Source organism: Mixophyes fleayi, chromosome 3 (assembly GCF_038048845.1).
Source record: "Mixophyes fleayi isolate aMixFle1 chromosome 3, aMixFle1.hap1, whole genome shotgun sequence".
Taxonomy (NCBI): Eukaryota; Metazoa; Chordata; class Amphibia; order Anura; family Limnodynastidae; genus Mixophyes; species Mixophyes fleayi.
The window spans coordinates 149005363-149077451 of record NC_134404.1 but is presented as its reverse complement, the minus strand read 5'-3'; the positions used below and the strand labels follow the sequence as shown (position 1 = coordinate 149077451).

The window sequence follows — 72089 nt, the reverse complement described above, 5'->3', positions numbered from 1 at the left end:
CAGCAGCTTATTGCTGAAAGGGTATGCTGGGACTTGTAGTTTCACAAAACCTGGAGTGTAACAAGTTAGCCAACACTGGTCTAGATGGACAATAGAGACAAGGATGTGTAGGAGAAGAGGGTGTTCAACAGTGTTCAAAGCAGAAGAGAGTTACAGGAGAATGAGTTTTGCAAAAATAAAATATTTATTTATAAACACAATTGCAGAAATCAAATGAAAATCAAAATAAAAAAAACTGTAAATACAAACTACTTTGTAAACAAAACAAACAAATGTATGTTGGTTTTATCCCATTGGTTAGAGGCAGGTCATGATGGAACTCATAATGACTGTCTACTTGATCTGTTTAAAATATTAGAGAAAAAGAGATCAACCTAAGGCCATTTTGAAAGAAATTATTACTTGACTGTACTTTGTACACACCTGTACTTTCAAGCTGTAAAATCTATAATTTGTTGCCATAACTAACACAGGTCCCCCAATAACCTAAAAGGAATAACATTGTTAACTATAGATACTTACATGCCACACCTCCTTTGTACTCCAGCTGACAGCTGGGTAATAAGGTCTTCTGGAATAAATTTCAAACATTTAGCTATATACTAAAATGGTGTCTATTTCTTACCTATCCTCAAAATTAAAGAATGTATCTCTTTTAGACAGGGCCGGTACAAGGTTGCTCGGTGCCCTAGGCAAAGCTTAAGCTTGCCCCCTCCAGCACCAAAAAAAAATCAAGTTTTCCAGCCCCTAACACACTTGACATTTCTAAAATAAAAATAATAACGCTTACCTCCTCTTGGCTGGCTAGAATGCAGTCCAGATGTCTGACTCAGCACTGATGTCTGATGCAGAATGCTGTCCAGGCTTCACTGCTGCCCAGGAGCAAATACAGGATATCTAGAGGGGAGGCTCTAAATGTTAGATTTCAGAACAAAACAAACAAAAAAAAGAAAATGTGACGTCACTCACCTGTTACAGACTGGCACGTACCCCGCTTCCCACCAACTTCTCTCGGACATGCCCATCTGCCCACTAGCTATTTTCATATGTCACCCCTTGCCCATCAGCTTGTGTCACATATGCTAGCCGCATAACACCAGCTTTACTCACATGCCCCCCTGCCCACTACTTGGCTTTTTTTTTTAGTATTTGCCCACTCTTGGCTCTCCTCTGTTGCTGTTTATTAATGTATTCTGTAGATGATATATTAAATATACTAACATATGCAAATAAATAGAGAAAGGTAATCTAAATAACAGATAATCTAGACTGTTCTATTTTATTCACATTTGTTAATGTATTCTACAGATGTAAAATTAATTATACTAATAGAAAGCAACAAAGGAGAGCCAAATAGAAGGCAAATACTAAAAAACATAAATCGATCCCTAACTATTCTAGAGTAGCCCCAGCAAGGTGAATTAAAGCAGTGCTTCATTATGCATAGCTGAAATTTGTCACAGAACTATTTTAGTACATAGACCCCATGGTCTCTAACTCAAGGACATTTCTAAGTGTAATCCCCCATCTCCCCATTTTCTCCAGCCTCCCCCCTCCCCAATTTTCTGTAGCATTCATTCTCACCCCCCATTTTCTGTAGCATCCATTCTCCCTCCACATATTTTCTGTAGCATCCATTCTCCCCCCCCAAATTTTCTGTAGCATCTTTTCTCCCCCCCATACATTTTCTGTAGCATCCATTCCCCCCCCACATTTTCTGTAGCATCTTTTCTCCCCCCCATACATTTTCTGTAGTATCCATTCCCCCCCACATTTCCTGTAGCATCCATTCTCCCATAATTTTCTGTAGCATTCATTCTCCCCCTATTTTCTGTAGCATCCATCCACCCCCACATTTTTTGTAGCATCCATCCCCCCCACACATTTCCTGTAGCATCCATTTTCCCCTCATTTTCTGTAGCATCCATTCTCCCCCTATTTTTTATAGCATCCATTCCTCCCCACACATTTTCTGTAGCATCCATTCTCCCCACACACATTTTCTGTAGCATCCATTTCCCCCCACATTTTCTGTAGCATCTCCCCCCCCCCACACATTTTCTGTAGCTTCTACCCCCCCCCCCCCCCCGCACATTTTCTGTAGCATCCATTCTGCCCCACACACACATTTTCTGTAGCATCCGTTATCCCTCTTCCCCCTTTTACTGTAGCATCCACTCCCACCCCCCCCCCCCGGTTCTCTGCAGCATACTTCTCTCTCAGTCTCTCCTCCATTTCTCTGATGCATACTTTCACTACCCCTCCCCATTTTCTGTACCATCCCCTTTTCGTTACTCACCTTCACTTTTCTTCCGTTCTCTTCTTGTCTGCCTCTTGTTTCTTGCTTCTTTCCTGTCTTTGCTTCTGCCTGACTCCTGTCGGCTCCTCTACACTGGATGCTGCCAGGCGCCGGGCAGATTTGAAAATGCGGTGCTTAGGTATGCAGGAAGTCTATATTGAGTGTGGCCGATTCTCCCGCGCCCGCATAAACTTATTTGATTATTATTTTTATTTAATAATCATGTCTCCTCAGCCACAGTGCCCCAGAAGCCGGCGCCCTAGGCAGCTGCCTAAGGCTGCCTAATGGTGGCGCTGGCCCTGCCTTTATAAAACATTGACAAATCAATGCCTTAAAATCAACACACTTTACTTGGGCAGAAAAGAAAATTCACATAGTGAGTCCGATAAATGATTAACAGACTATGCTTAATTACTGTTAATCCTTAGTGGTTAGACAAATGAGCTGCTAACAGTAGGGCCATGAGTTCGAATCCATAATCATGCCTGTATCTGTGTGGACTTTGTATATCCCCATGTTTCTGTAGGTTTACTCCAATGTGTCACTTATAGAAGAGTACGCTACTATATGTTTTGGCATTTGCTCTGTCTATAGCATTGTATTGTGCATGGATATTTATGTTTGCGAATTATAAGCCATTAAATTTGCATCCACAGTTATTAACAATTCAAAATTATACATGACACATTGTCACTCACCGGATGGTTAGTGCCTCTGGTCTGGTACTTGGCTCTCTCTCATTCCTGCCGGCGCCTATCCTAAGCCGCGGCCGTCCGCCATCTTGACTGGATTGCGCATGTGCAGGACTCTTGAACTTAAAACCTTGCTTTTAATCCTATTGATGAATCAGTCACCACTCACTATTTAAGGCACATGTGTCCTTAGTATCGTTGCCTGTTCTTGGTTCTCATTCCCTTGAGACTCCTAGGTGTGTCCTGTGTTCTGCTCGTGTGATCGGTTTTGCTGTGGACAAGTCCTCTCTGCTCATCCGTGGTAAACTTGCCCGCTACAGACTACCTCTACTCCGATGCATGCCTACACCTGGACAAGCCTTATCTGCTCTTTTGTGGTAAACGTACCCGCTATAGACTGCTTGCCATTCCGCTGCATACCTGCACCTGGACAAGCCTGCTCTGCTCATCAGTGGTAACGTACCCGCCACAGACTATTTGCTATTCAGCTGCTTGCCTGCATTTGGACAAGTCTTCCTTGCTCATCAGTGGTTTACTTGCCGCTACAGACTACCCGCTATTCCGCCACCTACCTGCACCTGGACAAGTCTTCCCATCACCGCAGTGGTACAACTTGCTATCCGCAGACCACTGACGCTCCCGCTACCTACCTGCACCTGGACAAGTCTTCCCATCACCGCAGTGGTACAACTTGCTATCCGCAGACCACTGACGCTCCCGCTACCTACCAGCACCTGGACAAGTCTTCCCATCACCGCAGTGGTACAACTTGCTATCCGCAAACCACTGATGCTCCCGCTCCTACCTGCACCTGGACAATTCTTCCCATCACAGCAGTGGTACAATTTGCTATTCGCAGACCACTGACTCTCCCCGCTACCCACCTGCACGAGTCTTCACTGCACATCAGTTGTTATACCTACCTCCGCATTATAGTTGCAAGTCGCTGACTCTCCTGCTGCATAGCTGCAAGTCGCTGACTCTCCTGCTGCATAGCTGCAAGTCGCTGACTCTCCTGCCGCATAGCTGCAAGTCGCTGACTCTCCTGCCTCATAGCTGCAAGTCGCTGACTCTCCTGCTGCATAGCTGCAAGTCGCTGACTCTCCTGCTGCATAGCTGCAAGTCGCTGACTCTCCTGCCGCATAGCTGCAAGTCGCTGACTCTCCATTGACATTCCTTATCCTAAGTTGTTGTACTGTTCCAACCATTCACCATACTGCCCAGAGGATCGCTGTGATAAACTCCGCCCCTCTGGTAAGCATAATCACACCTGGTGAATCCTGGGTAGAAACTCCTAGTGCCCGTGACACACATTTTTCATGTCGGACAACAAGAGAATGTGTGTGTGTAATTCTTTATTGTTTATGCTTAAACTTTCATGTTGGCAGTAGTGAATGTGATGTGTTGTATGTTTTTTAGGAGCACTTAGCTTGGTTTATGTACTCACATTTATTTTTACCTAATAGGACTTTCAAACATTCTGCTTCTCATTCAAGTCTATATAATGTATGTAATGCTCAATCAGCGCGTTACCTTAGTGGTTAGACAATCCACTTTTCATCAGTGGGGTCATGAGTTTGATTCCTGACCTATTTTGTGGAATATGCCTATATTGCATGTTGAAATTTGTGTTGAGCTACAACACAGACAAGCAGCTGTTTCAAATAAATTGAATCCAAACAAATAGAAAATATCCACAAATAAAAGCAAAAGCAAAAAAAACCTAAGTACCAAAAGAAAAAAATTACAATCAATTTAAAGTCCAAGTATTATTATTTCTTAATATTATTATTATTTTTGTTATGTTATACATGAATTAATTACCATAGCAAATTATTTATACTGTGCATGTACCAAGGATTTAGGGCTAGAATATTTCAATGTATAATTATTGACATTAATAAAAATTATAAAATTAAAAAAGCTTGCTATGAGAGAAGTTCATGCTCAGCTTTTCGTTCGAGTCTATATCATTCACATATTGCTTCCACTTGGACGTTGGCTTAGTGGTTAGATAACCCACTTTTCAACAGTGGAGACCTGAGTTTGAATCCTCACTTACTCACAGCCTTATGTGTGTGGAGTCTATATATCCTTCCCATGTTTGTGTGGATTTTGTATGTGTCACTTATGCAAGAGTGCACTTGGTTTAAGTTTGTACAATTTTAAAAAATTAACCTGTTATCTTTCGTATTATTGTCAGCTTATTATTAGCCGATTTTTTTTTACATAGGTATAGGCTAACAACTGTGCATCCACCATGGTTGTTTTTAAAAAAAGAGTACATGTTTGATATTAATACAAAAGAAAATTTACAAAAGAAAATGTTTTTTTTTGGGTGAACTGTATTAAGATGTATGTTGTGCATATCTAGCTGTGAGTGCTTTAAACGAACAATGCTTTTTGAACAGTTTGGTGTTGTTAATCAGTGCTGCTGCTATAGCAGCTTTGGACTTAAACATGACCCTGAGCTACCTTTAAGCAAAAAGTTAAGATAAGCATTTCTTCTTAACTATCTGATGGATCCAGAGGTAAACGCCTACTCTTCTTAAGTCAGTACAAATAACGTCTACTCTTCTTAAGTCAGTACAATCTCCGCTCAATTTCCACCCGTTCCCCCCCCCTTTCCGAACCTTTTTTTCTTAAGTGTTGGAATAACTTCTTCAGTGCAGTTAAGAAGGATTTTCATCTTAACTTAAGAAATTCTTAACTTACACAGTGGATTTTCCTTCTTATCTCCCTTTTCTGGGCATGCTCAGAGAAGATTTTCTTAAGATCCTCAAAAAAGGCTGATAAGAGCAGTAATGAATCAGGCCCGTAGAGTTTAATTTTTGTAAGGTTACATTTTACTTCATTATTTGTTCAATTAGATCATCTTAATCTATTAATTAAATTTAATTTATTATCATTGCCATTATTGCATTGTAAGGAATCAAAACACTTTTTATGGGCATACATGCTTTCTGTCATCACAATATGAATGATTTTATTCCTGTATAAATCATACAACCCTTTCTTCTACAGAGCAAAATTTACATGCATATGTTATAAAAGTAATATAAATGATAATGGTATTAGTAGATCAAAAATGTAAAGAAATTAAAAGAGTGATAGCATGTATCAACACTAACTAGAAAAAAAGTGTAACTTGACAATAAACTTTGATATGTGCTTTTTCTGTGGCTTTAAATGTAATTTTAAGTGAGAGGTTTGGGTATATTTGTTTTCTATGTTCACAATTGCTTTATTTTTCTCTAGTCTTTTGTGGCCTGAAGAAGAAATCATTACGTCATTGGGACAATTGCTCCTATCAATAGGATAAATGCATATAACAGCTATAGACGGAGACAGAAAGAAAATTATGTAAAATAGCAAGAGAAGAAGGGGAGACAGGCTAGCGATTAGGTTACACGCAAATGAACTACAGAATACAATCATATTTCATACCTCTACAGTCTCTGCATGACAACCATAGAAAATAGGGAACATCTAGTTCTCAAAGAACAATTAGTGCAAGAAGGTGGATCTGTGATTTTTAAAACAAGGTTAAATTAATATTTGTCAGAATACTTGGTAGACATGCTCAATACAACTTCTGTCTTCAATTATGTTTTTTTCCTCTGTGGAAGAAGCAGGTCTTTCTGGACTAGTAATAACTGTTTTGTTTAAACTGCTGATTCTACAGCAAACGAGAATGCAGACGTGTTGTTGTAACCCAATTGTGGAGGTGAATGCTGACAGATTAGTCAGGCCGTGCGTAATGGGAGTACCAGGCACCCTGCTCTGGAAAGCCACTTAATACAGCCTTCAATGGACAAAAAAACTAACATAATAATAACCCAGTATAGATAATCCAATAACAGTTAGACAGTTAGACTGTAGTTGTCTTTTGCAAATTATTATTATTATTATTAAAAAATAATTTGCACTGGTCACGAGGATAGAATGCATCCCTGCAACCATATCTCATCTGTGAATGCAAACATTTCATTATACCTTTTGAATTGTTGGTAAATATATATAGTATATAAAATAAATAATACAAAGTAGTAAAAATGCTGCTTTTATCATTCTGAAGGTGGAATACATGTAAAATACAGAAACTCTTCAAAGGGAATATTTATTTTCTTTTTCCCTTTATGGTTCTAGCACAGGAAGAATGGTCCTCATCCCGATCCAACTTAAAGGCACCACTTCAAAGAACAACTAGAGGAGGCTATCGAGAGCATCCGTATGGTAGATATTGAAGGTCTTCCGCATTTGTGGCCTCCTATTAGAGACAGTAAATTGCCTTTTGGCTCTGCATAAGACAGCAACATGACAAGTAATAGTCCATTTTTATCTTGGGGATTACTGCTTGTGGTTTCCCTATGTACTTCCTGTATTTGCGATAATATTGGTGTAGCATTGGCTTTAATATTATTTTTTAACATGGACTGAAAAAAAATGCAGGATCATTTTGTCTAAAACCATGAAACAGGTTAATGTTCTCTTGGTTGTTATTCATTGTGTTGTATAACTTTTTAAAGCATGAACGTGTGACAGCGTTGAAAAGTCTTAGTAAATACAACATGCCAGGCCTGGAATTTTTGTGTAAGGTTGCTAAACTATTGTAATATGATTTTTGAACATAATATAATTAAAGTATAGAGAGGATGTCTTAAACTGGCTTTTTTAATATATGTAAGAAATAAAATGTTCGGTATTAAGTTTGTAAAATTAATTTAAAATGCTGTTTTAATGGGGTTGAAAAATTGGCTACTATAATGTATGTAGCTAACTGAATCTGTCAGTGTATTAATTTGTATTTGTTAAAACAATCACATAAAGGTCAATGTGTAATCTTCTCTAAATAGGAAATCATAATTTGTCAAATATGTTTGCTATAATTTGTCAATAAAGCTGAAATTTTTGTAAGAAACTAAACTTGCAATTACTTGCTTTCTACTGTAGATTTAAATAACTGCTGTATTTCATTTTCTAGGGATGACTAAAATGTTTTACTTTTAAAACTGCAAAATGAACCCAAGTTTGTTTTAAGTATCTTGTGTAAGATTTTAAAAGTTTTAATAACTTTTGCTTGTTAAATAATTTAAAAGTTAATGATCTAAACTGTTATTTGATTCGCGGTTAGAAAACACTAATGTACAACATGTTAATGGGAAAATGGATATAGTGCGATAAATGGCTTCTAAACTACTCTCTAAGCTTCAACTTGCTAAACAAAAACTTTGACTTCTTTGTACTACTAGCATGTCTCTCGTGAGAATGTAATGGAGTTAAAAGAGGTAAGATTACCACTTACCACCAATAGATTGTCCTAATGCCTAGATCATCAAACTTTGAATCACCCCAAACATTAAATATATTATTTAACTTGTAATCGTTGTCTAGATTTTGGTTTTCACTCTTACGAGTGTGTTGGCTGCATCTGCTTAATAACTATTTATCTCTACCAATAACCATCAGTGTCACTGCCCAATTGTTGCTATTTAACTTCAACTTCAAAAACTTTATTTGTAATTTCCAGTGCTAAATATCACGAACCTTGAAAGCAGTTTAAAGGGCTGATATTTCTTTTGAGACTATCAGACTTGATGGCTGATGATTATTAAGGAAAAGTGTCGCAGGACTCAAAGGATGACTAAACCATAAACAGGTAACACTAATAGTAACTCTGTAATTTTCAGTATGCGAGTAAATGTTAAATATTCTCAATTATTAAGCTACTTATAGTTAAAAAAGTAAACCTGCAAGGTTCCTAACAACTAGGACTTTAGGCTATTAAACCAATAATTAATATTAACTAGTGACGTCAAAATTATAAATCTCAAGTAACTAAACAGAACTAAAATTAACCATAATAGTAATGCAACTCTTGCTAACATCAGCTATATAACTTAATATTTTCTGGAAACGAAAAAAAAAACATGAAATAGGGCTACCAAAATGATTCATACTTTAAATATTTATTTTTGTTGAATCTTAAATGCTGGCTTTTTGTCACTGTGATTGGTTTACTTTTTTGATGAGAATATAGTATAATCTTGTATATTTTTGTACAAATGGAGAATATTATATTGCAGTTGAAGTTGCATGCTAATAATTTAGGTGTAGAAATTATATTGATTAAAATTATTCCAGTTGACTGTTTAAATTGTGCTAAAGCAAAAATATATTGTTTGCTAAATTGTTTTTATTTTGTTTCAGATATTCTGTTTAGTCAACAGCTGATTATCTAAATTACAGAGAAACAAAATAATATACTGGTAAGCTTTACAAATAATGTTCTACTCTAAATGAAATATATAAACTATTTTCATTATTTTATTTAATACTGTTTGACCTTTTTGCAGCTCACTGACAGGCCCAAAGTGTCATGTTTGTAATTTCTCCTTCCTACCTATCTGTGATTATTTGTTACATATACTCTCTAGTAATTCATACACTCCCTAATATATAACAGTGCCTGGAAAGTGCAGATACTCTCTATCAGTGGGGCAGGTATGTAGGTGCTTAAAGACATAAACACTGCATCATTTGCAGATCTGTTTTGCAGATCTCAATTACAAAATGTCATGGGTGTCAAACCCACTGACATTCTTAGATGAAATGGTGCTGGAGCTAGGCATGTATTCAGAGTGAAAGCGAATTAAATATGGAATATTCCTTTAAATACACTTCCTCATATTTGTTATATTCTGCCATCATTAAGTCTAAAGAAATATTTTATGGCTTTTCTCAACTATATAGATAGAATCTCGACTCTTGTAGATTGTAACTTTTTGATTTTTTCAGTATTACTACTTGCTAGAGTTTCTGAACCTTTCCTTGCACCACCATGGTAGTAAAAGCATCTGTTGGGGTTACCTACACCACACAGTAGAGGGCCAGTGGATTTGAATTAAATGCAACCCCTTCTTCTTTGGTTGCCAATAAAGAAGATGCGACTGTGTTTAATAAATTAAATTAATTTGGCATATTGTGCCATGATGCCGCCAGTAAGTGCTCCTCCATGTCAGTGACAGGCTGGGAGTGTTGCTCTTCCCCAGTCCTGCAGTCTGTCACTGACACTGAGGAGCAGCAACTGGCAATATCACAGTCAGCACAGAGCCTCACATCCCCACTGCTTCCTGCCGCCTTATCACCTTCTGTAAGGTGCAGGATAGAGGAAGCACAGCACCTGAGGGAGTGGAGAGAGCCTGAGAGGTTAAACTTATAGTGGCTACTAACCTTTCACTGGCCTTGAAGCTGCATCATCACTAGACTAATGCTTTTGGAAATCTCCACCATATGTTATGAGCTGTCGAGCTAGTCGCGACGGCTCCTTCTGAACCCTTTGGTCCCAGCTGTTGCTAGAGAGTGGAGACATTACATTTTCTGGTGACTTAACAGTGAACTGCTCACGACGGTTCACATTGGTTGTTGTCCCAGCCATTGCTATGCTTAGCAACAGCCAGAATGTAGATTCCTGTTGGGCTCATGCCTTTCATGCTCTGATCAGGGATTGCAGTCTCGTGGGCTGCAATCACCTGTCGCTGCAGTGGGTCTTGTTCTTGATGGAGCAATCTGATTGGTCCTCTCTAATTTAAATGGCAGGGAGGGCTTATCTTCCCTGCTGGTTATATCATTGTATCTACATCTCATTACCTGCTATTTTTGCTGTATGTTAGCTGACTTGACTACCTGTTGTTGACCTTATGTCTGTTCTGGATATTCTCTGCACGCTGCCCATCTTGACCCTTGGCTTGATTTTGGACCATTCCTGATCTCTGCCCGCCTCAAGCTTTTGTCTTGTCTATGGTTATTCTTGCTCTCTTCCTGCCCTCAGCCATTTGCATTGTTATTGGTTTACCCACTGCATACAGTCATTAAGGTCATTAAGGAAAGGAAAGCATAAAAAAGGAGTAACTTTGCACCTGGGCAAAACCATTTGCATTGGAGGAGGAGGTAAATTTAAAATGTGGGGACAGATTTATAGTTTAGATAGGGCATGTCCTAGATAAACTTTAAATTTCAGTGTAAAATTAAAACTATCAAGTATTTGTGTGTACATGAAAAAACAGACAGTATTTAACATATGTGCAATATAATAAACTAATTTGCACACCTTGCATTGTAACATAGGTTGTCCAGGAGCAAACGTACTCATTTTTTTTTTGCTTTGCTCACCTGATTCAGACCCCCAGTATCTATACATCTATACATCTTTGCTACCTGGTACTTTTGATAAACTTTTACTTCTTTGAGTTTAAGTCCTGGGAGCATCTGAGTGAGTACCTGTGAGAATATCTCTCTCAATGTGAAAGGTAGTTAGCTATAGGTGAAGATCTCTCTTCTGTTCTAAAATTTTATCAAGGTATCAGTGGGAGTCGTAACATAATTTTTTCTACTCAAGAAGAGACCTCTAGGGCAACCAAAGGTTCCAGAAATCAGGTAACGTTGCTGCTGACCGTTTCTCGAGGGAACGCAAACTCTTCCGCAGCTTCAATGAGAGCTGCAAGTTATATTTCAAACTGGGACCTAATTCTTCTGAATCTGAACAACAAAAGGTTGGAATTGTTATCTCATTATTTCAGTGACGCCCACAAACATGGGCTTTTACTCTCAATCTTAGCCCTCCAGCATTACTATCTGTTGATGCATTTTTTGCAGCTCTCAGTTGATTATATGATGACTCAGACAGGGTCGCTTCCGCTGAAAGTCACCTGCAATCCCTCGAATAAGGCCACATGACAGTGGAGGATTACTGCAGGGAATTCCATTTATGCAGAGCCTGATCCAGAGACTGGAATGGAATGATCCAATGAAATGGAATGATCCAATGAATGTAATGATTCAATTCTGCGAAGCCAGTTCCATTTATGACTTTCGGAACATATTAAAGACTTCCTGGTCCAGTATTCTACCCCAGACACTTTGGAAAATTAAGGCAATTAGTGATTAAGATTGACAGATGCATTAAAGAAAGAGAAATGGAGGAGTATTATTAATTTGACCCATCTCCTATATCTTCTCCTGTCATAGCTGAATCGGTAGAGCCTATGCTGCTTGGGCTTACATACTTTCTCTGGAGGAGAAATCCTGGAGATGATCTGTGGCACTTTGTTTGTATTATGGTGCCAAGGGTCACATGGCCTGCACCTGTCCCAATAAGCCGGGAAAATTACCTGTCTAGTGGATTTGGAATTAATCTCTTCAAAAAATTCTATTCCTGCTTGCATCTATTTTGATAATTATGTTGATGACATCTTTTCCTTCCTGTATAGTGGAGCTGCTGGAAATTTCTTATATACTGGGCTTTGCTGTAGGCCTTAAGATTCCTTTCTGCAAGATGAATCCTCCAGTTACTGCATGTGGTCTTGATGGTAATCCCGTAGTCGGGGGTAAAGTTTGAACAAAGCTCCACTTATACAACTATCCATAGGGAGTCTGAAGTCGGAGCAGTTGTCGCTGTATTTGATTAATTGTCCCATGATTCCTATTATCCATGGTTGTTTACTCATAATCCTCTCATCGACTAGACTAATGCAGAAATTATTCACTGGGGTTCTTCTTGTGCTGAGTCCTGTTTGTCCTTATCTGTATAGATTCTTCAGTTTATTTCTCCTATTCGTCCTCATCCATACTACAAATTCCTCTATATCTTCTCTAAGAAACCAGCTGATGCACTACACCACATAGGAACTATCACTGTGCTATAGGTGTACTATGACTGTGAATTAGTTCCAGGGGCCAATGTGCCTAAAGAGAGGCTTTATTCTTTGTCTTGTCCTGAAAATAAGGCCATTGACGAATATATAGAGGAGAAACTCAGTAAAGGCTTCATAAGGTCTTCCAAGTCACCCGCTGGAGCTGGGTTCTTTCAATCTTGTCTTCAATCTTGTTTTGACTTTAGGGGCCTAAATAAGATAACCATCAAAACACTTATCCGTTACCTTTGTATTTGGTATTGTTTGATCAATTCAAGACTGCAACCAGTTTCAGCAAAACTGACCTCCATGGAGCCTACAATTTAATTCGTATTAAAGAGAGAGAACAGTGGAAATCCGCATTCACTACTCAATGTGGACACTATGAACATTGTGTAATGTCCTTTGGTCTTTGCAATGCTCCAGCAGTCTTACAAGAATTAATCAATGAAGTGTTTTTCAAGATTTCCTGTTCAAACTTGTTGTTGCGTATCTGAACAATATATTAATTTGTTCTCTTTCTCTTAATTTCATTGGCTTCAAGTAAAAAAGGTCCTTCTGAAACTTCAGGAGCATCGGTTGTTTGTAGAAGTGGAAAATTGCGAATTTGAAGTTGCAAAGGTTGCCTTCTTTTGATACATTATCTCCTCTGAAAAATTTTCTATTGATCTCAGTAAATTACATGCCATCCTAGATTAGCTTCAACCCACCAACTCTAAAGCCATCCAAAAGTTCCTCGATTTTGCCAGCTACTATAGAAGATTTATTCATTCCTTCTCTGTCTCAGTTGTATCCATCACTGCCCTGACCAAAAAGTGGGCTGACACGGCAGTTTGGTCACCTCAAGCCCTTGAAGTTTTTGCTGCCTTGAAAAAGTTTTTATCTCTGCTCCAGTGGTTTACAACCCTAACCCAGAATTACTTTTCATCATCGAGGTAGATGCTTCCGATGTCTGTGCTGGAGCCATTGTCTCTTAAGTGGATCCAAAGGATAAGAGGTTACATCCTTATGCCTTTGTTTCCTTTAAGTTTTCCCCAACTGAATTCAATTTAGATGTCAGTAATCAAGAACTTCTTGCTATTAAATGGGCCTTTGAGGACTGAAGACATTCCCTGCAAAGTGTGTATATGAGGAGCACTCAGGGAACCCCTGAGACAAAATATAATAATTTTTATTGATATGCATTAAAATAATTTGATATTATTCAATAATGTGACAAATTAGCGAAATATTAAAAAGAGGATAATGAGGTAGTGAACTAAAAAATACAAACTGATAAAACTAGCAGAAAAAGCTGATTGCCTTGACAAAGTTCTTTTTAGCGAAATGCGCGTCGGCTTTTCACGCACCTCCAGCTCCTGCTTGCTTCTTAATTTATGTCTATATGCAATTTCTAAGGGCTAGGGTAACTTAGCAATATCTATATTCTCATGTGGACATCTTATAACAGGACTGTATAAACTAATCCTCACGGGGGTTTACCACTTATTGACCGTGATTCACTGCATAATGAATACACGGAGCTGAGATTATCCTCATTAGACCCATTTGAGACAGTGTCTCGTCTTTAGCTTTTAAATGTACATCTGCTTATCATAGCATTAATTATATAGAGATTGTATGAGCATATCCATTGGTAGTTATTGTACTCTGATAGAGTTATATATTAATTCATATGAAGGTTGACCACTTACTGATTGCGATTCACTCCACAATAAACATACAGAGTTGATACTATTTCTTTCAGATTCATCTGAGATAGAGCCTTAGATTTGGCTGCTCAGTGTATATCTGCTTAGTATAACGCTTGTGTACTGCTCATAAGGATTGAATGAGTATGCCTATCAGTAATAACTGAATTCTGATGGGGTTACATGAACCATTCAATTTCCTGCCTATGACATATCAGTCACTTTATTGAGCTTATTCAAACACGCTAAGTTATTACTTTCACATTTTAGTAATAACATATTTCATAATATACTTATTAGGCAGTTCTTATCATAGTTAAATATTATTAGAGCTGTGAGGTGTGTTTTAGCATTTTTTTCTGCTATTTTTATCAGTTTGTATTTTTTGGTTCACTACCTCGTTATCCACTTTTTAATATTTCGCTAATTTGTCACATTGAATAATATCAAATTATTTTAATGCATATCAATAAAAGTATTATATTTTATCTCAGGGGTTCCCTGAGTGCTCCTCCTGTACACACTGTTTTTATGTTTTTTTTTTGCTATATATATATATTGTTGAATGTGTATGGGATGCACCACTCCTAGATCCAGTCATTAAGTTACTTCGACCATTAACTCTTTATTAAAACATTATAGTATTATATCTACAACCTTATTCTGTCATCTAGGAGTTGAGAACCCACTTTCTCTATTCCCTGGAAAGTGCCACCCATACAGTCACAGTTTTTACTGACCACAAAAATGTGTATATATTGAATCAGCCATAAGGTTAAATTCCAGACAGACACGTTGGGCATTGTTCTTTACTCAGTTTAATTTTGTTATCACTTTCAGACCGGCTCAAAAAACCTTAAAGCCAATGCCTTATCCCAAAGTTTCCTTTCTAAGCAAAAATCTTGCAAGAATTTGCCCATAGTTCCTGCTTCTACAATTTTAGCTGGTATAATGCAGGACCTTTCTACTCAACTGTTTCAGATCCAAGATCAAGCTCCTCCAAAGATTATGGCTCAACTTTTGTGTATTCCTGAAGTTCTTAGAAAAGTTGTTCTTTCAGAGCTTCATTCCTGCAAAATCTCTGGTCATCCTGGTATTTTTAAAACATTTAAATTGTTTTTCCTTTGAGTCTGGTGGCCATCAGATAAAAATGATGTTAAAGAATTTGTTTCATCCGGTGAAATCTATGACAGAAATAGACCCTTAGAAGTGTTCATTACAGTCAACTATCTATAATAAGTAAACCCATATTTCTATGAATTTTATCGTAGAACTACCCATTGCAAATGGAAAAAATACTGTTTGGGTCATTGTCTATCGTTTCAGTAAGATGGCTCATTGTGTCCCTCTCACCAAGTTTCCCACTGCTAAGTCATTGGCCTCTTTTTTTATTCTACATGTAATCACACTCCACTGATTGCACTTTGATATAGACTCAGACAGAGGATCTCAATTTGTAGCTCAGTTTTGGAAGTCTGTTTTCTCTCTTCTGGCTTTTAATCTATGTTTATCCTCTGCCTACCACTCCCAATCCAATGGACAGACTAAAAGAGTCAATCAGTCTTTGGAACAATATCTACAATGTTATATTTCCACATTTTACAATAACTGGGTTGAATATTTACCATGGGCAGACTTTGCATACAAGAATTGTCATTATTCCTCCACTACTTCACCTTTCTTTTGCATGTTTGATTAGCATTCTAGAGCTAATACATTAGACCTTCTCATACCTACTAATTTTCGGCAGTATCGACTACCATTCTACGTTTAAAATCTATCTGGAGAAAGGTTAATTTTGCCTTGTTACATTCATCTTTGCACTCAAAGTTGTTTTTGGACTAACACTGTAGGAGAATGTACTTTTAAAGTGGGTGATAAGGTCTGGAATTCCACCCAAAGCATCAGACTCCAGTAACAATCTAGAAAATTTGGACCTATATACTTTGGTCCATTTAATATTCTTAAAAAGGTGAAACGTGTTGCCTTCCGTTTGGATCTTCCCAGATTGTTCAAAATTCCTAACAATTTACACTGTTCTCTATTTAAGCCTGTTGTTTTTTCTAAAAAGTATGGGCCCAAACTTTCTTCTAAACCTCATCTGGTAATTGTTGGTGGACACCAGGAACTTGTTGAGAGAATTCTGGATTCTAAATTGGTTCAAGGCCAAATTCATTATTTAGTCCATTGGAGAGATTATGGAGTGGAATAAAGGTTTTGGAATCCTGCAACGAACCTTCATGCAGGAGGTTTGAAAAGGACGTTTTATAAGCTTATTCTTAACAAATCTGGATCTAGGGGTTCTTTAACCCCTCCTCAAGGGAGGAGAATACTGTTATGAGCTATCACTGCTCACAACAACTGACAGTGTTGTTGTCCCGACTGTTGCTAAGCAGCCACAGTGTAGTTTCCTATCAGCCTCATGTCTCTCCTGTCCCGACTGGTTGCCTAGCAGCCATGATGTTCTGATCCGGGTTTGCAGTCTCATGACTGCAATCACCTGTTGTTGCTGAGGGACTTGCTCTAGATGGAGCAATCAGATTGGTCCACTCTACTTTAAATGGCAGGGAGAGCTTAGCCTCCCTGCTGGTCATATCATTATGCCTGCACTTGTTACTGGTTTACCCGCTGTATACCGTGTGGTGTGCTGTACTCCTGGTGTCTATACATCTTTGCATTGCAACCTGGTACCTGTGATACGCTTTTACTACTTTGAGTTTAAGTCCTGGGGGCATCTGAGTACCTGTGAGAACATCTCTGTCTATGGGAAAGGCGGCTTGCTATCGGGGAAGATCTCTCTCTCATTCTGTTATAAAAGTTTATCAAGGTATTAGTAGAATCCGTAGCATTATGAACGGACAAAATTGGAAAAGGATTTCCCACAGAGACTGGACAACCAAACCCCTCTCAAATGGTATCAGTGGGAGCCCTAACATCATCTATCAACACTGTAAAGTTAGATATGCCACTCCATGGGCTAATTGAATCAATTCAGTTTAAATGGTAGTCATAATCCATATGGAAACTATGGCCATATCTAAGCAACACCAGTCCAGAAGAGTTCAGAAGTTAAAAAATACACATGGGAGAATTATTATACCCTTGCTCGTTTGTAAACTGAGACACTAACAAGCCCTGTAGGAGTCTGGTTTCTAAACTTTATCACTAGTCTGTTCACACTTAACATCAATTTAATTGGATGATTTTGTATAAATAAATGAATGCCTGAGAACTGCAGCATGCAAAACCCATGCTAATACACACATTACATTATAATGTGGTACATTATACACAAATGCATTTTTTAAAGTTATTTATTATATGGTTGCATGAAGACTATGTGAAAATCACGTGTTTTAGCTGATCTTGGTAGGAAATGTTGCAGAAGAGTTGTGATCCTTCAGCATTAACAATGTTTACATATTCATTCTAATTTTTTCAATTCTCAAAAGAAAAATAAGCAACATTCATTCAAATAATAATAAAATAATAACATGCATTTTCTTATTAAATATACATTTAACTATAATTATATAGGTGAAATTTAGTTTGGTGCCTTATAACAATATTACTAGAGGCATAGACTAATAAATCTGTTATCATGTCTAGCTGTTTGCATAAAAAAGCAATAAGGTTGCCATATAATATTTTAATTATTAGTAATAACATGGCAATTAGAATTACGATATGTAATATTACTGAATGTGTTTTTCTGTCCCACACAGGCTACTTGGGCAGCTTATGTAAGTTAAAAATATATTTCTAAAAGAAAAATGGACTTAATAAGCTACAGAAGTTTTAAGTATTCCAGCGTCAATGTAGGAGAAGAGGTGAGTTCAATTTACTTGTTCAAGAGTACTGCAATATATGTCTTATTTTTTTTTTTTATTTAAGTGCTATGTCTTACTAAAAAAATAGATTTCCTCATATGCAATTTTCATTAATATTTTAAATATACAGTAACTCATGTAACTACTTCCAAGGGATTCATGTTTATTTTCAGTTTTGCAATTCTGACTGTGAACTGACATATTAATTGTGTTCACAAAACACAATTTTATTATTAATGAAATATCCATAGATACATAGTAGCAACAATATCACTACAAATTCTAGAAAATGCACATAAATGTCACTTGAATTAAATAATTAGAACAACCTTTTTAAATCGACAAGAATAAGCCTAATCAATAGAAGAAATGGTAACAGAATTGGGCAAGCAAATGTGGAAGTATATATAGGCTTGCATTAGCAAGATACCTAGGTACATAGTTATTAGTAAGGGTTGAGAAAGACCCCAGGCCTGATTCATGAAAGAAAGTAAGGCAAAAAATTAGTGCATTTTTTTCCTGGACAGAACCATGTTACAATGCAAGGGGTGCAAATTAGTTTATTATTTTGCACATAAGGAAAATACTGGCCTTTTTTTTCACGTAGCACACAAGTGCTGGTTAGCTTTATTTGAACACTGAAATGTAAAGTTGATCTAGAACAAGACTTACCCCAAATATAAATCGGCCATCACATTTTAAATTTGCTCCACCTCTGCAACAAGGTTTTGCCAAGGTGCAAAATTACTCAGTTTTTTTGCTTTACTTTTCTTAATGAAAGAGGCCCACTATGTCCATCCAGTTAAATTTTTTATAAATTTTAATTATGTTGATACAGAGTGGCAAAACAAATCAATGAAGCAGTGGCCAATTTAACTTTAAAGGGAAAAGCATTCTTTCCTAATCCCACAAATGACAATAACGTTTCCTGGATCAAACTCTCCTTTAATGTCTTCTACTAATTATAGCTACAGATGGCAATTATTGTAAAAAAAAAATATTTCAATCAATTTTGAGACTTTAGCAAAATATTTAAAATGCTATTTTAAGTTTAAATTCACCTTGAAGTAAAATTATATGATAAATAACTGTACTGTGTCATCATTCAACTGACTGCTTCATATTTTTTTGTTTCTGTGAGTGAGGTGCTTCCCATCTCATAAAATATTCTTACTCAATAGTGTAAATCCCACTTTTGCCACTCATTGCTCCAAAATCTTTTAAATAACTCCTGTCACAAAATAAACTTTGACTTTCCAGTCATGAGTGCATGCACACTGCAGGATCGGAAGACGGTTGGAACGAAATTTAGAGTTCTGCTGAACAATCAAATAAAACGACGTACACACTACAGAAATTTCAACCAACTTTTTATGCCGAGCGATTTTACATGTGATTGATGTTCCGATCGCTCGGTACATGGACTGCATACACACTAGCCTTGTTTAGGACGATAAAGGGAAGAGCGGACGTCCCTTTAGTGACTTTTTACAGCCATGTTGTCGTGAGCAATGGCTGTAATTTCATACTCACTGTTGTGGATCGGTCGGAAGTTTATACACACTACACAGCGGAAACGAGATTGGAACGAAAATATTAAACGGTACGACCAACCAAATGAGGCGACAATCGTCCATTAGGGCAGACTTTCGACCATCGTGTCACTGCACACACTGACCCGACTTTTGAACGAGCGGTCGTATGTCGGCTGATTTAGCCGATTATTGGATGAAAACTGTGTAGTGTGTACCCAGCTTAATACGCTATTGGCCCGAACGGTCGTTCATCGTTAGATTGACCCAATAGTTGGCTGAAAATCCTGTAGTGTGTACCCAGGCTTACTGACACAGGAAGAAAAGTTAAAGAAATGTTTAAGCTTTCCACTGCAGGGCTGGTCACTTCTGTAAACACCATTTGCACAGCAGCCATTAGGTCAATGTTTTAGTCACTGGTCAAATACTGAGAGATAATCCCATCTACATACATCCTTTGCTTTCCTACCTACAGCTTGTGAAGCACTAACTTTCTTGACATGATAAGTTACTCAGTAGGTAAAACGTTGACTCAAAGAGATGTCAGGTAAATGATGTGCTCTAGAAGAGATTTTTTCTGTAATGGAACTGCATATTTTCAAAGTTTCATTGGAGAGAAGCTTATTGTATCACTTTATTTTAGTATGTTAGACTTTTAGTTTAATGTGTACAGTTACACATTCATCCCCAAAAAAAGAAATCTATCTGGTAATACAAATAATGCAAATAAACAATCTGAATGCCATAATTTAGTATTTATTCTACCATGGTCAATATTGAAAAGATGAACCACTGCTTTATCAGTTTTTTGTATGGGATTTGTATCTGTAACAGGATGGGCTTACTTTGCCACTGTTTTTCTCTCAGCAGTATATCTGTTTGTTTACCACTTTGGCTTTGTGTTCCTTTTTACTATCATTAAAATCTGCTATTTCTGACTAGTCCCACTTATGTTAATTAGTGGCAGACACTCACTGACTGTGCGTTCCAACTGCGCACTAGTTGTAGGAGAGTAGTAGCTGCCACCACCAGGTTCTTTCACCAGCACCCGGAACAATTTGCTTCTTGTTATTGTATATAGCTGCTGCCTCACCTCTTTTCTAGTGACTCCTGGCCACTTACTTTGGATCAGAACTGCAGGATAGCAAGTAGAGAATTCACTTATGGCACTAGTTTCAAAACAGGACAGCTGGAAAATATTTGCTTGTACTTGAATACGGGTGTAGGTGTGTGCAATTTCTGTCCAATTTTTAAAAATGCAAATTGCATTCACTTTGTGTTCCTTGATGTATCAGGTCCATAGTTTCTGAACAAAAACTAAATACAAATATACAGTCTGTATTACAAGTGACTGATCTGCATACCTCCCCTATTGACTATCTGATATGCAAGCATGTATTTTGGGAGTGTGTGTATGTGAAGAGTAGATGCTGGATTATCACAGATTTACACTGTAAATGAAGATATGTAGTGCGCACTAATCCTCTATCTTTGCATTAACCAGTTGTATGTCTGATTTTATCTCTTTAGAGAGGGTGCATTCTTCTCTCATTAGCCAAGTTACTCCACCAAAAGACCAGAATGTTACTACAAGAGGCACTCCAGTCCACTAATTTAAATAAAATGTGATCTTTATTGACTTTCTTTAAACTAATTAATTACACTTATCTCAATCTATTTAGGCCAAATACTAAAAATTATATAGAAATTTGTGAAAAGATTGAAGAAACAAGTGCTTTTAGAAATATAAAATATGTTCAACCCATCCTATCATTACCATATTAATTATTTGTATTATTTATCACTCTCAAATCATGGAAAGTTTAGTGTTCCTCATATAGGTTATTTCCATGAAGTATAATCATTTTTATCTTGCCATTTGTACATTGTATATCCATATTTCTCACTTGTTACTAGATTTGTTTGAATAAAGTTATAACATATCAGAACAGTCTATTAAGTTGCATATTCTGTCAGTGTTTCACAGGAGGAGGCAACGCACTGGTTGTGTGGAATGAAGTTAAGGGTGGGAACCTGAATTCAGTTTTGGACATATTGAGCTTTAAGTAGCATTAAGACATCCAAGTGGAAATGGGAGAGAGGCAGTTAAACACACAGGATAAAATAGGAGAGAGGTCAGGGAGAAGAGGTAGATTTGGGTGTTGTCTTCATAGAACTGGTAGTGGAGGCCTAAGGAGTGTATTATTTCATAGGTGACAACATTCTGTGTTTCTACGAATGCCATTCTGCAATCATGATGAAAGCAACAAACAAGATGCTATATCACTAGTAGCTCACTCCCATAGATACAGTAGTAATATAAATAGATGGGTTTTACCCCTGACCTTTTCCTTTGGACCCTCTTTTCAACAACCCAGAATTTCCTACGGATCTCTCCCTAACTTTGTTCGACTTCTGGTTGGTGAGTGGTATAAGTTATATAACTGATAACCCAAGATAGCAACTTCCCTCTTTTTGTAGACATTCAATACAAATTTGATATTCCCAACAAAATTGTTATCAGCTTCTGCAATTCACTACCTTAGTAAAACAAAAAATTGCCTCTTCATATACCTCTCTCTGACCTTTATTTTTAGAACTCATAGGCCCTGGCTCATCAATCTGTGACCCTCACAAATTAGCCGTGAGGAAGAACTTGGTGAGACACTTGAGAACAAAGATTGGGCAGAGATTAGAGATAATTCCATGTCCAGCTCAATTTGTGTAAGGATCAAAGAAAATGTTTATAAATTATTGTATAGATGGTACTATGTGGAGAAAAGACTCAAAAAGATTAATTCAAATTCTTCAAACAGATGTTGGGGGGGCTGCTATTCTGAGGTCTAATTTTTGGATATTTGCTATTCTGTCCAAAACTCTCTGGTCTTTGTCACAAGCCGCGGCGGTACTCACAGCCGCCGTGGCTCGCTTCTGATGCCCTCACCTTGACGACCAGGACGTCATTTCCGGTTTGACGCCTCTCGTGTGGCGCTGCGTCCCGGCGGTGCTGGTAGCCGGGCGCATGCGCGCAAATAAGTACAGCCTGTAAGCTGATTAATGTAATCATTACAGGGGGCTGTGTATGATTCAGAGCTAGGCTCTGATTGGTGGCCTTTTCTATTTAAGGCACTGAAGTCTGCAGCCTCACTGCCGGGTATAGCTTTTCTGTCACAGTCCTGCTGACCTGCTTGCTCCTAGTTCTTGTCCTGTGGATACTCTGTTGGATTTCTGGTGTATGACCCCTTGCTTGGGTTTGGACCCTGTCTGTTTTGCTTGTGATCCTGACCTTTCTTGCCTGTATCTTGGACCTTGCTACCATGCCTGTGACCTCTGACCTCGGCTTCTTTATTGGATTCGCTGTCTGCTGCCGGCCCTCGACCCTTGCCTGGACTTCACTCCACTTTCCTGGGTTCTCCCCAGCCAGTACACATTTTACGACCCTCTGTTAGTCTGCGGCCAAGTCTGTCCCCAACACTAGGGGCTCCAGTGAACATCAGACTTTCAGAGCAGACTCCGGGTTTTGCTGTACCGGCTAGAGGGGTTCCTAACAGTCTTGCAGTCCTTTGTCACTTTCTCTTGGAGTAGCAACAGCAGCCCATCACCAAAAAAAACCTAATAAAACACATTATTTCTGCTACCACCTGCCAGTTCATGGCCGATTCGACACAATCTAATCCCCCCCTAAATTCAGTTTATTATTTATGGAGTTTTCCACAGTCTTTGTATGTAGTACATGACGAACTTAATTAAAAATTAGACAAATCTTTTGACAAAATATGGGGCCCACGGTTATTATTCTTTAAAGCCCGATCTCCTTTTGATTGAATGCAGTTCTCCTCTGCTGTATGTAACACCATCGTTTAACATCATAAGTCACTCATATTTTATATCAGGCATGCACTTAGGAGAGGTTTCCAGTTGCCAGAAACTCTCCTCTCAAAACTCTCCTCTGCCCCCTCTGCTCAAATCGTCATCTCCATATTTTTTGTTAAAATCAGTAATTAATGTATCTATTTTTTTTTATCCATCAGTGTGGGAGGGCTGCTCTGCTGCATAGACTCCGGCCCTGACACAAAAGAGGTTTCTCAACTGTGTGTTTTCCAAAACAGACCGTCTAACAGCATAGCAGTTGCCAAGCTTTCTCTCATTACAGTCAGTGAAGCCTAATCTTGTGAGATTAAAAGAAACATCACACAGAACTGTGTTACGGAGCAGGTAGGAACCATAGGTGCCTATATATAGCTTACATGTTTCATCTTATGTTGACAAAGATTTCATGCCATATCCTTCCTGGGTTTTTTATTTGACAATAAGTTCTAAAAGGGTCATTGGGGGACAACAAGAAAAGACTAGCATTTACTGCAATGTAATATATGTCAGTAACATTTATATATTGAATATTTAACCACTTCATGTCTTTAGTTAGTTTTAAGCTATTAATACAAACAGTGAAATTTACTGCAAAATGTAGTTACTTACTATGTTCAATAAAGGCATACAAGTATGTTCATTTCACCCTAGTTATGACATCGTTATAAGATCCAGAAGCAAGGAACACATTTCAGTTTAAATTAATTCACACCCCAGCCCTGCATGAATGAATATGTATGGGTACACAAGATGGGGTAAGGGAAGTTTTTTGTTGCTTCAGGATGTCCCACAAGGACATTCATACAGTATTGTATAAATGGTCATGGGTAACACAGTGCTGTTGATTTGGTAATAGATGCAGTATTTTTTTTTTTTTTAAATCCAGTATTTTTATTGAAATTTTTTAAGATATAAACATACTAAACAACAAAAAGATGCAGTATTTTTAAAAAAATAATTAGCAGCTTAGCAGCTGTTCCAACACACCCTTGAGGTAGCTGCCCAGTGTAATTTTTATTTTATATTAAATGTCATCCAAATCCATCCAGTAGAATGCCAAGAACAGGGGTCAATGGTCTGCACAGCATACACCAAAAGGAGATCCGACCAGGACCCTAACTGCCCTGAAACCTGGCCAGGATCCAACTTAACCACCTTGCGTTGGTTTCATCCCCGTTGATGCAGGGGTGTCCCTGCATAGTGAAGTTTTCATCCACATCCATCCATTGAAAGGCTCAGAACAGACTTCCCGGGTCAAAGTTCTGGCCAGTGTACACCAAGAAGAGGTCTGACCGGAACCCTAACAACCCTAAAATATGCCCAGGATCCAACTTGACCACCTCGCATTGGTTTAACCCCAATCAGTGCAGGGGTATTCGAATACTTAACCAGACAGACAAAGAGATAAACAGCCCAATGATTTTTATATATAAGATACCATTCTATGTAATTGCTTTTGATTTACTTAAAAAGACAAAACAAAAACATTGGTTCAAGTCTATGTAACCCAGCCATTTACCATTATTTCTATGTACTCTCAATTCTGTTTTCTTATTCAGAAAATCATTCAGAACTTGCTTTATGTGTATTGCCATAATCTTCAATGTGTCCTCTCGCATGCCAAGTCAATAACTAAAATGCCCTATTAACACTGTCGTATTTCATTAAAGTATAGTTTATAACACCCTTAATCTTATTTCAATATCACATAAGAAAAAACACCAATGAAAGGAAAGTTTTTTTTCTGTTAAAAAAATGTATTTGCCCTCAGCAAACTTGTCCTTAATTTAAAAAACAGCTTCCTACAACCCCCCTTGCACCAATAATGCTTATGTTTGCACGTTTTTGAAACTCAGGCTTCACCTGGCTTTTTAAATTGGTCATGACAATTTTTGTCACTCATTTATTTTCATTGAAATTAGAACAGTATAGCGGAATGGAGGTGTGAGCAAGAGCTACTGAGGGTGAATGGGAGGGGGGGGGGGGCAGCACCAGTCGCCATCCTTGCCTCTCCTTCTCGCTAATTCTCAAGTGCCTGCCTGAGGATGACTCATTGTCTTCAGCCTTTACCATGGAAATAAGTCAAGACTCCATTTTTCTTTCATATTTTTAAATTAATTGCAGTTTATACCTCTCCCTGTCACAATTTTATACCCTCACTAATCTTGTGCCCCCTCCGGCAAAAGCCTTGCACCCTAGGATGCAGCTGGTCAACCTATTGGATACTCAGGCCTTGGCTGGAATAGCTTTGAGCTGCTTATAGGTAGACCTTTTAATAGATCTTTTAATAGGTATGTGGAGGAGAAACATTGATTAGCCATTACATACTGAATAATATGAAATACACTAAATGATGTTTCAGTGTGCTGTAAGAATATGTGCTTGGATTAGGAGGATAACAGACTGGAAATCCAGAGGGGGCTAATACTTTTTCCTGTTGCACAGATTCACCTCCTCCAGCCATGGCATTATTGGAAAGCAAAGCCCTATAACCTTTTGAACAAGAGTATTTAAGATATATTTGGCAATTTTCAGTAAATGTTAGAATGGTGTTTGTAGTACACCATGGTCTATTTATGCAATACCATTGGTGATGTGCTGAATGTCACCTTCTCAGGTTTTAGAATGTTGGCAACTATGTTTTTACATGTCTGGATTCAGCTCTGATAAGCATCAAGCAATCATCGTTACCATATGTGTCTGTTACTAAGCAACAGTAATGGTACACAATCGTGGTGAAAGTGTGAATATCACCCTGAGTGCGATTACAACCTCGTTTTGGTAAAATGACAAGAGAAGTCACCCATGGGTCCTACACACTTCTATGACTGACATAATGATATCACTGATGAACCCCTTTCCTAATTCTACACCTTTTATGTGACATCGGCCATCCTGAACCCCCACCACCACACTCAAACCACAATCTCTTGAAATATGCAACTGTGTAGTCGTAGTATGCTGAAGCAATTTGCCGCATGGAGAGCTCTCACACAGCAGAGTGTGTGTGGCAGAGCAGAGCCGGGGCCACACCAAAGCCCACTGTACCTATTCCCCAACACCGCAGATGGCAGGGGGCAGACAGCATGTTTCGGGGAAAATTAGTGGTTGTTTTTAATTCTCTAAACTATATTAGTGACACTGGGGTCTATTTATCAATAGTTTCCTGACTCCAACAATAAGTGCATTTTTAATAGCTATAAGCTATACTACTTATGTTGGGCTTTCGGTTCCAATGTGGATTTTTTTTTTTTTTAAAGTTTAAAAAATTAATTTATTTAAAAAAACACTCTATTCAAAGAATAAAGATTTTTTTTAATTAAATTAATCTATTATCGCCATTCTGAGTAGGAGATTACAGAACTGGTATTGCAGTGTTACAAGTACAACCACAATGCTTGTTAAATAGGCATCCCCATGAAAACATTTGGAAACCCCCCTCTAAAAATCCTGTGTTTGCCCCTGCATATATAGATATATAGTGTAGTAGTGCAGGAAGAGAGGTGAAGAGAGAGATATTTACATTTGTGCATAATACTCAGTGTTTTCTTACTGGTGACCCATAAAGTTGCAATATAACCTCCTACTGCTAGTATTTCTTCCTATATCATCATCATCATCACCATTTATTTATATAGCGCCACTGATTCCACAGCGCTGTACAGAGAACTCACTTACATCAGTCCCTGCCCCATTGGGGCTTACACACACACACACACACACACACAGACACACACACAGACTAGGGTCAATTTGTTAGCAGCCAATTAACCTACCAGTATGTTTTAGGAGTGTGGGGGGAAACCGGAGCACCTGGAAAAAAACACTATGTGCCTGAGTCATTAAGGCAAAAAATGGGTAAATGTTCTCTGGGACAAACCATGTTACAATGCAAGGGGTGCAAATTAGTTTATTATTTTGCATATAAGTTAAATACTGGCTGTTTTTTCATGTAGCACACAAATACTTGATAGCTTTATTACTACACTGAAATTTAAAGTTGATCTAGGACATGTCCTACCCCAACTATAAATCTGTCCCCACATTTTAAATTTACCTCCCCCTCCAATGCAACATGGTTTTGCCCAGGTGCAAATGTTACTCCTTTTTTATGCTTTGCTCTCCTTAATGACTCAGGCCGTATATAACTTTTTATTTTATTGTCTTTTATTATTACTACTCCTTTGCTTACTAACATGTCACCTAAAGCTATAATTCCAAGGTTTTTTTTCTGTTGTTAAAATTACATCACCATTTATTCTGTATTCTACTTTCAGATATTTGAGTCCCATGTGCATTTTTATAGATTAACATGGGACCCCAGTAAAAGACACATCTCCTTACAACTGTAGAGACAGACAAGGAGAGGCCAGTGGTGCCCTAAAGTAGGCATAGTAAAGGAAGAGCGTGTTCTTGCACCTGCGCTAAGGCAGGCCAGCACAGAAATTCATATACGCATGTAAGGAGCCATATCTTTTGCACCTGCTAGAATTCGCCTCTGAAGTTAATATGTGTTTTCTGATTTGATGGTGATGATGGTCGATAGCAGTAAGTAGCTAGCTGCTTCTGATTGGCTGATTGAGAATTCGCTCTGAAGTTGATATGTGTTTTCTGCTTTGATCATGCATATAGTTTGTAGATTTTGTGGACACATTTTAAAAATATTTTGTTTGTCCCTGTAAAAGTAAATGTTAGGTAGGGCACAGCAACATAAAACCATTACAGTCATAGTGAAAATATTGGCACCATGCAGTTTTTTTCCAATAGTTTACAATTTCTTCCAGAATATGTATTAGGTTTGCAGTGGAATAAAACACAAAAAGCAGAAATATTTCCTAAGTAGTAGCTTATTGCACACTGAAATCCTTAAATGGGTCAGATAAAATTATTACCAACTTTTAGAAATAATTAGATTTCAAGCAGGTGATTCTCCTTCACTTTGGAACTGAACACATCTGTGGTGTGTAGCAGGTTTCTGCAATATAAAAATCACTAATTTAACAGAGGCCATGATGTTCCTGTTTCCACCGTACGTAATGTTATTGGAAGTTTAAGGCACATGACACGGTAGCCAGCCTCCCTGGATGTGACCGCAAGAGAAAATTTGTAACACAAGTTTGTATATATCTGCCAAACAAATTCAAGCTGACCTTCAGACACAAGGTACAACAGTTTCAACTCGCACTAACTGTCACCAACTCAATGAAAGGGGTTATATCGTAGGAGACCAAGGAGAGATCCACTGCTGAGAGAGAGAGACATAAGAAAGCCCAACTGGAGTTTGCTAAAACACACCTGAACAAGCCAAATTCCTTCTGGGAGTATATCTTGTGGACAGATAAATCTAAATTAAAGCTTTTTGGTAAAGAACATCCTCTGTAGGGTTCCAGAATTGAAAATGTAGCTTTCAAATGAAAGAACATTCCCTACAGTCAAACATGGTGAAGGTCCAGTGATGTTTTGGGGTTGCTATGCTGTATCTGGCACTGAATGCCTTGAAACTTGTACATGACATCATGAAATTTGGAGATTGCCAGTCCATTTTAGAGTGCAATGTTGAACCCAGCATCAAAAGTTGGGTCGTCTTCAAAGGACATGGGTCTTTCAGCAGGACAATGACCCCAAACACACTTTAAATAAACAACCTGGATGTCCAAAATGCTGGGCAATGAGCAATGAGTCCAAATCTAAAACCTATAGAACAATGGAGAAATCTGGCACTCTTCAAATGTGGCAGACCTCTAGCATTTTGCACAAGAGGAGCCAAACTGCAAGTAGAGAGGTGCTGACAACTCCATGGCTATATGAAAAGGTTTAATTTATTTTGACCACAGGCTGCGCTACTAAATATTAAGTGTAAAATATTATTAATTTTGACAATGCCATTTTTAAATTTTCTGATATCAAAGGATATACTGTATTAAGTTCAGAATTAAAAACAAATATTATGTAATATTAACAGAAAAAAAATTGTGGAAACCAAATACTGTCGACTGTTTAGAGTAAATTGTAAGTTATTTGACAAAAGTGCAAGGGTGCCGTGCAGCTGTGTCATGTTAGTGTTAAAATGTAATGTCAACAATTAATTTACATGGTATTTAAAAAAGACCCCCATTTCTATCTTATTTACTAAATTTATTTACTAAACTGCGGAGGCCAGCAAAAATGTCTAATTATGGTCACTGCGGTATTTCTTATTGGAGTGTTGGGACCGACTTTTCTTTTTACGCATGGAACTCTAAAAGGGTTTCAATAGTTAAAAAATAAATTTACTGCTCCTCTGGTGCCTGGTGGGGGTGGGGCAAAATTCTGGTCAACAGCCTAGTGCTGGGGACCAGAGCACAAGGTCATTTGCGACAAGTGCCCTACTTGTCCCCAATGGCCATCAGCTTTGTGCTTCCTCTTTCATCCCTCTGTGGTGCCTGTTGAAGCTTTCAACCAATCAGAGGTCAGAGGAGGGTCAATATAAAAGAAAAAAGAAAGAAAAAATATTAAAGAAAAATAAATATGTTTTAAATTGAGGGGGGTGGCTAATATTTGAATTATTTTATAGGACCCCCTATCGAATACACAGCTAAACTCGCTTAAGGTTCACTTTCTTTTTCTTGAGGCAAGAAGAGCACCTGTGCTTGTTAGTGATGGGGCTAGTTGTAATTAGCAGAGAGGGGCTATCTTCCTGTGCTATGCCCTCTGCGAAAGTAAGTATCCAAGCCACTTCTCCGTTCCGCAGTCATGATTGCCAATAATTCTTGACTACATCATGAGTTACTGTGTATTGGCATGATGATTATGGTACACTCTTTAATTACTGTGAATGAAAATGGTCCTATGTTACACAGGGGTCTTATGGAGATTATTACCACAATACAAAGAATAAAAATATATGACCACCCTGATCCCAGGACAGGTACTGGTTTCTTGGGAAAAAGTAAAAATAAGTAATTAATCTTAGAAATGGACAGCATTCCCCCTTCCTTAAAGCAGTAGACAGTCTGGGCTTGTTTCCATTATAACAGGGAGACCACAAGTGTGTCACCCCCCCTTCCCCCGCCATAGTGATAAACAGCCTCATTCTGCTCAGTGTACGTGTGTAGCCTCCATGGTCAGTTGCTACAAAAAAACAGCATATCTCACAGAGACTACCAGCTGTAAAAGAAAAGGAATGAAACAAAAGAACAATTTTTTAAATAAAGTTTGTTTCAATAAAAAAATTCTCAACCCCTATGACCCCTGCCCTGCACATACATGCCATTCAAATAGGGTTTATTTCAAAATGCTGTTTGTATTTATTTGTGTTTACATTTTGGTATTTTTTAACTCTTCTGATATAATGGACAGGGGTCATATTATACTGTATATTATACTGAGACCACAAAAGTTGTCATAATTTGTGATTGCTGGTGTAACATTTGATGTGTGTTGTGTGTTAATAGTACTAGCTGATGTAATAAAGGTAGAAATAGTCTATATCATGAACTGTAACATAATGTATTATTATTATTATTTATTTGTGCATTGTCCTACCATATTACACAGTGCTTGCCAGGGAATATCAAACTATTCAAATTAGTCCCTGTCCCACTAACACCCAGAATAAGCTTATACAAATATTGGAAAAACACAGAGATGTCCTGATATGAATTGAACCCATTGAACCGTGCCACCATATTAGATGATGTAAATGTATGTCTCATATAGATATGTCCAAAGCACCATTATTAGGAACACTCCGTGCCCTTTGTAATCAAGTAGATAGCTTAGTTGTTCAGACCTCTCTGATTCAATAGTTTTGATAGGTGGGAAAAAGGATTTATAATAATACTTCAATTATTTCACCTTAGGTGGCCACCTCTTAGAAGGGATCATAATAAAAAAAAAATCCAAGCAACTCACAGTGGACAGTAACTTCTTCCAAGTTAAAGGTACAAATAAAGTGTGAGTTGTCCGTCTCATTCATGACAGCCAACATGTTTTGTTTGGCAAGCAAACTTTTTCAAAGCTGTATCTCTCTCTTTTGATGGTTTGAATACTCTCTTGAATCAAGCAGCCTTCCTTCCTCACTGTTTACTTATTTAATTATCACATGTGCTAAAAGTTGTAAACCAATATTGTCTCTTATAAACAATTAGTCAAATACACCAAACTTAATCACTTTCAAACTGATCCACTTTTATAGAGATTTTTATGTTTCATTCCCTATAGGGTAGCCTTTTGGGGTTACATAATAGGCATCTTAGGGGGAAGAGGAAATACCTTGAAAAGCAGAGATAGACAGTCAAGTTAGAGTGAGAGATCTTATCCATATCAGTTATTAAATTCCAAAATTTTGTTAAGACCCTCTGGGGACAGACATTGTAGCTTAAAGATCCATTCTGCTTCTTTAGGACTAAGTGTTTTAAATTAACACCAGTTATCAGAAAGAACCAATACAGAAGAGCCTCTAACCAAGGGTGTTCTACATATAGGCAGTAGCCCAGAATGTGAGACCAGGGCAGCATGATCAGAAGAAACTTACGCAACTCTGAAGAAACTCCAACTCTGAAACCAGAAATCTTCATCTACTCAGTGATGCCCAACACATTTATGTCAGTCTCATGTTACAGACAGTGGGGTCATACATACTACATTGTCCCACAGTCTTGGTTCTGTACTCCTGATAATACCAATGCACCACTGCTGTTATAAGGTGCCCCAAAGTGTTTGAACATAGATTGTTCCAATAATATTGTATTCCATTGACGGAATGAAGCTTGTTTTTATACACAGTTTCTCAACCAAAAATAAAGTCAGAAGACAAAAATATAGTGTAGTACTTTAAAATATATATATTATTGTATATTTCTGTTTTTATGATTTGGTAGAATCAATAGATAGGTGCGGTTTATATTTTGAATGCATCACTCATGTTGCAATGTATATTTGACTTGGAAAGCAGCCATATGCCTAGTGGTGTGCTTTGCACCCAGAACTATATTAACCTACGTTTCATCAAGGTTCTGCCTACCTAACTAGTATGACTGGGGACTGAGGATGGTTTTAATGAAGGGCCAGGAGAAATATATGGAGCGAAGGCAGTGCATGGAACATTCCTATCCCTAACCCATTAATCCTCTGTCTGTTCTCACCTTCATTTGGGAAGCAGGAAAATAATTCAGGTTCCTGGCAAAGCATGGCTGGACCCACTATCTACAAAACATAGTATGTAGTGAAGAAGCAGAACTGCAGGTCCCAGAAGCTGCTTCTTGCTTCTTGCTCACAAACCATCTCCTGGGTCATGACATGTTTCCTCTTCATGTTGATAAAAAGGGCAGTATTCCACAAACTGTCTATATTAGTACCCCATCTTGCTTCTTGGTTGCACAGTATACATCATTGGCTTTTATTGCAAGTTAGGAACTCACTAGGACCTCAAAAGTGCTAGATAAAAATGACTATTATTTCAACCATTTCCCTTATATTTCTTGGAAGCAGAGGCTACGCAATTGTCTATATAGTGACAATTCTAGTTTATTCAAATTTCATGTCTTCTTCCACCTCCCTAAGAAGGACCAGGGACATTTCAAAGTCCAGAGTAATCAGTATAACTCTTCTACCCCAGTGATATATTTTTTTATAAATTGCGACAATAAGGGATTTTTTATCACCACAGTAAGCGCCAAGGAAAAAAAAGCCTAAACGCCAGGGAAAGGGGCATATTGATAAATAAGCCCCCTAATCACTATAATAAACAATGGTGTACTTTACCACACTTTGTCTCTGTCATAGAAGGGTCCAGTAGGGAATGGGGATGAGTTCTAAAGGAAGTTTATCTCAAGCTATGTGTACAGGTATGTGTATTGTCAGTTTTTTAGCCATGTCTCACTGTAAATGCACTGTGACTATTTGTATGTTATCAACAGTTCTTCATGGGATGAATTATGACAGCATTATTGGCTATATTTATTTTTATGCAGATGATTTTGAGGCCATGGTGAGGTTTGGCAATAGGTTATTGGGACAGCACAGTGGCCTGGAGGGGTTGGGAATTTGGACCTAACTGCAACTTGAACTATTGCACCGCTAAGCAATGCATTGTAGAATGCCTTTTGCACAGTTTTACTTTGCAAATACTTTTATGCATGCCATACCAAGAATATAGTTAACATTTTTTATTTAATGCACTGTAAAGCATTCATAAAGAAGTCCCTGCTTGAATGCTTTCTGAAGCTGGCAGTACACTATAAAATCAAATTGTATGGCTCAATCACAAAAATCAAACTGATGAGTAAAATGTATTCATGATTGTTTTTTCCTTTAAATTGTTGCATTAACATTTAAACAGCAAAACAAACATTAACCCTACCAAAGCTAAAACAAAAGTACAAATAATCTACAATTTTTCTATGCAACATAACTTTCTTAAAATAAAGTACTCATATTTGGTATCTTTATACTTGAGAAGAAGACAATTCATTTTCTGGACTTGTACACACTGAGTGAAAGTAACTATGGTGAAAATCATGTAAAGTAATTATTTTTTTGTGTTTCCCTGTTTTTCTCTGTATAATACTCAATACAACCACTTGTGATTGGCTGAGTAGCTTTTGGACACAGTCATTTAGTAATGGATTTTTTTATTTTATATACACTGGATTACAAAGACTCTAATTGGATAACAAATTGCAAGAATTTATTTTATAGTAAAGTAGCAAAACATAATTTTCTTTATTTAATTAAAATGTATTTTAAAAACAATTGCATGTTTTGTTTACTAATGCATTATATATTATTATATATTATTATATAAATTAGTAATATGTAGGAGGAGGTCCACTGAGGTGGCAAAGTTGCTATTCCATGGGCCTGGTTTTGGTACAGCTACACCAGAACCCAAAGTGCAGGGATGTTGGGAAGTCTCTGGGGGCAACAGTTTTTCAGCCCCCTCCCCCATAGAGGCTCCTAGTCTCAACCCCAGCCTGTCTTGCCCAGGGGCAGACCTATAATTTTTTTTAAGAGGGGTTGAGTCAGCATAGTCACACCCCTCCTTTGCTCTGATTGGTTGGCCCCACCCTCTTATTTCCAGGGGCAGATCTAGGCTTTTCTTATAGATTATCCCCTCCCCCTCCCCCTCTACAGTCACAGCCCCTCCCTTCTTCAGTCCCCTATCCTCCCCTTCTCCAGTCCTGACTCCTCCCTCTCTCCAGTACCAACTCCTCCCCCTCTCCAGTCCCAACTCCTGTAGGCCCTGTGCCCTACAAAACTATGGGGCCAATTCAGCCATGTTATTCTAGGAATAATTTTAACCCAGATTTCTGCTCGCGTATCCTGCAAAAATCAGCGTTAAAGATTACCGTACTAACGGTAATAATGAGCACTGTTACCGTAGTAATTGTCACCGTAGTAACAGTCAGATTTGTTCATTGCTTTATTTTAAGTAATAAAGCAATGAGCTTTATTAAATAATAAAACACTATATAGCTATAAGATCACAACAATAAGAACAACAAATAACAGATATGTATGCTCCATCATCACACTGCTGCCCCCTTCATCCTACCTTCATCAGACTGCTCCCACCTTCACCACACTGCTTCCACCTTCATCACACCACTGTTCCCTTCATCACACTGCTCCCACCTTTATCACACTGCTTCTACCTTCATCACACTGGCGTTTCCTCCAACACTCCAAAAACATACTAATAGGTTAATTGGCTGCTATCAAATTGACCCTAGTCTCTCTCTCTTTCTCTCTGTCGGTGTGTGTATGTTAGGGAATTTAGACTGTAAGCTCCAATGGGGCAGGGACTGATGTGAGTGAGTTCTCTGTACAGCGCTGTTGAATTAATGGCGCTATATAAATAGATGATGATGATCCAGGTATAATCCATCAATTTCTATTGCAAATTCCTTAACCACCCATAAATGATTTTTAAGTGACCCTTGTTGGGGTTTAGCGGCAGAAGTGGATGGACCCAATAATGCCTTTTCTTTAACAATATATAGAACAACTATTATTAATACCTATTTGGCTATTAAATATTGCAATTAAGGCAAGTCAAATCCAGGAGCTGTATTTCTGCTCTCTCTGGTAATAAGCAGATCTGTAAATCACACCAAAGTTACATGGGTCCCATCGAATACACTGAAAATGTGCTCTCAATGCATCAAATTTTTATTTCAAATAGGTCAAATGCAAGTTAAAATCTGTGTGCTAGATTGCAAAAGCACTGTGGATGTTAATGAGCCTTAAATATACAATACTTTCATATTGTACATTCAATTTTATTTTTTGTATTGTAGATTTGTAATACTATAGGATTTCTTAAGTTTGTTTAAAAACTAATAAAAGGACAAATGCTTGCGATTTCTTTAATCAAAAAAAATCTGGGAAATCTTTCTTAAAAAAGGAAATCCAATTATCCACATATAAAATGTTTGCACCTGTCCAAAGTTATTGCCAGGGGTGCAAGCAACACAAGTTAATTGTGGTGATAAAACTAAACCAAAGTATGTAATTTGTATTGTCTGCCTGCAGTTTCTAGTATCACAACTGACCTCTATTAGTTGTATAGAGGGTTTTCAGATTGATGTCACTTCTGGTTTGTCATTTCCGTTTTTTACCTTTCCGTTTTTTTCCACTTTGCTCAGGATTTTTTTTAAAACTCTAGGGGCAGCAGTGTGCGAGGGGGGGTTTCCCAAATCGTCCCCCTTGATCCGCCCCTACTTACTTCCCGATGATTGGACTTATCAGCAGGAATTTTAAGGAATAAAGATTGCTGCTGGGGGGGCGATTTCCCCAATGAGCCCCATCTGGATCTACCAGTGGTCTTGCATATTACTGGTTTCCACTTTAATAGGAAAACCTCAAACTAGTTGTTCCCCTATTTTAGGGGGAACCAGTCCATGCTGTATAACAATAAAATGTGCACAAGTCATCATCATTAACACAGAAATTAGCTCTAGGCTTAGAGACACACAAATGATACTTCTAATGATACTTCTAAATAGGACGCACCTCTAAGTGGAGTGCTTAACTTGTGTGTACTGTATTCTCCTTGCGTGTGAACTACTGGGGGCTGCATTGTCAGGTTCAAGTGGCTTCAAGTGCAAGATATGTAGAAAATATCTCTAAATATGGGTGCATATAATTTATAAGTTAATTTTGAGTACCGTATATTGTGTATACTAAGTCAAAGAATTTCAAATACACAACAAATTTATTTTAAAGAAATTATATAACATTTTTCTGTCTCAATCAGAATAAAGTATATTGCAATAATTTGATTGAAATATCTTTTTGAATCAAAACATGACAGTTGTAAGGCAATACCCAGAAGAATCAAAGTGCTTGCTTTCACTTTACTCTGTCTATACCTAATTTTTCACAAAATATGGACTAAAGAACTGGTACTTTTCTAACCCTGTAAGATGTTCCCCAGATCGCCATGGTGTTGGAAAGTGGACAATGTCACATTACTTGAGGCTTGATCTTACCGCAAGTTCTTAAAATTTGTTATATTGTACTCTGGTTTGGATTTTATGTGTTTCAATGTTGGGGTTTCCATGTTAAAAGTATAGTTCACAATGTATTAATATTATACATGTAAATGAACATGACAGTGGTTATGGACCAGTCTGTGGTAAGATGTTGTATTGTGTCAACTTGTGGTATGTTAATTATCTGTATCTATTGTGTTTAAATAGGCGTTAAATCTGCGAGAGACCTTTATTGTTAATGTTGGTTAAATCTAGGGTTCCAGATATAATGAAGTCCATTGTTTAATCACTGGAACTTAACAAATTTTTCAGATTATGTGTTCTCAGTGAGCCCTATTGTCTGGGGACAGGAAGGATAAACATAGGTCAAGGCCAGTTCTGACATATGTCAGCATGTGGCACTATATAGCTCTCTATAGAAAATATTGCTTCTGCAGGGATAAGCTAGGATGTAAACTTTCTGAGAGTGTGTTATTTTGGGAGAAAGCTGAGCAGGGATCCATGTTCCATCAACCTAAGATTTCCTTTGTCGGTTTAGTTGGCCGTTTGAAATGGTATCCCAAGCTATGAGACACAGAGCTGTATCTTGTGTTAGGAACCCCTCCAGTCAGTACGACAATACCCGGAGTCCTGAGCAGAAAGTCTAAGCGAAAGGTTCTGAACCACTTGCGAAACGGCCTGGATCTGCCCTGCTAGAATTTGAGCCGGACTGGGTTCCATCGGAATTGGAAAATAGGATCGTCTTATTTTTGGGCCAGTTATAAAGTTAGGAACCCGTCCAGTCACTACGACAAAACGCGGAGTCTGCTCCGAAGTCTGGTGTTCGCTGGAGCCCCTAGTGGTGGGGACAGACTTGGCTGCAGACGACGGAGGGTCGTGTAATGTGCACTGACTGGGGAGAACCCAGGCGTAGCGGAGTAGTACACAGCAGTGTGAGATCCAAGCAAAGGTCAAGGGCCGGCAGCAGGCAGCGATATCAGATAACGAGCCGAGGTCAGGGGTCATAGGCAGTACAACGAGGTCCAGAAACAAGCCAGGGGTCATACCCGGGATATCCAAACTAGAATACAGCACAGAAGCAGGGAAAACAGGAACAGAAGCCTAGCTACACAGGAAGCTATAACTGGCAATGAGGCTAAGTCCTCACTGCCTTAAATAGCAAGGAGAGCCAATAGCAGTCAGTGTAATGGAACCCCTCCCACTGTATAGTCTAAGTACCCTAGACAATACTGGCAAGAATAAAACAGCACCAAATATATATCAAAAGACTCTCACCAGAGTCTAATACAAAAATATGAAATAGCCCTACCTTTCTCTGCTTGCATGCACCCGAGTGTCAGCCCGCTGGCCGGGCGCTGCGGCAGTAGGGTTACAGCGTCCCGGTTGTTGCCTAGGCAACCGGGACGTCAGAGGCGGAAGTGACGCCCCGGGCATCATGAAGACGGCCGGGGTGTCTGGGAGAGCCGGAAGCGAGCCGTGGCATTTATTCACTGGGACATTTATTGCCTGCATCTGCTGAAAAGAACACAACTCTGTAAACCCTATGGAGATCGTGAGCATAAGTGCATATACACTACCTGATCGGTCGGTGATTGGTCGGAAAATATTAAACAGTACGTTCAACCAAATGAAACGATGATCGGCACTTTTGGACGACATTAGATCACTATACACACTCGCACGATATTTGACCAAACGATCGGATGTCGGCTGATTGGAGGTTTTTTGTGCAATCATTGGGGCAGTGTGTACCTAGCCTGAGGGGCTGGTGACTCACTTGGCTATTGTTAAGTGTGTTTTGTACAGATTTTGTTGCTGTTTTGCATTATATCATTGCATTTTGTTCTATTTTTTCTATCAACCTTAAGGCTAGGAACACACTGTAGAATTTTCCAATCTGTCTACAATGATTGTACCTACGACTGAAGGTCCAACTGGTCGGGCGATTTATGCATACACACTACACACGATTTACCTTCAGATCTGTGCTCTTCATCTGGTCCTATAGTCGTTTAGAGAATGACAGACCAATATGCATTCATTGATTCCTGTCACACTGATTAACCGCCTTGTTATAGCTATCCAGATGTTATCACGAATTTCATTAGCTTCTGTGACTCTGAAACAAAATATTCAGTCTCAGATCAAATGAACAAATTGTTCCATCTACAGCACTCTCTACATTTAGTCACCAGGACATGTTCATTGCTGGCAACAGCTGAAAAGACCGTGACTCTATAAACTCTGGAGAACGTGATTACAAGTGCATGATCGAAAGGTGATTGGAACGAGATTATTAAACAGTACGACCAACCAAATGAAATGACAATCAGCACTTTGGAATGACTGTCGTTCTTCGTATAAGTATACACACTAACGCGTTATGTGGCCGAGCAGCCGTTTATCGGGTGATTGGCCCGATGCTTGGCTGAAAAACCTCCATTGTGTACCTAGCCTAACTGTGTGAACTGTAAACCTAGTTAGTTTACCTAGAGATTTCATAAAATATAAGGTATTATGATATAGTGGTCCATTAATTTCTGAATTTAGTTCATTTAGCACACATGGTTGGATGTCACATTCACTTATTTTCTATCTTCTATAATTATTTTTCCAACTTTATTATTTAGCAGCCACTATTAAAAGTTTTATTGTTATTGCTCTTTATGTACTTGGTAAACATATTAGGATTAAACTTGCAATCCATTTTTCAGCTTTAATCTTTGGAAACGTGTGCTTTATTGCCATAATTAATATTCAAGCCTCTGTATTATTAATCATTTACGCTGTCTCTATTTTCATCTAATACTTTCTTATTTAACCACGTTGGTCCTTTTATTCCTAGAAATGTTGTTCCATACTTTATGTATTTCGGATTGTAAATATTTAAAATATTTTTAAATACAAGTACAATTACACTTTCCCGGTTTACATATTTGTATCTGGATAGTTAAAATCACCTATTGACACCTTTTCTAAATGCTTTAGCTAGTCTTCTCCGATTTCCCTTCATAAGTCCTTTTCCCGATCTAAGCTATCTTGCACATTGGTTATGTTTTTCTCCTTCAACTGAGGTCTTAGTTTAAATCTTTCTCAGATGTTTAACCATATTTTACCCTTGTACAAATACACTACTGCCATTTAAGTGCAGCCCAAAACCTATTGCTGAGTGTGTGACCAACAGGGAAATTGGCTTAGTTCTACAAAATCCACCGGGCCTGATTCGTTAAGGAGAGCAAAGCATAAAAAAGGAGTAAATGTTCTCCGGGACAAGCCATGTTACAATGCAAGGGGTGCAAATTAGTTTATTATTTTGCACATAAGTTAAATACTGGCTGTTTTTTCACGTAGCACACAAATACTTGATAGCTTTATTTTTGCACTGAAATTTAAAGTTGGTCTAGGACATGCCCTATCCCAACTACAAATCTGTTGCCACATTTTAAATTTACCTCCCCTCCATTTCAACATGGTTTTGCCCCAGGTGCAGAGTTACTCCTTTTATATGCTTTGCTCTCCTTAATGACTCAGGCCCACCTTCTTCACAAATTTCTCAGCCACTTATTTACCTCCCTAAGCTATCTTTGTCTTTCAGGTATAGTAATTACAACAACTATTTTTCCACAAAATACTATCTTGGAGGTCATTGCTTGATGTTTTTGGGGACCATCCATATAAGTTTAACTTTATAATTGGTACTATTATTTACTATGATTGCTGGGTCCACAACCCAGCCCCCCCCCAACAGTCTTGTGGGCCTGACCCATTATATGTGACTTAAAAACCCAGGAAACTGGTATTCACAGTCCTGACAACAGATTACACTCAAGATTACCCCCTCACTCAACTTTCCTCTCTCCCCCATCCACCAACTCCTATACTCCTGCTCTACCTCAGGTGAGGAAGTCCACTCTCTCATTTCATCCTCTCCCCCTTCTACCTGCCCCATGGATCCTATCCCCTCTCACCTCCTTCACTCTCTTTCCCCGACCGCCTGCTACTACCCTGCTCACCTTTTTAATCTGTTCCTTTCCACTGTTATCTTCCCCTCTTCTTTTAAACATGCTCTCATTCATTCTTAAGAAACCTAATCTTGACCCCACTTCACACTCTAACTACCGCCCCATTTCTCGTCTCCCCTTTGCCTCCAAAATACTTTAGAGGCTGGTTTGCAACCGTCTCACCACTTATCTTTTTGAACACTACCTCCTTGACCTTCTCCAATCAGGTTTCCGCCGCCTCCACTCCACTGAAACTGCCCTGGCTAAAGTCACCAACGATCTCCTACCCGCTAAAGTCAGGGGCCATTTCTCCCTTCTTATCCTCCTGGACCTCTCAGCAACCTTCGACACTGTGGACCACCCCCTCATGCTTCACAACTTCCTACACTTTCTTTTCCTGGTTTTCCTCTTACCTTGATGACCGTTACTTCTGTTTCCACCTCTCTTTCCCTCTCCCCCTCTTCCTCCCTTCCACTTGGGTTCCCACAGGGCTCTGTTCTTGGACCCTTTCTCTTCTCACTATACACCTCCTCCCTGGGTGAACTGATTAGCTCCTTTGGCCTCAAGTACCACCTTTATGCTGATGACACTCAACTCTACCTCTCATCTCCTGATCTTTCTCCCTCCCTCCTCTCTAGGGCCTCTCTAGGGTATCCACCGGCCTTTCTGCCATCTTCTCCTGGATGTCCTCTACATTTCTTAAACTTAACATTGCCGAAACAGAACTCATTGTCTTTCCTCCATCTCGAACCTCCTTCCCCTCCGATCACTGTTGACAATTCCTCTATTCCTCCTGTTCCCCAACTTTGCTACCTGGGTGTCTTCCTCAACTCCTCTCTCTCCTTTGCCCCACACATTTGTTCTCCTGCCAAATCCTGCCACTTCCAGCTACGTAACATTGCTCGCATTCGGCCCTTCCTCTCCCAGGATGCCACCAAATCTCTCATCCACTTTCTGATTGTCTCCCGCTTGGACTATTATAATCTTCTCCTTATCCCCCCTGACTGTAAACTTCTCCTTCCCCTTTCTGACCTCACTCCTCTTTGATCTGTACTCAACGCGGTTGCTAGATTTATCTTCCTTTCCCAACGCTCCAGTTCTATCTCCCCTTCTACCAAGCCCTACACTGGCTCCCATTCCCCTGCAGAATCCTTTTCAAGCTCATCACCCTCACATACAAGTCCCTCGCCAACTCCACTGCTCCCTACATCTCAAACCTCCTTTCTATTCACACTTCATCCCGCCCACTGCAATTGGCCAATTATTGTCGGCTGTCTTCCCCTCTGATTGCCTCTTCTTATGCTCGCATTCAAGACTTCTCCCATGCTGCCCCCCTTCATTGGAACAATCTCCCTCGCATCCCCCAATCTGTGCAGTTTCAAACAGGCATTAAAAACCCACCTTTTCTTAAAATCCTTTCAGTCATCTGCTTAACTACCCACTTTGTTGGCTACCTTTACCTCTCATCCCCACTTCCCCCTTCCTCTCTCGCTCCATGGGGCTCTGTCCCCATATCACCCTTTTATCCTCAGTATGTCTGCCCCTCCTTTAGATTGTAAGCTCCTTTGAATAGCGCCATCTCATCTCCTGTTTCCACCACTTTTAACTTTGCTCTCCAGCTACTCTGACCACCTCCTTATTGGAGATTCTTCCCTCTGACTCCTCTCTCACTTTTCCCTGCACCTTTCAGTGGCTCTTAACTTGTTAGCTGCGACCACCTTTCTGGGCACAGGTTTCCAGCCTGTGCTGAATTTCCCTCACCCTTTCAGCCTCTCTCTTTAACTGTGTTTTGAGCTACCTTAGTTATGGTGTTTATTGTTAATTGTACCATGCTGTTTTACCCTGAACTGTCCTATTGTTTGTTCCTGTATGGCACTACGGATACTTTGTGGCGCCCTATAAATAAATAATAATAATAATAATTACACTATCTTTTCTCTTAATAACTAAATCCCATACCACCAGCACCAGTCTGACTTTCACTATACTACTGTTCTTATATCTACTTGAGCAGTCATTTCTCTGACTGCTTTTAGAAGAATCATGCTGTGTCATCTCCAATATCAGTCACTCTGGCATATTTATTGGGGTATGTCAGATCAGAAATATCCCCACTGACAATTTCTTCTCTTGCATCTTCTAACTATAACCCAACTAAATAGAAGCCTGCAACACCATGTCTCCACCCCCTCCACAACCAGTGGTTGCTCAATGACAGTGAACTCTACACACAATTCAAAGTCAACATATAGCACAAGATGTACACCTGGTAGCATTCCCATTAATGAGAAATTAGTACTAATTAGCTATTTAGAGTTTACTAATTCTATAATGAAAGCACAGCATCTTAGTTAATGAATTAATTCAATATGAATGTTGAATTACAGAGTACTAAAAGAAGAGTGTTAGAGTAGGGAAATACTACTTAAAATTATAAAGTACAATTTGAAATAGATTTTATTTAAATCTATAGATTACAAAACAAAATGGGGACATTATGATGCAAAGGTGGGGGCAACCTTTTACAGAAATTTTAAAAAATACGTTACTTAAGTGTATTACACTTCATTGAACTTCATTGAACTTCTCAGAACAAATGCAATTTTCAGACATTTGCCAGAAAAAGTCATGTAATAAACAAAAAAAGCAAGGTTCCTCTGTACCTGTTACTCTGTTTCCGTGCGGCCCCCCTTCACTGCAAGGACCTCCCTCGTTCCATACCTCTCTCTCCTACACTGTGCTTCTTCAAACGTGCACTCAAAACTCACCTCTTCCTCGAGGCCTACCAACCATCCTTTTAACCCCCTATCTCCTCCGCTCATTCTCCCTTCTCTCCCCCTTGCCTTAACTGGCTTCTCTTGTGCCTGGTCTGTTTACCCTCCCTTAGGATCTAAGCTCGCACGGAGCTTCTGAAGTATTGCTATTATTATTATTATTATTATTAATTTTTATTTATAGGGCGCCACAAAGTATCCGTAGCGCCGTACAAGGACAATCAATGGCACAGTACAAGGTGAAACAGCACAGTACAAGTAACAGTAAGCACTATAACTCTGGGGGCTCAGGCACAGCATGAAAGAGAGGGAGGGAGGGGAAAAGTGAGTATAGGCAGGTAACTATGGCCCAAGAGGGTGGGCACGGATGACAGGTTGAGAGTCACTGAGGGGAGTGGAGAGAAGCGAGAGGAGACAGAGGGCAGAGGGACTGAGAGGAGGTGAGCTAAGTAGCTGGAGAGCGCAGTTAAAAGTGATGGAAACAGGAGGTAGGAGAGCTCTGCTCAAAGGAGCGAACAATCTAAAGGGAGGGGAAGACAGACACACATAGATGAGACGGAGAGACAGGAGAAACGGAGACGGAGTCGAGGAAGGGGGAGAAGGGAAGAAGGTATAAGAAAGAGAGGTAGCCGACCGGTGGGAGTTTAGGCATGAGACTGGAAGGCTTTAAGGAAAAGGTGGGTTTTAAATGTTCGTTTGAAAGAGGACAGATTAGGGGAAGTTCTGATGGACCGGGGGAGCTTGTTCCAGTGGAGGGGAGCGGCGCGGGAGAAGTCTTGGATACGTGCGTGAGAGGAGGTAATCAGAGGGAAAGAGAGGCGACGATCGATGGACGATCGCAGTGAGCGGGAGGGAGTGTGAATAGAGATAAGGTTAGAGATGTAGGGAGCAGTGGAGTTGGCGAGGGCCTTGTAAGTCAGAGTGAGGAGCTTGAAAATGACTCTGTAGGGGAAGGGGAGCCAGTGAAGGGCTTGGTAGAGTGGGGATACAGAGGTGGAACGGCGAGAGAGGAAAATAAGTCTAGCAGCGGCGTTAAGTACAGATCTAAGGGGAGCGAGATGAGAGAGGGGGATGCCGATAAGGAGAAGGTTGCAGTAGTTCAAGCGGGAGATAATCAGAGAGTGGACAAGAGATTTGGTGGCATCCTGGGAGAGGAAGGGCCGAATGCGGGCAATGTTGCGTAGCTGGAAACGGCAGGATTTGGTGAGAGAGTGAATGTGTGGGGCAAAGGAGAGAGAGGAGTCGAGGATGACACCTAGGCAGTGGAGTTGGGGAACAGGGGAGATAGATGAGTTGTCAACAGTGATGGAGAGGTCAGAGGGGAAGGAGGTACGAGAGGGAGGAAAGACAATGAGTTCAGTTTTAGCAAGATTGAGTTTAAGAAATCTAGAGGACATCCAGAAGGAGATGGCAGAGAGGCATGCGGATACCCTAGAGAGAAGGGAGGGGGAGAGAGATCAGGAGAGGAAAGGTAGAGTTGAGTGTCATCAGCATAAAGGTGGTACTTGAGGCCGAAGGAGCTGATAAATGCACCCAGAGAAGAGGTGTATAGTGAGAATAGTAAGGGTCCAAGGACAGAGCCCTGAGGGACCCCGACTGGAAGGGAGGAAGAGGGGGAGAGAGAATCAGAGGTGGAAACAGAGAAGGAACGGTCGGCAAGGTAAGAGGTGAACCAGGAGAGGACGGTACCGGAGAGGCCAATGGACTGAAGGGTGTGAAGCAGGAGGGGGTGGTCAACGGTGCCAAAGGCCGCTGAGAGGTCGAGGAGAATCAGGAGGGAGTAGTGGCCCATGGCTTTAGCCGAGAGGAGTAACGTAACTTGAGCCAGAGCAGTTTCAGTGGAATGGAGGGGGCGGAAGCCTGATTGGAGAGGGTCAAGGAGGGAGTGTTCAGAGAGGTAGGTGGAGAGATGGTTGCAGACAAGTCTCTCGAGTATTTTGGAGGCAAATGGGAGAAGGGAAATGGGGCGGTAATTAGAGAGTGAGGTGGGGTCAAGGTTGGGTTTCTTGAGAATGGGTGAGACGAGAGCATGTTTAAAGGCGGAGGGGAAGATGCCGGTGGAGAGGGACAGATTAAAGAGGTGGGAGCAGGTGGAGGCGGAAAGGGAGCGAAGAAGGTGAGAAGGGATGGGGTCCTGGGGGCAGATAGAAGGGGGGGAAGAAGAAATGAGAGAGTGGACTTCCTCACCCGAGGTGGGGCGGAAGGAGAGAAGGAGTTGGTGGCTGGGGGGAGAGGGGGGCTGAGTGGAGGGGGGAGGAAGGGCGAGAGGGGGGTGGCGGAAGAGTGGGTGGAGGAGGAGATTTCAAGTCTGATGGCCGTGATTTTAGAGGAGAAAAAGGAGGTGAAGTCAGTGGCAGATAAGTAGGAAGGGAGGGGGGGAGACAGGAGAGTGTTAAAGGTAGCGAAGAGGCAGCGGGGGTTGGAGGACTGGGAGGAGATGAGGGATTTAAAGAAGGATTGCTTAGCGAGCGAGAGGGCAGAGCTGTAGGAGGAGAGGATAAACTTGTAGTGGAGGAAATCAGCCAGGGAGCGAGATTTTCTCCAGTGGCGTTCGGCAGTATGAGAGCATTTTTGGAGGAAACGGGTAAGTTTGGAATGCCAGGGTTGGGGATTGGAGCAGCGAAGGTGGATGGGCTGGGCAGGGGCAGCCGCATCAAGGGCGGAGGAGAGGGTTTGGTTATAGAGGGAGGCCGCCTGATTAGGGCAGGACAGAGTGTAAAGGGGAGAGAGGAGAGTTTCGAGAGAAGAGGATAGAATAGCAGGATCAAGGGTGTCGAGATCGCGCCTGGACCGGGTAGATTTGGGTGGGGGGAGGGGTGCAGGAGTAGAGGAGAGAGAGAATGAGAGGAGATGGTGGTCCGAGAGTGGAAAGGGGGAGATAGAGAAGTCTGACAGACTGCAACGGTGGGAGAAGACAAGGTCAAGGGAGTGACCAAGGCAGTGGGTAGAAGAGGAGGTCCATTGGGAGAGGCCAAGGGAGGAAGAAAAGGCAAGGAGTTTGACGGAAGCAGGGTCGGTGTGGTTGTCAATAGGGATATTGAAGTCGCCAAGGATAATGGAGGGGATGTCAGAGGAGAGGTAGTGTGGGAGCCAGACAGCAAAGTTGTGAAGGAAAAGGGAGGAGGGCCCTGGGGGACGGTATATGACAGAGACGCAGAGATGGATGGGGTAGAAGAGACGGATAGAGTGGACTTCAAAAGAGGAGAAGGAAAGGGAGGGTTCAGGAGGAATGAGTCTGAAAGTACAGGTGGAGGATAAGAGAATGTCCACTCCACCGCCTGGGCGGTCTCCAGGTCTGGCGGAGTGGGTGCTACTTTTTGTTTATTGTTCTATATGGTTTCACCATGTATAGTCTACTGTTTGTACTGTGTGCGACGCTGCGGAAACCTTGCGGAACCTAACAAATAAATAATAATAATAAATAATAATAATAATACCTGTCTTCCCTGGAGATGGCACATCACTGTGCTATGCTCACTCAAGTGGCTGTTATCTCTCCTGATCAAGCCTCATTCTAACCTCATAATTTTTTTTGCTGTGTGGTCAAAAGGACAAGAGTATAGCACATTTAGACTGTAGTATTTTAAATATTCTCTATTAGACAAATGGTGTCAAATAAACCTTTTTTTAATACATTATTGCTTATTTAGAGTTGGACATCTGTTTTATTTACCTAAAATGTACATTTCTTTACTGAGCATGCACACCATATGCAGACTTTGTTGCATCTTGCACTCACAACTCCTTATGTATGTAGAGGCGAAACTGGATAGGGAAGGTGAGGTCGAGAGTAGATCAAGTACAGTAGGCTAGGTACACACTACAGAAATTTTCTCCTAATGTGTTATCTATAACGATTTATCAAGTAATAAAAGAAAAGTCCTGATCAACATGTTCACACTTAAAACATTTGACAAGATTTACCTTCAGATCTGTGCTCCTCATCTGTCATAAACATCAGCTGAAAAGATCATTACCATGCAAACTCTATGGAAATCCTGATCGTGAGTACATACACAATGCAGAATTGGAACAACATAGTTCTATTGCTGAACGAGATTTTCAAGTCAGTTTGAAAATGTTGATCAACGATTTCATGTGCTTCAGAACAATAATCGTTCATCATTCCAGGGTTCGCACTACTGTACTGTGATATTGGGCAAATTGGTCGTTTATCATCCAATTGACTTGATAATCGGCTGAAACCACCGTAGTGTGTACCTAGCTTAAGGACGTATTCATATAATTGTAGGTAGAGCAGGTTGCAGAAATATATACAATTACAAGGTGCCACAGCTTTTGCGGGTGCTGTTTGTTCAACTGTGTCATTTAACTGTGCATTTCCTTAAAATCAGTATAGGAAACTACAACATGTCACACCTCAACATGTTTCCTTAGAGTGAATGCAAATATATAGTTCCAAGTAGCTAAAACTGTGCTAATTGGTTGACTAATTAAAAAAAGGCTATTGGTCTTAGTCAAGCTAGATGAGAACCAGTTGAAGTTTTGGAAAGAATAATAGAAAATATACAATAGTGTACACTGTATGATTTCTCAATTTTCTTCAAATGTTGAAAGGACATTCACTTATTGTTGGTGGTCTATTCACTTGGACATTTTTACAGAGCTGTCCGTCGGTGGGTGTATAGAGTGGCACTGTTGATCACGGTGTCCCAACAATCAGTTCTGAAGGAGTGCTTTATCCTCTGTGTTGTCAGATTTCTGAAGGCCGTGTGTTCCCAAAAAAGAAAAGTAGACACACCAATAGTGAACACTGTGGAGTATAGAGGGTTGTGCTATATGCAGTGTTGTGGCACTCACCGGTGTTAAAAGAATATTACGCTTTGGACATTCATTATAATGATATCCGTCAACAGTCTTAAAATTCTTTCTTGAGTGAAACACTCTCGGAATAAAATCTTCTCACATATATTTTTGTGAGTTTGTGAGAAAAGTATTAATTTCATGGACACATATTATTTATACATGATTTACATTTTCTAACGGAGAGTGACCAAAAGCATGTACATATAGATATAAAACATGTATATATATATATATATATATATATATATATATATATATATATATATATATATATATATATATACTACTCTTCCACTCATCAAAAACAATGCATATCCCAGATCTCTGTCTGCTTCATCAAGTGGGGAGGAAGTGAAAAGTATCCAGTATTTATGGGGAGATGTTTAATCATGATAGACAGTTTCAATGATTTACACCTCTTAATGTTATCTTACCAAATATCTCATGCCTTAATAAAAATAAGATATAAATGTTACAGGTTATCTCTTACTTGTACTATGTTTAAATGATAACCTATACTTTGCAAAAGAAAAACATACAAAACCTGATTTATATTATGTCATTGTTTCCATTCAGTGTTATGTAGGGATAGGTTAACAAATAGATCACAGAAATAGGCAAACAGATTCCGTTATAAACTAGGACAAAAAATTCTATGATCGATTTAATAAATTGTTAAATGTTTTATCATTTCTTAGTTCTCTTCACTTAGGTGTTAAACATTTTTTTAGGATGTAAAAAGAGAATGTCAAGTGCTGTCTCTGCTTACCTCCTCTACTGCAGGGATGGAGGCCTTCATCAGTTGCTACCAGTGCCTGCCCAGTGCCCCACTGGATGGTCTTCGTATGTGCTACTGTTGCTAGGCAGCAGGAAACGATTATAGGATTTCCTATTGGCGGTCAGTCGTCTAGTGATGTCACCTGAAGGCTTATTTGACTACCTATGTAAGGCAAACTCCTGCACCACTCCTGTGCCAGAGTATTGGGTCTCACACCCCTAGTCTGGTTCTTGGACCAGTGTGCTATTGATCCAGTTCCTTCCTGGTTCCATTCATTTTTCTTATCCTGGTTCTGTCTCCTGCTTATTCCTGACTACTCTTCTGCCTCACGATCCTGGTTCTGTTCAGATCTTCCAGTTCTGAACTCGGCTTCCCAGTCGACCATTCTGCCTCACGATTCTGGTTCTGTTAAGATATCCTGGTTCTGACCTCGGCTTCCCAGACGACTCTTCGGCCTCATGATTCTGGTTCTGCTCAGATCTCCTGATTCTGACCTCAGCTTCCTAGATTAATCTTTGACCTCACGATCCTGGTTCTGTTTGGATCTCCTGGTTCTGATCTCAGCTATACAGCCTACTCTCTACTTGTGTTTCAGATGCCTTGATAACATCTGGCATAGAGAGCCGCAACCTGCATCTGTCACGCAGCGAAGACAACCCTCCTTGCGGGGGTTTCTGGTGACCACCAGGAGCCTTTTAGAGACCGCACTCAGTAGCGCCAACTGCTGGCAGTTATATGTCCATTATTTTCCTAGCTAGTTTGTGAACAAGAGTGTTATCTAATTGTTTTTACTCCCATTATTTTGCGGCTGTGGTGGATATTTTGGAGAAATGAACCTACACAGATAGTTTTTCTAAAAATAGCCTATGTTAAAGAGGCTGTGAATACTGTCCATAGTATTTTAGATAGGCTTCATTATAAGTGAAACCAAGAAACTGTCTTTAGTGTTTTGAATGGGCTTTATTATAATTAGTCATTGCAACTAAACTTTATCTAGGTTGCCAAGCCAACCTGTACTAATCGTTCATGACGCTCAAAAAAGAGTTTAGGGGATGATTACAACAATAAAACACACAAACTTTGTTAACATGTGGACAAATTGTAATTCTCATTAGTAAATGGTTAGAATATCTAAAGGCACTCAATTATCCACAGTTAATTCAAAGTGAACAAATATTGCTAGCTCGTGGCTGTTAAATCATATATACCTGCATTGTTCTATTGTAGTGAAATATTATATCAATAAGAACCAAGCATGCATATTTGTGTATAGTGTTCCTAGAAGTATTAGCTAATAACAGATGAATCTTAATCATCATCATTATCATCACCAGCTATTTATATAGCTCCACTAATTCAGCAGCTTACAGTTTGGAGCTTACAGTCTAAATTCCCTAACATTCATAGACAGAGAGACTAGGGTCAATTTGAAAGCAGCCAATTAACCTACTAGTATTATTTTGGTGTGGGGGGGGGGGAAACCGGAGCACCCAGAGGAAACCCACGCAAACACGGGGAGAACATACAAACTCCCCACAGATAAGGCCATGGTCAGGAATTGAACTCATGACCCCAGTGCTGTGAGGCAGAAGCGCTTACCACTGAGCCACCGTGCTGCCCATAATGGACATAAATAAGGTTTTTGACTGGTTGTCAGTCATCATATAAACTGAATGAACCAGAGTTATTGACCATTTGGAAATCAGGAAACATTTCTGTCTGCAAATGCAAATAATAAAATTGCGATTATCAGATGCCATAATGAAAATGTTGCCTTATATAAAAGGTGCACATGTTTAATTCATTGTCTCCAATTGCTTGTTTTGCAATGAGCAGGTGTATCTTATAGTTTGCTGGAAATGGTGTGTTCTATACTAATTTAATTTAAATGAAAGTGTCCTTATCTATGACTTTTGTGTCTAGAAAAGAGAACAATGATTAGTATATAATGTGTTCCTAAAATATAAAAGTGGATAACAAACAGTTATGTCATCATTTATCCATAGTGTACATTAACTGATAGGTGAATTTCTGCTAAAGGGCTTGATGTGCTCTGTGTAGATTTATTAAAACGTTTTGATCCTATGGGGCATATTCAATTAGCGGATGAACAATGTGGCTATGCACAGCTTGCTTTTTTATGTTAATACAGTAGAGCAACATTGCCATTTTCCCTTCACAAACCTATGGGGGTAACGCTGAGTGCCTTCTGGTCTGTTCCAGAGGCACTTTGTGCTTAATCTAATATGCCCCTATATGTGTAGTAGATTTCTATAATTAGTGAATATGTGACCTCTAAAAATATTCCAATAGTTCTTAAATGTTATAAAGTGAGATACATATAGAATAACTGTCTTATAGGTGCCTGTACATTCCACAAATTGATGTGCTCTGCTTAAGCATGTGAGGGATCAAGGGAGCCTATTGTCAGTTGTTGATCTAGTTTGGAATGCTGTATTGTACTTCAAACAGTATATATATATATCTTAAGTTGGCATCCACAACCGCTAACAATACTGAGAAGTACTGTATATTTTATAATGATAATTGTTACCTCTACTGCACAATGGCAAAAAAATTGTTGTGTTTCTAGAAAAAAAATAAAATTCTTCTAATCTTCACGCATTGGCATGGCAAGGTTTCAGGGTTGGTTGCATGTTTGTTGTACAAATATACTGATGGTATATTTTCCCACCCTAAATTCAAACATAAGTGTAGGAATGTCCCGTAGTCAGAAACACGTATAGTAATGATATTGGTATTTTCATTTTTAGTTTTGTGCATAAAACAAGATTACATACAATGGAAGATAATTTAAGGAGTCAATTAAAGGTCCAAGAGCTACAAAACAGCCAGTCTGAACCAAGCAACAGACATATCCATATGAACACCATGGATCTACTGTACTTCAAACTGATATGAGAGAGTAAGTATAGATAGTTAAAATTACTTTGTGAATATTATTAAAATGTTAACTTTTTTATTCTCCTGCATGAATTTATTAATAAAAATTATTTTCCCACCTAAACAGCTGGTAACTTTTATGAAGCTGATTATATTGAGGATACTGATCAGGAGGTTTCTACAGAAGTCAGAAGTACATAACAAAATCTAAGCCAGCCATGAATCAAATGACCTACAAATATGTCTTCTCCATCTTCATTTAGCTACTATGATATCTATTTTTTATTAGTCAGATCGAAAGTACTCCAATAATTCATCAATGCTGTAAAGAAAAAGTATCTACACTATATGGACAAAAGAATTTGGCCACACCTGTTAATTATTGAATTGAATTGTTTCAATCAGACCCTTCACCAGAGGTGTATAAATTCAAGCACCTAGCCATGCAGTCTCCATTTGCAAACGTTTGTGATACAAAATGGGGCGTTCTGCAGAGCTCAGTGACTTAAAGAGTGGTACTGTGATAGGATGCCACCTTTAATAATAAAGGAAAAAGAAAGAAAACATGAAATGTAGGTGAGGGCACTCTTAGAGTGATAGAGTAATATTTTAAAATAAAAAACTTTATTGGGTATATACTAAAATGATCCCTAAATGGCCTTAAGCCACTAGTAGAGAAATATATAAAAACAATGAACAGTGACAAAAGTGCAAGATTGGTGTTTGATGCCACCTTTGCAATAACAGGATTTTTACACACTGTAAAATCAATTTCTCTTACTCCATTGAAGGACACTGCGAGACATTGGGGTATAGTAGTGGGTGTGGAGTTCAGGCACTTATCAACATCTTTGATCTCTACTCCCCTCCCCTACTATGCCCCTTCTCTCCTGTGTAGAACTCAGTTTTGACTAACTAAGAGTCTGAGAAAGGAGGAGCCCTAAAGGCAAAGAATAGAAACAAACCTATTCACATGACAGATTAGTTACAGAGCAAGGGAGGGTGCGCAGTGTCCTCCAATGGAGTAAGAGAAATTGATTTTACAGTGAGTAAAAATTCTGTTTTCTCTTTCCTGCCATTGGGGGACACTGCGAGACATTGGGGACATACCAAAGCTGCCCCTAAGGGAGGGAATGCTCTGGAACAACTGCGCGCAATACTTTTCGACCAAAACTCACATCTGATGATGCAAAGGCCTGCAACTTGTAAAATTTTGCGAATGTATGAACAGATGACCAAGTGGCCGCCATGCACAGCTGTTCTGCCGAAGCTCCATGTCGCGCCGCCCATGACGCACCAACCGCCCTGGTAGAGTGAGCTCTAAGTGAATGAGGTACAGGGAGAAAAGCTCGAACATATGCCAGGTTGATGGTGGAGGTGATCCATCGAGCAATCGCTTTTTTGGACGCCGGCCAACCCCGCTTTTGTGCATTATACAAAATAAAGAGATCCTTAGTCTTGCGAATTGAGGTTGTGCGGTCTACATAACACTGGAGGGCTCAAACCACATCCAGCAATCGCAGATCCTCATCAGAGGATGCAGATGACATAGGTGAGGAGGAAGAGGGAGGACAGAATGCCGGAACTACTATCTCTTGGTTAAGGTGGAATTTAGAAACTACCTTTGGAACAAAGGAGGGTTTAGTGCGAAGCACTGCCTTATCCTCATGGAACACCAAAAAGGGGGAAGTGCAACAGAGCGCTGCTACCTCTGACACTCTCCTAGCCGAAGATATGGCTAGGAGAAAAATCGTTTTCCAAGTGAGATGGTGTAACTCTGCTGTTTGAATTGGTTCAAATGGTGGATGACAGAGTGCCTTGAGCACCAGATTGAGATCCCAGGGTTCTACAGGGTGAGTGAAGGGAGGCGGAACATGCAGCACACCTTGCAAAAATGTTTGAACTTCCCCAAGAACTGCAAGTTTCCGCTGAAAATAAATAGAAAGCGCCGACACTTGGACTTTAAGGGATCCCAGCCGGAGTCCCTTATCAAGACTTTCTTGTAGAAAGGCCAATAGTCTAGGCAAACTAAATCTGGAAGTATGGCTGTTTCGAGATTCACACCAGAAGATGTAGGTTCTCCAGACTCTATGATATATAGCTGAGGAGGATGACTTCCTGGCTTTTATCATAGTCTCAATGACCCGTGTCGAGAAACCTTTAGCTTTGAGGACTAAGGTCTCAATAGCCATGCCGTCAAAGCCAGACGATTTAAATCGTGGCAGAGAAGGGGGCCCTGAATGAGGAGGTCTAGGTGCATAGGCAGGTGAAATGGTGGTTCTGTTGACATTCTTAGAATGTCTGTGAACCACGCCCTGCGGGGCCAATGAGGGGCTACTATGAGGGCGGGTACCCGCTCTCTTTTCAATTTCTTCAGTACCCTTGACAGCATATGTATTGGAGGAAACACATATACTAGTCCAGAGGGACCTGATGATTCAGCCTGGAGGCCATGAGGTCGATCTCCAGCATGCCCCAGCGTTGTACTAGTAGATCAAAAACCTCCTTGCAAAGAGACCATTCGCCTGGATGGACCTTTTTCCTGCTGAGAGAATCGGCTTCCCAATTTTGTACGCCTGCGATATATACAGCTGAAATCTGAGGAACATGGCGTTCCGCACATACCATGATCTTGGCCGTCTCTTGCATTGCCCCCTTGCTGCGAGTTCCTCCCTGATGATTTAGGTATGCAACGGGCGTGGCATTGTCTGATTGAATTTGGAGGGGCTTCCCTCCAAATAAGAACCTCTGCGCCCTTATCAACGTCTTGAGAACCGCTCTGGTCTCCCCAGGAAACTACTCTTTTCATCAATATCCTAGAACTCAAAGACCCTGAAACCTTAGGAACCCCGTGACCCCTCCCCAGCCTGATAGACTTGCGTCTGTGGTTACTAAGGTCCAAAGGCCAGTCTGGAGGGTCTGACCTCTGCTCAGATTGTGGGAGGCAAGCAACCACATCAGAGAAAGATGAGTGAGTTTTGACAGACGAATGATTTGTCTGTCTAGATTTTCTTGAGACCCTGACCACTTCCGAAGTTTCTCTAACTGGAGAGAGCGGGAATGGAACTGGGCAAACGACACCGCTTTGTAAACCGACACCATGGTTCCCAGTAGTCTTATGCAACTGAGCATGGACACATAAGGTCGAGCCATCAAAGATCTGGTTCTGTGCTGGAGGGCGCTGATCTTGTCCTGAGGTAAGTATACTTTTTGAGAAACTGTGTTCAACATTAGTCCCAGATAACGCATATGTTGCGCTGGGATGAGGGAGGATTTTGACAGGTTTAGGATCCACCCATCAGCTTACAGGAACCCCATCGTGGATTGAATATGGCGAGCTAAAAGTTCTGCAGATGGTGCTTTCAAGAGAAGATCAACCAAATAAGGAATTATTGTGACTCCCTTCTGTCTCAGAAAACCCGCCATGGTGGCCATGAGCTTGGTGAACACACAAAGAGCGGAAGCGAGCCCGAATGGAAGAGCTCTGAATTGAAAGTGGTCTGTCCCTACAGCAAATCGGAGAAGAGAGTGATGACAATCCCATATGGGGACATGCAGATAGGCATCCTTGATGTCGATGGATGCTAGAAACGCCCCCTGTTCCATGCTTGCAATGACTGTTCGAAGCTACTCCATTTTGAACTTCTGGATCACTACATGCTTGTTTAAGGACTTCAGATTTAGTATAGGACAAAAAGATCCTTCCGGTTTTGGAACTAGGAAGAGACTGAAGTAAAACCCTTGATCTCTATCCTGTGCTGGAACGGGGACAATTACACCAGCTGTCAATAGCATTGGAACAGCCATCTGAAGCGCATTGTGACAGAGAGGGGAAGACAGTACTGGGGACAAGAAGAACCTCGGAGAGGGATGCTGATCTAAATCTATGATGTATCCCCTTGACACGACTCCCCGTGTCCAAACGTCCGTGGTCACTGACAACCACTGATGCTTGAAGAGAAGGAGTCATGCCCCCCTGAGAGGGGGCGGGAGAGTCATGCAGAGGGCTTATCACTAGGTTTCGAGGTTCCGCGCTTGGAGGCGCCTCTACCTCTGCCATACCCTGGCCTGGGAGTAAATGGTTGACTCCTAGGAGGACCATCCCGACCTCTGGAGAAGGCACGTAAGGACCGAAAGCGACTCTAGCGAGGTTTTTTGTATTGCAAGAATATTACTTATACCTCCCGTGGCTACTTCAATGACCTTCTCCAGTTCTGCCCCGAACAGAGTGACTCCATCAAAGGGCAAAATTTCTAGAGACCTTTTTGACTCCGCATCTGTATTCCACGAGCGTAACCATAAGGAACGCAGCGATACAATTATAAGACTGCCAATTCTAGCATTAACGGACACTGCATCCATGGTTGCCTGTCCTATATAATCAGAGTGTCACGGGCACTAGGAGTTTTACCCAGAATTCACCAGGTGGAATTTCACTGTACCAGAGGCGCGGAGTCTAACACAGTGGCTGGTCTTCTCCAGGAACTCCCGCAAGTGAGTATGGTTTTAGCAGCTGCCACTGTGCAGGTCGCGGACCTCTGGGAAGTGTGGTGAATATACGGAACTGTACAACTGAATAGGAAAGGGAATGTCAATGATATAAATGCAGAGTCTCTAAACAATGGAAACAATGGTAACACGGTAGACTGATGAGCAGTAATAGAAGGAGGAGAAAGTTCCAAAGTGCATTAGCACACAGGTAGCATACAGCAGACCAATATATGACAACTGGATAAAGTCTATGGAAGGACCAATCAATAATGCAGCAGGAGAGTCAGTGACTCGCAGCCATACTTCAGAGGCACTATAGGCTTTAGACCTAATAACAGGTACCATGCAAAATAGTAGGGTAAGCTGCTCCTGACATATGTTCCCGCTGGTAAATGTAAAGACTTGTGCAGATGCTGGTATGATACTAGATAGCGTGGAGCGGTCTGTGACTGGTAAGACTCACCACTGATGTGGAGAGAAGACTTGTCCAGGTGCAGGTATGTTACCAGGTAGCGTAGAGTGGTCTGCGACTAGCAAGTTGTACCACTGATATGGAGAGACGACTTGTCCAGGTGCAGGTATGTTACCAGGTAGCGTAGAGTGGTCTGCGACTAGCAAGTTGTACCACTGATATGGAGAGACGACTTGTCCAGGTGCAGGTATGTTACCAGGTAGCGTAGAGTGGTCTGCGACTAGCAAGTTGTACCACTGATATGGAGAGACGATTTGTCCAGGTGCAGGTATGTTAGCAGGTAGCGTAGAGTGGTCTGCGATAGCAAGTTGTACCACGATATGGAGAGAAGGCTTGTCCAGATGCAAGTATGTAACAAGGTAGCGTGGAGTGGTCTGCGGCTGGCAAGTTGTACCACTATATGGAGAGAAGGCTTGGCCAGGTGCAGGTATGTTAAAAGGTAGCGTGGAGTGGTCTGCAGCTGGCAAGTTGTACCACGATATGGAGAGAAGGCTTGTCCAGGTGCAGGTATGTAACAAGGTAGCATGGAGTGGTCTGCGGCTGGCAAGTTGTACCACGATATGGAGAGAAGGCTTGTCCAGGCGCAGGTATGTTCCACAGCAAACAGAGCGCACGAGTAGAAACTGGAAACACCTCGGAGTCACAAGGGAATGAGAACCAAGAACAGGCAACGGTAATAGAGTAACTTAAGTAGTGAGAGGTGATTGATTGACCAATGAGACTATGAGCAAGGTTTTAACAGTCCGTGGTTTCTGCACATGCGCAATCCTTGGTCAAGATGGCAGATGGCCGCGGCGCAGAACAGGCGCCGGCAAGAGAGAGACCCATGTCCCAAACCAGAGGCACTAACCGTCCGGTGAGTGACACAGAGGTCTGTTGTATATGTTCTGCCAGGGGGAGAAGACCTGCCCGCGGAGTATTATTCTGGATGCCAGCAACTAACTGTTCCGCCCACAGCTGGACGGCCTTGTTGGCCCAAGCCACAGCCATTGTGGGTCTAAGCATACTACCAGAAGCTATGTAGGCCGAACAGAGTGCGAGATCCCACTTTTTGTCCGTAGGATCCTTAAGAGACACTTGATCTTGGGTAGGAATAGCTGAGGAAGAGGATAAACGTATGACAGGAGTGTCAACCTTGAGAGTAGTTTCCCATTTTATGTAATCTTCTGCTGGAAGGGGTAAAGGCTTTTAAACCTGCCCGGTAACACAAATTGTTTACACGGTCTAATCCAAGCTTCGGTTACCATCTGAACCATCTGTGGAGATGGAGGAAAAGATGCCAACTGAGTCTTAGTTCATTTGAAAATCCTGATGGGGCTGTGGGTTCGGGATCAGGGAACCCTAAAGTATTCCTGATACCCAGAATAAGACTATCCACATTATTGGACGAAGCAGAATCTTCTTCCTGTGTATCCAGCTCCAAACCATCTTCCTCATCTAAGGAATGATCTAAGTCTAGATTACGCCCTTGGTTCACGTCTAGACTGACCCTTTTTGCCCTATGGGAGGCCGAAAGTAAGCGTTCCTCACTCTGGGCTACTGAGCCCTGTGAAAATGGTGCTATATTCCCTGTAGCATTTAAACCAAGGGTCTCTGTTTCTGCGGCCTGTTGTTAAACTGACTGCGGTACACTAGCTACTTGTGTGTATGCAGAAGATTGGCGACGTACCTCTGCGGTCCGAGCAAATGACATTTGTGAGCTTCTCCACGGCAGAGGCAAAGGATTTGATCCAGAGCGGCTCCTCCATGGCTGCCGATGACTGTGTTGAGGCGGGACACTCTTGGGCTCCGGCTTCGCATGCGGCACAAAGCGCATTCTTATCATGATGTCCAACTAAAAGCTTATCATTACATTTTGAACAAGTAAAATACATCGCAGGCACCCCAGAGGATCCCTTACTGTTAGAGGCAGAGGTCCCGTTGTTAGACATATTTACACAGCAACACAGTCTGAAACAACTGATTATTAATATAATCTGTCTGACTAGTAAAAACTCTAGACAGTACTACAAAGTTTTCTACAGTCTATATACTAGGTGACAGAAACTTTTAACAATGCTCCAATCTCTATGCCTTGTCAGTAATCTGTCAGTGAATAAGTTACAGAGGATTTCAATGACTAAAAAAATACTAGTATAATAAAACTGTTTAGTGATACCAACCCAGGAAAGACAGGAGAGAGGAGAGGAGTAGCGATCAGATGCCTGATGACAAGGTCCAAAATGGCGATCACCGCGTAGGAGAGGAAAATGGAGCTGGTAAGAAGCTCCTCCTCCAGTTCCGCCGCTAACAAAAGGCGCGCTATTCCTCTGAGGTAAAAACTGAACAGTTCATACTTATATTATGGCTGTCGGTGTCTAACACACACACGCTGTTAAATTAAGTGCCCAGGCAGCATGTGTGTCGTCCCCTCCGCAGACTGCGATGTCGTTAAAGAACGGAGCGCAGTAACATCCCCCGATGCTCGTATCTAAGGGAGGGGGGGGGGAGGGGAGCTTGTCAGCAAATCCGTTGGCGATGAATAAATTTACAGCTAATAGCTCATCTCTAGGGGATGGATTGCCGGCAATAGAGTGTCAAGGTAATAGGGCTGCAGCCGTTTTTTACCTTTCGCAGGGACCCCTCTGGGTCCTAGGATCAATCCCTGCGAAACACTGTAAAGTAATAAAAATAAAAACGTGTTAAATCTATACTAAACAAAGTATAGGCAGGAGCCTATACCAAAAGTCCACACCCACTTCTATACTCCAATGTCTCGCAGTGTCCCCCAATGGCAGGAAAGAGAAAAGATAGTTTTTGAAACTTCATCCCTGCTGGATATTCCAAGGTCAACTGTAAGTGATATTATTAGAAAGTGAAAGCGTTTAGGAACAACAGCAGCTCAGCCACAAAACCGAAGACCACATAAAATCACAGAGTGGAGTCAACGACTGCTAAGGTGCATGGTGCGTAAAAGACGCCAATACTCTGCTAATTCCATAGCTGAAGAGTTCCGAACTTCCACTGCAATAAAGTAAGCACAAAAACTGTGCAGTGAGAGCTTAATGGAATGGGTTTCCCATGGCCGAGCAACTGCATGCATGTCTCACATCACCAAGACCAATGCTAAGCGTTGGATGGAGTAGTGTAAAGCAGAGCGACACTGGACTGTACAGTAGTGTTCTGTGGAATGAAGAATCACGCTTCTCTGTCTGGAAGTCAGATAGGTGAGTTTGGCTTTGTGGATGCCAGGAGAATGTTACCTGCCTGACTGAATTATGCTAACTGTGAAGTGTGATGGAGAAGGGATAATGGTATAGGGTTGTTTTTCAGGGTTTGGGCTAGGCCCCTTATCTCCAGTGAAGGGCAATCTTAATGCTATGCTTCCAACTTTGTGACAACAGTTTGGGGAAAGCCCTTTTCTATTCCAACATGTCTGTTCCACAGTGCAGAAAGCAAGGACTACAAAGATATGGTTTGATGAGTTCGGTGTGGAAGAACTTGACAGGCCCGCACAGAGCCCTGACCTCAACCTCATTAAACACCTTTGGGATGAACTGGAATGGAGATTGTGAACCAGGCCTTCTCGTCCATCATCGGTGCCTGACCTCATAAATGCTCTACAGAATGAATGAACACAAATTCCTACAGAAACACTCCAACATATTGTGAAAAGCCTTCCAAAAAAGTGGAAGCTGTTATTGCTGCAAAAGGGGGACCAACTCCATTTTAAAGTGTATGTATTTAAATACAATGTCATTACAGTCCCTGTTGGTGTAATGGTCAAGCATCTAAATACTTTTGTCCATGTAGTGTATATAATAATTTATATCTGAAACTCTCCCTTTGATTCTTTTTGGGGCACTATAAAGTAATCACTATGGGGGGAATTAATTTGACTGCAAGATATTTTTTTACACCACGTTAAGTCGTTTTAACGCTGTTTGTTTTTTTTTTAATCATTTTCGAGCAGGTTAACTTTACCCACGATTCAATTCCATTTTTAACGCTCAGTTTTTTTTTCATGAAACGGTCCTCTCGTGCTCCAGTAGAAGGTCTATTGAAAGTATATGGTGTGCGAGAGGCATCCGTGTTAAAATATATTAAATTGTTTTTTAATGCGGCGCGTTAAACACGCTAATATGCTGTTTTATCTCGCACCTCTTTGGGGTGTGCTAAAAATAAAAAACCTAAGAAAACTATTTGATATCATGTAATATTGAAAAAAAGATAAAGTATGTTTATCAGTAATGCATAACAATAAAAAGTTGATTTTCTTGTGAAAAAAAACTTAAAAAAATAAAAATAAAAATCACTAATTAAATATATTTATGTATGGTTTTTGTAAAAATATGTATGTACTAATGTGTTTTGACATGGTATAGATGATTCTTTAGTAAAAAATAGTGAAATAAACAAATATGCTAAAGAAAGTACAGTAATGTAGATAAATCAACTAGAATGGTTGTGTAATGCAATCTAATGTATGAAAATGTTTGCCAATCCTTTTTTTGTGCTATACATGACCGCATTGAACACTCCCCTAAAAACTCGCAAACACCAATGATTAACGCGGGGGGCAGTGTTCCCTTTTTTTCAATTGAATTGCATGAGTTTTAATGCTGCGTTAACTAAAAACGGTCGCTATAGCAGTTAAAAACCCGCGTGTAATTTTTTTTTATCATGCTGCGGGAAAAATAAAAAACTCGCTCTCAATTGAATACCCCCCAGTATGTTTTCTCCTGCATAGTACCAACATCACTGCCAAAAGCTAAAGTGCAAGCATACGACTCCTCCTTGATAATGCATGCTTAAAAATGTATTGCAAACGCATTTCAGTGCTTGTTATATTGTATGTTGAAAACACACATAGAAAACTTGCACATTTATATGAATTTGTGTGAATGAGCATTCACAGTAATTATATAGTAAATAGCTGTTATGCTGCATATTACTGTGTCAGGCTGGCTGTGAGAATGGACCCACCCTCTGGTATTGACACCGCTACACCGGGAGGCGCGGAGTCTAAACGTGCCCCAGGTTTTCACCAGGGACCCCCGCAAAAAGGTTTGAATTTCACGGCAGAGGCACGCAGGTCGTGGCCCTCCCAGGTAGCCACCAGAGAGGTGAAGAGGTAGGCAAAGGCGTACAATCCGGATCGGCACCATGCAGGGAAATAGAACAAGGGAGCAGGCAGAGGCAAAGTCAGGATAGCCGAGGTCAAACCAGAAGATCCAATAAGTCCGCAGGGAATTCCAAAAGAAGGGTCAGGCAAGCTGGGTCAATACCTTGTCAGGAGCAGATAGATAGTTAGATGGGGCTGGAGCACAGGGGAGACCTTGATACTCTGGCACCCTTCTGGTGTCAGAGTCTCCCTTAAATAGAGGAGGTGATGCCTCATTGATGGCAGTGGGATCAGTGGTCATGACATGAAATAGAAGGAAGTTAAAATTTTGTTAATTTATTATTTGCTTTTGCTCAGTAAAGCATAGTTGTTTCCTCTAGTTTCCAGGGACAGTCCCAAGCTTTGAAGAGACTGGTCTCTGCAGATGTCCCTCATTTTTAATATTGACTAATCAGATGGTATGGTAAAAATCTAAATATAGCAGTGAAAAAATGAAAGAAAAATACCACATCTTTATCCACAGTCAATACACCTAAGAAAATGTACAAATGAAAAGTAAAGCTATAATTGAAATTGAAGGACACAGTTCTCTTTCCTTACAAATGGGAAACTATACTATTATTTTTACTACTTATTATATTAGAAACAAGGAGGCAATCTAACTCTGGATCTGTGTGAGCCCCTGGACAGAGCGGCAGGGCAGATTGGGAACTTAAAGTGGCCCTGCAAAAACTTCTGTAAGTGATCTCCTGTAGGCAGGAATAAATAAATTGTAGGTGGAGCAAAATCAACAGTGGGCAGATTTTGCACACCATAAGCCATAAGTCACATCGGTTTTATTCAAGGCAAATGCAAAACACAATGGTAGGCAGAGTCCGTCTGTTGGTGGAGCTACTACACAAATAGGTAAAGCATTGTATTGTTAAACAGAGCAAATACAAGCAGCTAAAGTCAGCACACACATTGGTTATGTGAATGCAGCATCTTAATCCAGCAGCAGGGATTTCTCAGGACTAGCATTAATGTAAGAGTAGTTAACCGGTTCAAAACGTCTCCCTAACAGTATAATAAAAATTATATATATATATATTGTGGCAAGAGCCCGCTACTGCAGAAGCACACGCAAACAACTTTTTCCTTTTTATGTAGTTTTATTGTCAGGATGGTAAATGTTTTGACACCGTACAGATTTCACAGCAATTCTTAGAGTCCCTAAATGCTAGCTAGACATAGCTCAGCTCTCTCAAGACCAGCTAGCTTCCCCAGCGTTGGTCTCAGTGCACAAATGACACAAACAAGCAAGCTTTTATGCATGAAACTCCTCCCCCAGCCCTAACTTGAAGGGCAGGTGACACACCCACCTTCTCTTTAAAAGAAAACGCCCATCACTAGCAGACACACCCTGTCTGTTTGCTGAGAGGAAATCATGTAAGTTAACAAAACTTTAAACTACACATAAGTTTTTACCTGGTTTAATCTCAAGCTAGGTGCATAACTGCGCCAAGGTTTTATTCTGCTTGTATGTTTTCTCTGCATCTTGTCAGATAAATGCCTCCCTTTGTTACATATCCCTCCCTCTAGCATCTCCAAGTAGGGGGACGCGGACTTCGCGAGCAGCGCATATTTTCGTGACAATGCATCTGCATTCTTGTGCAGAATCCCAGGTCTATGTTCTACTGAGAACTTGAAAGGTTGCAGTGCCAAGAACCAGCGGGTTACCTTGGCATTTACCTCCCGGTTGTTCTGCATCCATCTCAATGGTGCATGGTCTGTTATTAAGGTGAACTCTCTGCCTAGGAGATAATAGCACAGAGCTTCTGTAGCCCATTTTATGGCGAGACATTCTTTCTCCACAGTGGCATATTTTTGTTCCCTTGGAAGCATCTTACGACTTAGGTACAGGACAGGATTTTCTACTCCATTCTTCTCCTGTGACAAGACTGCACCTAAGCCAACACCAGAAGCATCAGTTTGGAGGAAGAACCTCCGGGTAAAATCCGATGCTTGTAGAACGGGGGAGGAACAAAGACCTAACCGAAGATCAGACCAGGCGGTTTCTGCAGAATCAGACCAGGTTAATTTATCTATACAACTTTTTTTTAACATGTCCGTAAGTGGAGCAGCTCTAGTGGCGAAGTGGCTTACAAACCGCCTGTAGTAACCTACTAAGCCTAAAAAGGTTCTTAACTGCGACTTTTTTTCTGGTCTTGCCCAATTTTTGACTGCCTTCACTTTGTCTAGCTGGGGTTTTACACGCCCTCGACCAACAACGTACCCCAAATATTTCACTAGTGGACTCTTCAATCACATCTAACTGGAGCATCTTCTCGATCTCCTTTCTCACGTCCACCCGTCTGGCTTCTGGAATACGATACGGCTTCTGCTTTACAATGACTCCTGGCGCAGTGACAATGTCGTGTTCGATTAAGGTAGTGCGCCCAGGAATGTAAGAGAAGACATCCCTGTTCTGGCAAATCATTTCTTCAGTCTGTTGTCTCTGCTGAATGGACAAAGCTGGCTCTATGGGCACTTCAGAATTTTCAATGGCAGTACTCCCTACCTGAGGAGAGGTTTCCTCATCATGCCAAGGTTTAAGGAGGTTCACATGATATATTTGCTCCTCCCTTCTCCTACCTAACTGGCGGACTCTTTAATTGACAGGACCGACAGCCTCTAGAACTTCATATGGACCCTGCCAATGGGCGAAAAGTTTGCTTTCCTGGGTGGGAACCAGGAATAGGTCCTTGTCCCCAGGCTTGAAAGATCAAACAACAGCACTTTTATCATAACTTTTTCTCTGTCGTTCCTGGGCCTCTTTTACATGTTGCTGCACAATGGGCTCTATCTTTCCTAGCCTCTCATACATTTGGGACACAAATTGTACCAAATTTGGCTCCCTGGGACCTTGCTGCTCCCACCCTTCTTTTACCATATCCAAGATACCCCTGGGCTGTCTCCCAAACAATAACTCAAAGGGACTAAACCCTGTTGAAGCTTGAGGTACCTCACGGATGGCAAACATCAAATAGGGAATAAGAGTGTCCCAATCTTTTTTCTCTTGAGCCACTGCTTTCCTGAGCATGTGCTTTAATGTGCGGTTAAAGCGTTCCACCATGCCATCTGTTTGTGGATGGTATACAGAGGTGTGAAGCGCTGTAACCCCTAGCAACTGGCACATGTCCTTCATCAGTTTAGACATGAATGGAGTACCCTGATCTGTGAGAATTTCTTTGGGTATTCCCAAGCGTGTAAACATCAATACAAGTTCTCTAGCTATGGTGCTGGACTTTATGTTTCGTAGGGGAATTGCCTCTGGATACCTGGTTGCATAGTCAAGCACCACTAGTATATATTGGTGCCCACGTGCGGATTTTTCCAGTGGCCCCACAAGGTCCATAGCTATCCGTTCAAAGGGAACTTGTACTATTGGTATTGGAATGAGAGGTGCCCTGTACATGGGTTTGGGACAGGTTTTCTGACAAATGGGACAGGACCGGCAATACTTTTTCACTGCCATGTGTACCCCGGGCCAGTAAAACCTAAGCAGAACTCGTTCCCGTGTTTTATCCTCCCCTAGGTGTCCCCCACAGACATGTGTGTGTGCTGCTTTTAACACTAGGGGTACATGGACCTGAGGAACCAATAATTGTTCTACTTTTTCCCCCTGTACATTATCAACTCTATACAGGAAATAATTTTTAACAATAAAATATGGTATACCTTCTGCAGGCTGGGCGGCTTTCGCTACCCCATTTACCTCAGTCACACTTTTAAAGGCATGTTCCAAAGTGACATCATTAAGTTGGTCTCGAGCAAAGTCCTGCAGAGGAAACAAAATTGGTATTGCGGACGAGTCCGTATCCTCACTGACAGGCGGGGTGGGCTCATCTGCGACATCACCGACCAATGCTCATTTGGACTGTCCATGTTTCACCGCAGGTGGATGTTTTTGTGGAACTCCTGCTGTGACTCCCAGGATGGCATTCCGGTTTGGCGGTTCCCAAAGATCGATGTCCAGATGTTGTGGATTCTTAGGCGGTTCCTTTAAGACCGGGCTTCCGACCGTTGCATCAGTTGCCGGCATGTCCGGCCGGATCCGCTCATCATTAAACAGTGGGAAGTCTCGCCCCAAAATGAGTGGATATGGAAGTTTAGGTGCCATGGCAGCTACCACCATAACAGTTTTATCTTTGAGTTTGACTGGTTGTATTGTTCTTTCATACTCCTCTGTCGTGCCATGTACGCAAAGAACCTTCACCTTGGGCAACCGAGAAGTTATGGTTTCGGGTAAGGCAGAGCTGGAAACCAATGAGAGTTCACTCCCCGAGTCAACCAAGGCCAGAACAAGGTTTTGGTTGATTAGCACAGTCACATGGAACAAACAAGGACTTCCTGATGTGGGACTCATTGTAAAACAGCTTGGAAATGCAGGCCCAATGTGTGCCACGGAACAGTCCATGGGTTCCTGTAGTTAAGGACACTCTGCCTTAAAGTGGCCTTGCTCACCACATTCAAAACACTTCAGATTAGACAGCTTTGCACCTGGCCCTCTGTCCGTAGCAGTTTTGTCATTGGGCCCTGTAGCAAGGATTGTCAAACCTGGCTTTTGGCGTGGCAGCGGCTTTGGCACAAATGCAGGTTCTTTAGTCATTTGCTGTAGCGCACAAAACCTTTCTACCACGGTGGCAAGCTCTTCATAAGTTTGTGGGTCTGATTGCAGCACCCACCTTTGCAAATCGCGGTTCAGCCCCCGGATGCAGTGATCTATCGCCAAAACTTCAATAATCCGAGAAGGCGAATTTTCCTCAGGCTGCAGCCATTTCTTTAAAATTTTAGAAAGCCCAGCCACTTGTGCTCTGACCGGTTTTTCTTTATCATAGCGCCATTGGTGATAGTGCTGGGCTCAGCCTGGCCCGGAAACTCCAATGCGAGCCAATATCTCAGACTTTAGGCACAAATAATCAGAGGCCCGGTCCTCATCTAGATCCATATAAGCTCGCTGAGCTTCACCAGTCAGATATGGCGCCAGCCTCTCAGGCCAATCTTTAGGAGGCCATTCTACCCTTTTTGCAAGTCTCTCAAAGGACATCAGATATGCTTCTATGTCATCACCTGGCGACATTTTCTGGAGACCAGGCGGTTCATTTTTGTCATGCCTCACCTGGCTTAACTCTTCCCTTAAGAGCCTTGTGTTTTCCACCTGTGCCTCGGCAACTCGTAGCATCTGAGCTTGCTGCTGTTGCTGCGCAGCGGCCACATTCACGAGGGTTCTCAGTACTTCCTCCATGTTGACGTCTGCGTGGGTTGGGTAGTGGAAACTTGCTTCCCGGAGCATCCCACTCCTGACACCACTTGTGGAAAGAGCCCACTACTGCAGAAGCACACGCGAACAACTTCTTCCTTTTTATGTAGTTTTATTGTCAGGATGGTAAATGTTTTGACACTGTACAGATTTCACAGCAATTCTTGGAGACCCTAAACGCTAGCTAGACATAGCTCAGCTTTCTCAAGACCAGCCAGCTTCCCCAGCGTTGGTCTCAGTGCACAAATGACACAAACAAGCTTTTATGCATGATACTCCTCCCCCAGCCCTAGCTTGAAGGGCAGGTGACACACCCACCTTCTCTTTAAGAGAAAACGCCCATCACTGGCTCTGTTTGCACTAACAGATACACCCTGTCTGTTTGCTGAGAGGAAATCATGTAAGTTAACAAAACTTTAAACTACACATAAGTTTTTACCTGGTTTAATCTCAACCTAGGTGCATAACTGCGCCAATGTTTTATTCTGCTTGTATGTTTTATCTGCATCTTGTCGGATAAATGCCTCCCTTTGTTACAATATATATATATTTTTTTTAAAAAAACACATTGCCTCTGCCTACCTATATGCAAATCTTTAGGGTGTCCCAACCATGGTGTTGTGTTTTCTTACCCTCACCCTACCAATGCCCTCTTTTTCTCCTAATTAACTTTGTGCATCTTCTTAAGTTTAGTAGTAGGATTTCAAAGATAAAAAAAACATACTTTTAAATAAAACTGATTAGTTGTAAGCACACTAGCACAAACAATTAAAAAAGAGGGTTTTTTTCCGAAGTAAATGAAAATACGCCCATGGATGCGCCATACAAAATGTCTTACAAACTTAATACTGTTCTACATGAAAATTTGGCAAGTACTAGTGACACATATATAATGCAAGGAGCATCCTAGTAAATGCCATACAACACAGAGAGCATCCTGGTGACTGTCATACAATATAAAGAACATCCTAACGGCGCCATGCAATTCAAATAGCATTGTAGTGGCCGACATACAATACAGAGAGCATCCTAGTGACTGCCATACAATGAAGAGATCATCCTAGTTACAGTCATACAATACAAAGAGCATCCTAGAGACTGCTATACAATGCAGAGTGCATCCTAATTACCACCATGCAATGCAGAGAGCACTCCTAAGACCGCCATACAATACATCCCTGTATATGTGTACCCAGGGTGTTTGCTCCTGTAAATGTGTGTCAGTGTTTCTGTCCCTGTATATGCGTGTCCAGGGTGTTTGTCCCATTGTGTGCGTGCCCAGGGTGTCTCTACCAGTATATGTATGCCCATTGTCTGTGTGCTCAATATCTGTACCAGTTAATGCTTTCCCAGTATCTGTACCAGTATATGCATACCATGTACATGTGTGCCCAGAGTTTGTACCGATATAAATGTGCCCAGTATATGTGTGCCCAGTCTCTGTTACAATATATGTGTGCCCAGTGTTTGTCCCTGTGTATGTGTGCCCAGTTTCTGTAGCATTATATGTGTGCCCAGTGTATGTGTGTCCAGTGCTGGCACCAGTGTATCTGTGTCCAGTGTCTGCACGAGTGTATGTGTGTCCACTATCTGTACCAATATGTGTGTGTCCAGTTTCTGTACAATTATATGTGTGCCCAGTGTCTGTCCCTGTGTATGTGTGCCTAGTGCGTGTACCAGTGTCTGTATGTGTAGAGTGTGTACATATATTTTTTTGAAAAGTTGCTGACCATAAGATGTCCAGGGACAGCACAGCAAGGCCTCAGTGTGGAGAAAAGTGTGTCCCACCATGGCATGAAGGGGCCATCACAAAAAATTTCAGGGCCCTGTATTGTAGCGAAAGGCCCCTACTTTGAAGACAAGGCAAGGAAGAGGGATTAAGGCAGTGCCCAGCTTTTTTGATCAATAATACGGACAGCCACGGGATGATAACTAAAATCTGATTGGTTGTTATAGGCAACATCTCCCCTTTTTCAAACCTGCAATTTAGTAAATATACACCTAAGGGTCATTTGCGAAGCTGCAAAAATATCTGCTGATGTCATGTGCTGATGTTTGCACTTGTGCGGGGAGGGGTGGAAAATATTGTATCTTCTGATGGGAGAGCAGGGCAGATTGGGAATTCCTTGCTGAATGGGAAATAGGTGTACTCATGAACATTGTATTGCACCCACATGCAAAAACATTTTATGTTGTAGGACTGTATTTAAATACGCCCTATGGTGTGAAGGATGCAAGGTTTATTGGATGAGGTGCATAAGGATGAGGATTAGAATTGTATGCAAAGTGTTCCGCAAATTTAGGACTTGGTTATGAAAAACAGTGTGGTTTAATTAGACTGGTTGTTTTTGTATTTTTTAATACAAAAAATTCACTGCAAAGGATGCAAACATTTACTGCATTGCATACCTACCAATAACTTACCAATGACCAGCATGATATAGCGTCACAGATAAGTTATTGTATGATAAAGAATAAATATACAGCCCCATGCCACCATATACAGGGTAAAAAGATCTAAAAAGATATAATATTCCAAATAACATGTAAATCATGCAAAGTTATATGCATGATATGCCTAAAAAGATATATGATAAGTAATTTACCCAGCAAGGGACCCTGTACCTGTACTGTACATGGCACCGTTACTAGATGCATCCAGAAGTATGATCTAGTTGTCATTTACATCGGCTTTCAGTGCTTTGCTTTCTACTCATGTTTATATCTTTTCTTTAGGTTCTGCCAGCGTGATGCAGGTAAACTGATCAATGTCACATGAAGCAAAAAGGGATTCAAAGTGGACACCTGTACACAGGTGCATGCTGATATTGCCCTCGTGTCACCTCTGTGATGTGTTTTAAAGTGCTCCTTGGGAAGTGTCACTACACTGACCCTACACTAGCCTGGACCTCCAACCACAGTCGCTGGATTTCACCCAAATTTCACCCCACTTTCTTTACCATAGAGATGGAGGGATGCAATAAATGAAAAGTTGTTCAGGAAAAACGGACATATGTGTCCTCAATGGACTTAAGGCTGTCATGACACAGATATCCTTGTACAGACAAGATACCAAAACCCCTGGTTGCATAGATTCGAGAACAACCTCATTATTCAAAGAGACATCTTTAACATTTTCCAGACCCACTTATTATGGTAAAGCACTTTTATAAGCACAATTTTACAAATGTAATGCCAAACATTAAAAAAACAATAATTACACATGTAAGAAAAACAGTCTCAAAGTCCCTTCACTCTCATTATTTATTTCATACATATTCAAGGCTGGAACAAAAATGTTAAAGATTACATTAATTTAGGGAATTACCCTAAATAATATTAGACAGGACTTTGAAAAAACATTTTTAGCTTTACCATTCATTCATTCATTTTTTTTTTATTTTTTTTTTCATTTCAATCTCGGGCCACACACAAATGGTCATGAACTAATTGTTGTATGACTCTATAGTATATACCATGGGCAAAATGATTTGTAAAATATGTTCACATTTTACAATATTACAAGTGCATGTAAAAACATTGAATTATTCTAATCTATTATTATGCAAGTAAAATTAGTCATTACTTAAATTTACATATTGCATAATGTCAAAATAACATGACAGTTCTTCCATCACCTTAATATTTTATCATGCAAGATATTATCACATATTTATACATTTACTTTTCTTACAGGACAGCTGATTTATAATTATAAACTTTTGAAACTGACAGGCAAAATTATTCTGAAACTTACATTTTTAAATTTTAAATGTTTAAGTAGGTTGATTTATTTCTGTTAGACACAATCAAGTACATCCAGATCTAAATGTATAATGCATTTTAGTGTCTATGTGCAATGTACTCTGTATTACTCGTACTAGCAATAACTACAACATTATAACATTATAAAAAATTTCAGAAATGTAATTGTAGTCGCTATAAAATAGATTTAATCCAGTAGTATGTCAAGAATGTGTCCAGAAAGATTCCCTGGATATGCCCAGAAAGATACTCTTGTGAGCCCAGCAGAAGGTCCTAGACCATGTAGAAGTTCATTATTGTAAGCTAGAGACACATAAGCATTCTGAACTCAGTTCCAGTGATTTAGCCCTTGCTATGTTCAAGGAGGTGGAGTGATCCTATTGCTAAACTAAACACACAGTGCACAAAGCACCCTTTTGATAGTAAGAGTAGGCATACTCGCATGACTGGAAAAAAAATGTTGTTTTACATTGAGCACTAGAGGTATTAGCAAGACTTTAGTAATAATGACCGAATGCAAGTTAGAATTATAAAGCTGTAAATACAGGTAAGTAAAAGTAATACATAACTAATGTTATTTCTTATAT

At 40.5% G+C, this 72089-nt stretch overlaps 1 protein-coding gene and 1 long non-coding RNA gene across 4 annotated transcripts in view; both read left to right on the top strand.

The window, feature by feature from the left end:
- The window catches only part of KHDRBS2 (KH RNA binding domain containing, signal transduction associated 2), a 314320-nt gene extending 306414 nt beyond the window's left edge, over positions 1-7906 (top strand). For all 3 annotated transcript variants that reach the window (XM_075202569.1, XM_075202568.1, XM_075202570.1), the window contains one exon: positions 7141-7906. In XM_075202569.1, coding sequence (XP_075058670.1) covers positions 7141-7238 — 98 coding nt within the window. In that variant the 3' untranslated portion in view covers positions 7239-7906. The remainder of the gene's footprint in view (positions 1-7140) is intronic.
- Positions 7907-18101: 10195 nt separating this feature from the next.
- LOC142142798 (uncharacterized) lies at positions 18102-71106 on the top strand. Its single transcript, XR_012689334.1, has 3 exons — positions 18102-18204; positions 52239-52390; positions 70474-71106. It is a non-coding gene; the product is annotated as an uncharacterized LOC142142798 (long non-coding RNA).
- The last annotated feature ends 983 nt before the right edge of the window (positions 71107-72089 follow it).